Source organism: Oncorhynchus nerka, linkage group LG19 (assembly GCF_034236695.1).
Source record: "Oncorhynchus nerka isolate Pitt River linkage group LG19, Oner_Uvic_2.0, whole genome shotgun sequence".
Taxonomy (NCBI): Eukaryota; Metazoa; Chordata; class Actinopteri; order Salmoniformes; family Salmonidae; genus Oncorhynchus; species Oncorhynchus nerka.
The window spans coordinates 27,782,107-27,854,195 of record NC_088414.1 but is presented as its reverse complement, the minus strand read 5'-3'; the positions used below and the strand labels follow the sequence as shown (position 1 = coordinate 27,854,195).

Genomic DNA, 72,089 nt, shown 5'->3' with positions numbered 1-72,089 from the left:
AACCACTCACCACTACCTTCTGCTGCAGTCACTACAACCACTCACCACTACCTTCTGCTGCAGTCACTACAACCACTAACCACTACCTTCTGTTGCAGTCACTATGACCATTGACCACTACCTTCTGCTGTGGTCACAACAACAACTAACCACTACATTATGCTGCAGTCACTACGACCACTAACCACTACCTTCTGCTGCAGTCACTACAATCGCTAACCACTACCTTCTGCTGTAGACACTAAACCACTAGCCACTACCTTCTGCTGTAGTCACTATAACCACTCACCACTACCTTCTGCTGCAGTCACTACAACCACTCACCACTACCTTCTGCTGCAGTCACTACAACCACTAACCACTACCTTCTGTTGCAGTCACTATGACCATTGACCACTACCTTCTGCTGTGGTCACAACAACAACTAACCACTACATTATGCTGCAGTCACTACAACCGCTAACCCCTACCTTCTGCTGTAGTCACTACAACCTCTCACATCTACCTTCTGCTGCAGTCACTACAACCGCAAACCACTACCTTCTGCTGTAGTCACTACAACCACTCACATCTACATTCTGCTGCAGTCACTACAACCACTAACCACAACCTTCTGCTCCAGTCACTACAACCACTCACCACTACCTTCTGCTGCAGTCACTACAACCACTAACCACTACCTTCTGCTGCAGTCACTACAACTACAGACCACTAACTTATGCTGTAGTTACTACAACCCCTAACCACTACCTTCTGCTGCAGTCACTACAACCACTCACCACTACCTTCTGCTGCAGTCACTACAACCACTAACCATTACCTTCTGTTGCAGTCACTATGACCATTAACCACTACCTTCTGCTGTAGTCACAACAACAACTAACCTCTACCTTCTGCTGCAGTCACTACAACCACTAACCACTACCTTCTGCTGTAGTCACTATAACCACTCACCATTACCTTCTGCTGCAGTTACTACAACCACTAACCACTACATTATGCTGCAGTCACTACTAACCACTACATTATGCTGCAGTCACTACGACCACTAACCACTACCTTCTGCTGCAGTCACTACAATCGCTAACCACTACCTTCTGCTGCAGTCACTACAACCACTATCCACTATCTTCTGCTGCACTCACTACAACCGCTAACCACTACCTTCTGCTGTAGTTACTACAACCAAAGATCCCTAAATTATGCTGTAGTTACTACAACCCCTAACCACTACCTTCCGCTGCAGTCACTACAACCACTCACCACTACCTTCTGCTGCAGTCACTACAACCACTAACCACTACCTTCTGTTGCAGTCACTATGACCATTAACCACTACCTTCTGCTGTAGTCACAACAACAACTAACCACTACCATTTGCTGTAGTCTCTACAACCACTAACCACTACCTTCTGCTGCAGTCACTACAACCACAAACCACTACCTTCTGCTGTAGTCACAACAACAACTAACCATTACCTTTTGCTGTAGTCACTACAACCACTAACCACTACCTTCTGCTGGAGTCACCAAAACCACTAACCACTACCTTCTGCTGTAGACACTACAACCACTAGCCACTACCTTCTGCTGTAGTCACTATAACCACTCACCACGACCTTCTGCTACAGTCACTACAACCAGTCACCACTACCTTTTGCTGCAGTCACTACAACCACTAACCACTACCTTCTGTTGCAGTCACTATGACCATTGACCACTACCTTCTGCTGTGGTCACAACAACAACTAACCACTACATTATGCTGCAGTCACTACGACCACTAACCACTACATTATGCTGCAGTCACTACGACCACTAACCACTACATTATGCTGCAGTCACTACGACCACTAACCACTACCTTCTGCTGCAGTCACTACAATCGCTAACCACTACCTTCTGCTGTAGACACTACAACCACTAGCCACTACCTTCTGCTGTAGTCACTATAACCACTCACCACGACCTTCTGCTACAGTCACTACAACCAGTCACCACTACCTTTTGCTGCAGTCACTACAACCACTAACCACTACCTTCTGTTGCAGTCACTATGACCATTGACCACTACCTTCTGCTGTGGTCACAACAACAACTAACCACTACATTATGCTGCAGTCACTACGACCACTAACCACTACATTATGCTGCAGTCACTACGACCACAAACCACTACCTTCTGCTGCAGTCACTACAATCGCTAACCACTACCTTCTGCTGCAGTCACTACAACCACTATCCACTATCTTCTGCTGCACTCACTACAACCGCTAACCACTACCTTCTGCTGTAGTCACTACAACCAAAGATCACTAACTTATGCTGTAGTTACTACAACCCCTAACCACTACCTTCCGCTGCAGTCACTACAACCACTCACCACTACCTTCTGCTGCAGTCACTACAACCACTAACCACTACCTTCTGTTGCAGTCACTATGACCATTAACCACTACCTTCTGCTGTAGTCACAACAACAACTAACCACTACCATTTGCTGTAGTCTCTACAACCACTAACCACTACCTTCTGCTGCAGTCACTACAACCACAAACCACTACCTTCTGCTGTAGTCACAACAACAACTAACCATTACCTTTTGCTGTAGTCACTACAACCACTAACCACTACCTTCTGCTGGAGTCACCAAAACCACTATGCACTACCTTCTGCTGTAGTCACTACAACCACTAGCCACTACCTTCTGCTGTAGTCACTATAACCACTCACCACGACCTTCTGCTGCAGTCACTACAACCACTAACCACTACATTATGCTGCAGTCACTACGACCACTAACCACTACCTTCTGCTGCAGTCACTACAACCACTACCTTCTGCTGCAGTCACTACAACCATTGACCGCTACCTTCTGTTGCAGTCACTACAACCACTAACCCCTACCTTCTGCTGTAGTCACTACAACCGCTAAACACTACCTTCTGCTGTAGTCACTACAACCACATACCACTAACGTACACTGTAGTTACTACAACCCCTAACCTCTACCTTCTGCTGCAGTCACTACTACCACCAACCACTACCTTCTGTTGCAGTCACTACAACCACTAACCCCTACCTTCTGCTGTAGTCACAACAACAACTAACCACTACCTTTTGCTGTAGTCACTACAACCACTCACCACTACATTCTTCCGCAGTCACTACAACCACTAACCACTACCTTCTGCTGCAGTTAGTACAATCACTAACCACTACCTTCTGCCTCAGTCACTACAACCACTAAATACTACCCTGCAGTCACTACAACCGCTAACCCCTACATTCTGCTGTAGTCACTACAACCTACATCTACCTTCTGCCTAGTCACTTAACCACAACCTTCTGTTGCAGTCACTATGACCATTAACCACTACCTTCTGCTGTAGTCACAACAACAACTAACCTCTACCTTCTGCTGCAGTCACTACAACCACTAACCACTACCTTCTGCTGTAGTCACTATAACCACTCACCACTACCTTCTGCTGCAGTCACTACAACCACTAACCACTACCTTCTGTTGCAGTCACTATGACCATTAACCACTACCTTCTGCTGTAGTCACAACAACAACTAACCTCTACCTTCTGCTGCAGTCACTACAACCACTAACCACTACCTTCTGCTGTAGTCACTATAACCACTCACCACTACCTTCTGCTGCAGTTACTACAACCACTAACCACTACATTATGCTGCAGTCACTACGACCACTAACCACTACATTATGCTGCAGTCACTACGACCACTAACCACTACCTTCTGCTGCAGTCACTACAATCGCTAACCACTACCTTCTGCTGCAGTCACTACAACCACTATCCACTATCTTCTGCTGCACTCACTACAACCGCTAACCACTACCTTCTGCTGTAGTTACTACAACCAAAGATCCCTAAATTATGCTGTAGTTACTACAACCCCTAACCACTACCTTCCGCTGCAGTCACTACAACCACTCACCACTACCTTCTGCTGCAGTCACTACAACCACTAACCACTACCTTCTGTTGCAGTCACTATGACCATTAACCACTACCTTCTGCTGTAGTCACAACAACAACTAACCACTACCATTTGCTGTAGTCTCTACAACCACTAACCACTACCTTCTGCTGCAGTCACTACAACCACAAACCACTACCTTCTGCTGTAGTCACAACAACAACTAACCATTACCTTTTGCTGTAGTCACTACAACCACTAACCACTACCTTCTGCTGTAGTCACTAAAACCACTAACCACTACCTTCTGCTGTAGACACTACAACCACTAGCCACTACCTTCTGCTGTAGTCACTATAACCAACCACGACCTTCTGCTACAGTCACTACAACCAGTCACCACTACCTTTGCTGCAGTCACTACAACCACTAACCACTACCTTCTGTTGCAGTCACTACCAACCACTACCTTCTGCTGTGGTCACAACAACTAACCACTACATTATGCTGCAGTCACTACGACCACTAACCACTACATTATGCTGCAGTCACTACGACCACTAACCACTACCTTCTGCTGCAGTCACTACAATCGCTAACCACTACCTTCTGCTGTAGACACTACAACCACTAGCCACTACCTTCTGCTGTAGTCACTATAACCACTCACCACAACCTTCTGCTACAGTCACTACAACCAGTCACCACTACCTTTTGCTGCAGTCACTACAACCACTAACCACTACCTTCTGTTGCAGTCACTATGACCATTGACCACTACCTTCTGCTGTGGTCACAACAACAACTAACCACTACATTATGCTGCAGTCACTACGACCACTAACCACTACATTATGCTGCAGTCACTACGACCACAAACCACTACCTTCTGCTGCAGTCACTACACCACTACCTTCTGCTGCAGTCACTACAACCACTATCCACTATGTTCTGCCTTCTGCCGCTAACCACTACCTTCTGCTGTAGTCACTACAACCAAAGATCACTAACTTATGCTGTAGTTACTACAACCCCTAACCACTACCTTCCGCTGCAGTCACTACAACCATTCACCACTACCTTCTGCTGCAGTCACTACAACCACTAACCACTACCTTCTGTTGCAGTCACTATGACCATTAACCACTACCTTCTGCTGTAGTCACAACAACAACTAACCACTACCATTTGCTGTAGTCTCTACAACCACTAACCACTACCTTCTGCTGCAGTCACTACAACCACAAACCACTACCTTCTGCTGTAGTCACAACAACAACTAACCATTACCTTTTGCTGTAGTCACTACAACCACTAACCACTACCTTCTGCTGGAGTCACCAAAACCACTATGCACTACCTTCTGCTGTAGTCACTACAACCACTAGCCACTACCTTCTGCTGTAGTCACTATAACCACTCACCACAACCTTCTGCTGCAGTCACTACAACCACTAACCACTACATTATGCTGCAGTCACTACGACCACTAACCACTACCTTCTGCTGCAGTCACTACAACCATTGACCGCTACCTTCTGTTGCAGTCACTACAACCACTAACCCCTACCTTCTGCTGTAGTCACTACAACCGCTAAACACTACCTTCTGCTGTAGTCACTACCACACATTACATTTACATTACATTTAAGTCATTTAGCAGACGCTCTTATCCAGAGCGACTTACAAATTGGTGCTTTCACCTTATGACATCCAGTGGAACAGCCACTTTACAATAGTGCATCTAGGTCTTTTAAGGGGGGGGGGGAGGAGGATTACTTTATCCTATCCTAGGTATTCCTTAAAGAGGTGGGGTTTCAGGTGTCTCCGGAAGGTGGTGATTGACTCCGCTGTCCTGGCGTCGTGAGGGAGTTTGTTCCACCATTGGGGGGCCAGAGCAGCGAACAGTTTTGACTGGGCTGAGCGGGAACTGTACTTCCTCAGTGGTAGGGAGGAGAGCAGGCCAGAGGTGGATGAACGCAGTGCCCTTGTTTGGGTGTAGGGCCTGATCAGAGCCTGGAGGTAGTGAGGTGCCGTTCCCCTCACAGCTCCGTAGGCAAGCACCATGGTCTTGTAGCGGATGCGAGCTTCAACTGGAAGCCAGTGGAGAGAGCGGAGGAGCGGGGTGACGTGAGAGAACTTGGGAAGGTTGAACACCAGACGGGCTGCGGCGTTCTGGATGAGTTGTAGGGGTTTAATGGCACAGGCAGGGAGCCCAGCCAACAGCGAGTTGCAGTAATCCAGACGGGAGATGACAAGTGCCTGGATTAGGACCTGCGCCGCTTCCTGTGTGAGGCAGGGTCGTACTCTGCGGATGTTGTAGAGCATGAACCTACAGGAACGGGCCACCGCCTTGATGTTATTTGAGAACGACAGGGTGTTGTCCAGGATCACGCCAAGGTTCTTAGCGCTCTGGGACGAGGACACAATGGAGTTGTCAACCGTGATGGCGAGATCATGGAACGGGCAGTCCTTCCCGGGAGGAAGAGCAGCTCCGTCTTGCCGAGGTTCAGCTTGAGGTGATGATCCGTCATCCACACTGATATGTCTGCCAGACACGCAGAGATGCGATTCGCCACCTGGTCGTCAGAAGGGGGAAAGGAGAAGATTAATTGTGTGTCGTCTGCATAGCAATGATAGGAGAGACCATGTGAGGTTATGACAGAGCCAAGTGACTTGGTGTATAGCGAGAATAGGAGAGGGCCTAGAACAGAGCCCTGGGGGACACCAGTGGTGAGAGCACGTGGTGAGGAGACGGATTCTCGCCACGCCACCTGGTAGGAGCGACCTGTCAGGTAGGACGCAATCCAAGCGTGGGCCGCGCCGGAGATGCCCAACTCGGAGAGGGTGGAGAGGAGGATCTGATGGTTCACAGTATCGAAGGCAGCCGATAGGTCTAGAAGGATGAGAGCAGAGGAGAGAGAGTTAGCTTTAGCAGTGCGGAGCGCCTCCGTGATACAGAGAAGAGCAGTCTCAGTTGAATGACTAGTCTTGAAACCTGACTGATTTGGATCAAGAAGGTCATTCTGAGAGAGATAGCGGGAGAGCTGGCCAAGGACGGCACGTTCAAGAGTTTTGGAGAGGAAAGAAAGAAGGGATACTGGTCTGTAGTTGTTGACATCGGAGGGATCGAGTGTAGGTTTTTTCAGAAGGGGTGCAACTCTCGCTCTCTTGAAGACGGGAGGGACGTAGCCAGCGGTCAGGGATGAGTTGATGAGCGAGGTGAGGTAAGGGAGAAGGTCACCGGAGATGGTCTGGAGAAGAGAGGAGGGGATAGGGTCAAGCGGGCAGGTTGTTGGGCGGCCGGCCGTCACAAGACGCGAGATGTCATCTGGAGAGAGAGGGAGAAAGAGGTCAGAGCACAGGGTAGGGCAGTGTGAGCAGAACCAGCGGTGTCGTTTGACTTAGCAAACATCTGCAAAGTCATCTGCAGAGAGGGAGGAGGGGGGGGAGGGGGAGGAGGATTCAAGAGGGAGGAGAAGGTGGCAAAGAGCTTCCTAGGGTTAGAGGCAGATGCTTGGAATTTAGAGTGGTAGAAAGTGGCTTTAGCAGCAGAGACAGAGGAGGAAAATGTAGAGAGGAGGGAGTGAAAGGATGCCAGGTCCGCAGGGAGGCGAGTTTTCCTCCATTTCCGCTCGGCTGCCCGGAGCCCTGTTCTGTGAGCTCGCAATGAGTCGTCGAGCCACGGAGCGGGAGGGGAGGACCGAGCCGGCCTGGAGGATAGGGGACATAGAGAGTCAAAGGATGCAGAAAGGGAGGAGAGGAGGGTTGAGGAGGCAGAATCAGGAGATAGGTTGGAGAAGGTTTGAGCAGAGGGAAGAGATGATAGGATGGAAGAGGAGAGAGTAGCGGGGAGAGAGAGCGAAGGTTGGGACGGCGCGATACCATCCGAGTAGGGGCAGTGTGGGAAGTGTTGGATGAGAGCGAGAGGGAAAAGGATACAAGGTAGTGGTCGGAGACTTGGAGGGGAGTTGCAATGAGGTTAGTGGAGGAACAGCATCTAGTAAAGATGAGGTCGAGCGTATTGCCTGCCTTGTGAGTAGGGGGAAGGTGAGAGGGTGAGGTCAAAAGAGGAGAGGAGTGGAAAGAAGGAGGCAGAGAGGAATGAGTCAAAGGTAGACGTGGGGAGGTTAAAGTCGCCCAGAACTGTGAGAGGTGAGCCGTCCTCAGGAAAGGAGCTTATCAAGGCATCAAGCTCATTGATGAACTCTCCGAGGAACCTGGAGGGCGATAAATGATAAGGATGTTAAGCTTGAAAGGGCTGGTAACTGTGACAGCATGGAATTCAAAGGAGGCGATAGACAGATGGGTAAGGGGAGAAAGAGAGAATGACCACTTGGGAGAGATGAGGATCCCGGTGCCACCACCCCGCTGACCAGAAGCTCTCGGGGTGTGCGAGAGCACGTGGGCGGACGAAGAGAGAGCAGTAGGAGTAGCGGTGTTGTCTGTGGTGATCCATGTTTCCGTCAGAGCCAAGAAGTCGAGGGACTGGAGGGCGGCATAGGCTGAGATGAACTCTGCCTTGTTGGCCGCAGATCGGCAGTTCCAGAGGCTACCGGAGACCTGGAACTCCACGTGGGTCGTGCGCTGGGACCACCAGATTAGGGTGGCTGCGGCCATGCGGTGTGGAGCGTTTGTATGGTCTGTGCAGAGAGGAGAGAACAGGGATAGACAGACACATAGTTGACAGGCTAGAGAAGAGGCTACGCTAATGCAGAGGAGATTGGAATGACAAGTGGACTACACGTCTCGAATGTTCAGAAAGTTAAGCTTACGTAGCAAGAATCTAATTGACTAAAATGATTAAAATGATAGAGTGCTGCTGGGGTAGGCTAGCTGCGTTGTTGACACTACCCTAATCAAGTCGTACCGTTGAGTGTGAAGTTTCTACAATGCTGCTTATCGGGAGCTAGCTGGCTAGCTAGCAGTGTTGGTTACGTTACGTTGCGTTAGGAGAACGACAATAGCTGGCTAGCTAACCTAGAAAATCGCTCTAGACTACACAATTATCTTTGAAACAAAGACGGCTATGTAGCTAGCTATGTAGCTAGCTACGATCAAACAAATCACACCGTTGGGACTGTAATGAAATGAAATGAAAAAGTGATACTACCTGTGGAGCGACGCGAATGCGACCGAATGCGAAAGTTCTATTCAGTAGACGTTGGCTGGCTATTGGCTAGCTAGGAGTGTCTCCTACGTTAAGGACGACAAAATAGCTGGCTAGCTAACCTCGGTGAATTAAGATAATCACTCTAAGACTACACACTCTAAACTACACAATTATCTTGGATACGAAGACAGCAAAGACAACTATGTAGCTATCTAATACTACACTAATCAAGTCGTTCGGTTGAGTGTGATAGTTACTACAGTGCTACGGTAGCCGGTGAACGTATGCTAGCTGGCTAGCTGCTAGGCAGATAGGAGGGCGACGAAATACGATAATAACGCAATTATCACTCTAAGCTACACAATTATCTTGGATACGAAGACAGCAAAGACAACTATGTAGCTAGCTATGTAGCTAGCTAACACTACACTAATCACATACCACTAACGTACGCTGTAGTTACTACAACCCCTAACCTCTACCTTCTGCTGCAGTCACTACTACCACCAACCACTACCTTCTGTTGCAGTCACTACAACCACTAACCCCTACCTTCTGCTGTAGTCACAACAACAACTAACCACTACCTTTTGCTGTAGTCACTACAACCACTCACCACTACATTCTTCCGCAGTCACTACAACCACTAACCACTACCTTCTGCTGCAGTTAGTACAATCACTAACCACTACCTTCTGCCTCAGTCACTACAACCACTAAATACTACCCTGCAGTCACTACAACCGCTAACCCCTACCTTCTGCTGTAGTCACTACAACCTCTCACATCTACCTTCTGCCTCAGTCACTACAACCACTAACCACAACCTTCTGTTGCAGTCACTACAACCACTCACAACTACCATCTGCTGCAGTCACTACACCCACTAACCACTACCTTCTGCTGCAGTCACTACAACCGCTAACCACTACCTTCTGCTGTAGTCACTACAACCACAGATCACTAACTTATGCTGTAGTTACTACAACCCCTAACCACTACCTTCTGCTGCAGTCACTACAACCACTCACCACTACCTTTTGCTGCAGTCACTACAACCACTAACCATGACCTTCTGCTGCAGTTACTACAACCACTAACCACTACATTATGCTGCAGTCACTACGACCACTAACCACTACATTATGCTGCAGTCACTACGACCACTAACCAATACCTTCTGCTGCAGTCACTACAACCACTAACCACTACCTTCTGCTGCAGTCACTACAATCGCTAACCACTACCTTCTGCTGCAGTCACTACAACCATTGCTGCAGTCACTACAACCATTGACCGCTACCTTCTGTTGCAGTCACTACAACCACTAACCACTACCTTCTGCTGTAGTCACTACAACCACTACCTTCTGCTGCAGTCACTACAATCGCTAACCACTACCTTCTGCTGCAGTCACTACAACCACTACCTTCTGCTACAGTCACTACAACCATTGACCGCTACCTTCTGTTGCAGTCACTACAACCACTAACCACTACTTTCTGCTGCAGTCACTACAACCGCAAACCACTACCTTCTGCTGTAGTCACTACAACCACTCACATCTACCTTCTGCTGCAGTCGCTACAACCACTAACCACAACCTTCTGCTCCAGTCACTACAACCACTAACCACTACCTTCTGCTGCAGTCATTACAACCACTAACCACTACCTTCTGCTGCAGTCACTACAACTACAGACCACTAACTTACGCTGTAGTTACTACAACCCCCAACCACTACCTTCTGCTGCAGTCACTACAACCACTAACCAATACCTTCTGCTGAAGTCAATACAACCACTAACCACTACCTTCTGTTGCAGTCACTACAACAACTAACCACTACCTTTCGCTGTAGTCTCTACAACCACTACCCTCTGCTGCAGTCACTACAACCACTCACATCTATCTTCTGCTATAATCACTACAACCACTAACCACTACCTTCTGCTGGAGTCACTACAACCACTACCTTCTGCTGTAGTCACTACAACCACTGACCACTACATTCTGCTGCAGTCACTACAACCACTAACCACTACCTTCTGCTGTAGTCACTACAACCACTACCTTCTGCTGCAGTCACTACAATCGCTAACCACTACCTTCTGCTGCAGTCACTACAACCACTACCTTCTGCTGCAGTCACTACAACCACTATCCACTATCTTCTGCTGCACTCACTACAACCGCTAACCACTACCTTCTGCTGTAATCACTACAACCACAGATCACTAACTTATGCTGTAGTTATTACAACCCCTAACCACTACCTTCCGCTGCAGTCACTACAACCACTAACCACTACCTTCTGCTGTAGTCACTACAACCGCTAAACACTACCTTCTGCTGTAGTCACTACAACCACATACCACTAACGTATGCTGTAGTTACTACAACCCCTAACCTCTAGCTTCTGCTGCAGTCACTACTACCACCAACCACTACCTTCTGTTGCAGTCACTACAACCACTAACCCCTACCTTCTGCTGTAGTCACAACAACAATTAACCACTACCTTTTGCTGTAGTCACTACAACCACTAACCACTACCTTCTGCTGCAGTCACAACAACCGCAAACCACTACCTTCTGCTGTAGTCACTACAACCACTCACATCTACCTTCTGCTGCAGTCGCTACAACCACTAACCACAACCTTCTGCTCCAGTCACTACAACCACTCACCACTACCTTCTGCTGCAGTCATTACAACCACTAACCACTACCTTCTGCTGCAGTCACTACAACTACAGACCACTAACTTATGCTGTAGTTACTACAACCCCCAACCACTACCTTCTGCTGCAGTCACTACAACCACTAACCAATACCTTCTGCTGAAGTCAATACAACCACTAACCACTACCTTCTGTTGCAGTCACTACAACAACTAACCACTACCTTTCGCTGTAGTCTCTACAACCACTACCCTCTGCTGCAGTCACTACAACCACTCACATCTATCTTCTGCTATAGTCACTACAACCACTAACCACTACCTTCTGCTGGAGTCACTACAACCACTACCTTCTGCTGTAGTCACTACAACCACTGACCACTACATTCTGCTGCAGTCACTACAACCACTAACCACTACCTTCTGCTGTAGTCACTACAACCACTACCTTCTGCTGCAGTCACTACAATCGCTAACCACTACCTTCTGCTGCAGTCACTACAACCACTACCTTCTGCTGCAGTCACTACAATCGCTAACCACTACCTTCTGCTGCAGTCACTACAACCACTACCTTCTGCTGCAGTCACTACAACCACTATCCACTATCTTCTGCTGCACTCACTACAACCGCTAACCACTACCTTCTGCTGTAATCACTACAACCACAGATCACTAACTTATGCTGTAGTTACTACAACCCCTAACCACTACCTTCCGCTGCAGTCACTACAACCACTAACCACTACCTTCTGCTGTAGTCACTACAACCGCTAAACACTACCTTCTGCTGTAGTCACTACAACCACATACCACTAACGTATGCTGTAGTTACTACAACCCCTAACCTCTACCTTCTGCTGCAGTCACTACTACCACCAACCACTACCTTCTGTTGCAGTCACTACAACCACTAACCCCTACCTTCTGCTGTAGTCACAACAACAACTAACCACTACCTTTTGCTGTAGTCACTACAACCACTAACCACTACCTTCTGCTGCAGTCACAACAACCACTAACCACTACCTTCTGCTGTAGTCACTACAACCACTCACATCTACCTTCTGCTGCAGTCACTACAACCACTAACCACAACCTTCTGCTCCAGTCACTACAACCACTCACCACTACCTTCTGCTGCAGTCACTACAACCACAAACCACTACCTTATGCTGTGGTCACTAAAACCACGCACATCTACATTCTGCTGCAGTCACTACAACCATAACCTTCTGCTCCAGTCACTACAACCACTCACCACTACCTTCTGCTGCAGTCACTACAACCACTAACCACTACCATCTGCTGCAGTCACTACAACTACAGACCACTAACTTATGCTGTAGTTACTACAACCCCTAACCACTACCTTCTGCTGCAGTTAGTACAATCACTAACCACTACCTTCTGCCTCAGTCACTACAACCACTAAATACTACCCTGCAGTCACTACAACCGCTAACCCCTACCTTCTGCTGCAGTCACTACAACCATTAACCACAACCTTCTGTTGCAGTCACTACAACCACTCACAACTACCTTCTGCTGCAGTCACTACACCCACTAACCACTACCTTCTGTTGCAGTCACTACAACCGCTAACCACTACCTTCTGCTGTAGTCACTACAACCACAGATCACTAACTACTGTAACCAACCCCTAACCACTACCTTCTGCTGCAGTCACTACAACCACTCACCACTACCTTCTGCTGCAGTCACTACAACCACTAACCACAACCTTCTGCTCCAGTCACTACAACCACTCACCACTACCTTCTGTTGCAGTCACTACAACAACTAACCACTACCTTTCGCTGTAGTCTCTACAACCACTACCCTCTGCTGCAGTCACTACAACCACTCACATCTATCTTCTGCTATAGTCACTACAACCACTAACCACTACCTTCTGCTGGAGTCACTACAACCACTACCTTCTGCTGTAGTCACTACAACCACTGACCACTACATTCTGCTGCAGTCACTACAACCACTAACCACTACCTTCTGCTGTAGTCACTACAACCACTACCTTCTGCTGCAGTCACTACAATCGCTAACCACTACCTTCTGCTGCAGTCACTACAACCACTACCTTCTGCTGCAGTCACTACAACCACTATCCACTATCTTCTGCTGCACTCACTACAACCGCTAACCACTACCTTCTGCTGTAATCACTACAACCACAGATCACTAACTTATGCTGTAGTTACTACAACCCCTAACCACTACCTTCCGCTGCAGTCACTACAACCACTAACCACTACCTTCTGCTGTAGTCACTACAACCGCTAAACACTACCTTCTGCTGTAGTCACTACAACCACATACCACTAACGTATGCTGTAGTTACTACAACCCCTAACCTCTACCTTCTGCTGCAGTCACTACTACCACCAACCACTACCTTCTGTTGCAGTCACTACAACCACTAACCCCTACCTTCTGCTGTAGTCACAACAACAACTAACCACTACCTTTGCTGTAGTCACTACAACCACTAACCACTACCTTCTGCTGCAGTCACAACAACCACTAACCACTACCTTCTGCTGTAGTCACTACAACCACTCACATCTACCTTCTGCTGCAGTCACTACAACCACTAACCACAACCTTCTGCTCCAGTCACTACAACCACTCACCACTACCTTCTGCTGCAGTCACTACAACCACAAACCACTACCTTATGCTGTGGTCACTAAAACCACGCACATCTACATTCTGCTGCAGTCACTACAACCACAACCTTCTGCTCCAGTCACTACAACCACTCACCACTACCTTCTGCTGCAGTCACTACAACCACTAACCACTACCATCTGCTGCAGTCACTACAACTACAGACCACTAACTTATGCTGTAGTTACTACAACCCCTAACCACTACCTTCTGCTGCAGTCACTACTACCACAAACCACCACCTTCTGCTGCAGTTAGTACAATCACTAACCACTACCTTCTGCCTCAGTCACTACAACCACTAAATACTACCCTGCAGTCACTACAACCGCTAACCCCTACCTTCTGCTGTAGTCACTACAACCTCTCACATCTACCTTCTGCTGCAGTCACTACAACCACTAACCACAACCTTCTGTTGCAGTCACTACAACCACTCACAACTACCTTCTGCTGCAGTCACTACACCCACTAACCACTACCTGCTGTTGCAGTCACTACAACCGCTAACCACTACCTTCTGCTGTAGTCACTACAACCACAGATCACTAACTTATGCTGTAGTTACTACAACCCCTAACCACTACCTTCTGCTGCAGTCACTACAACCACTCACCACTACCTTCTGCTGCAGTCACTACAACCACTAACCACAACCTTCTGCTCCAGTCACTACAACCACTCACCACTACCTTCTGCTGCAGTCACTACAACCACAAACCACTACCTTATGCTGTAGTCATTACAACCACTAACCACTACCTTCTGCTGCAGTCACTACAACTACAGACCACTAACTTATGCTGCAGTCACTACAACCACTCACCACTACCTTCTGCTGCAGTCACTACAACCACTAACCACAACCTTCTGCTCCAGTCACTACAACCACTCACCACTACCTTCTGCTGCAGTCATTACAACCACTAACCACTACCTTCTGCTGCAGTCACTACAACTACAGACCACTAACTTATGTTGTAGTTACTACAACCCCCAACCACTACCTTCTGCTGCAGTCACTACAACCACTAACCAATACCTTCTGCTGAAGTCAATACAACCACTAACCACTACCTTCTGTTGCAGTCACTACAACAACTAACCACTACCTTTCGCTGTAGTCTCTACAACCACTACCCTCTGCTGCAGTCACTACAACCACTGACCACTACATTCTGCTGCAGTCACTACAACCACTAACCACTACCTTCTGCTGCAGTCACTACAACCACTACCTTCTGCTGCAGTCACTACAACCTAACCACTACCTTCTGCTGCAGTCACTACAACCACTATCCACTATCTTCTGCTGCACTCACTACAACCGCTAACCACTACCTTCTGCTGTAATCACTACAACCACAGATCACTAACTTATGCTGTAGTTACTACAACCCCTAACCACTACCTTCTGCTGTAGTCACTACAACCGCTAAACACTACCTTCTGCTGTAGTCACTACAACCACATACCACTAACGTATGCTGTAGTTACTACAACCCCTAACCTCTACCTTCTGCTGCAGTCACTACTACCACCAACCACTACCTTCTGCTGCAGTCACTACAACCACTAACCACTACCTTCTGCTGTAGTCACTACAACCACTACCTTCTGCTGCAGTCACTACAATCGCTAACCACTACCTTCTGCTGCAGTCACTACAACCACTACCTTCTGCTGCAGTCACTACAACCACTATCCACTATCTTCTGCTGCACTCACTACAACCGCTAACCAATACCTTCTGCTGTAATCACTACAACCACAGATCACTAACTTATGCTGTAGTTACTACAACCCCTAACCACTACCTTCCGCTGCAGTCACTACAACCACTAACCACTACCTTCTGCTGTAGTCACTACAACCGCTAAACACTACCTTCTGCTGTAGTCACTACAACCACATACCACTAACGTATGCTGTAGTTACTACAACCCCTAACCTCTACCTTCTGCTGCAGTCACTACTACCACCAACCACTACCTTCTGTTGCAGTCACTACAACCACTAACCCCTACCTTCTGCTGTAGTCACAACAACAACTAACCACTACCTTTTGCTGTAGTCACTACAACCACTAACCACTACCTTCTGCTGCAGTCACAACAACCACTAACCACTACCTTCTGCTGTAGTCACTACAACCACTCACATCTACCTTCTGCTGCAGTCACTACAACCACTAACCACAACCTTCTGCTCCAGTCACTACAACCACTCACCACTACCTTCTGCTGCAGTCACTACAACCACAAACCACTACCTTATGCTGTGGTCACTAAAACCACGCACATCTACATTCTGCTGCAGTCACTACAACCACAACCTTCTGCTCCAGTCACTACAACCACTCACCACTACCTTCTGCTGCAGTCACTACAACCACTAACCACTACCATCTGCTGCAGTCACTACAACTACAGACCACTAACTTATGCTGTAGTTACTACAACCCCTAACCACTACCTTCTGCTGCAGTCACTACTACCACAAACCACCACCTTCTGCTGCAGTTAGTACAATCACTAACCACTACCTTCTGCCTCAGTCACTACAACCACTAAATACTACCCTGCAGTCACTACAACCGCTAACCCCTACCTTCTGCTGTAGTCACTACAACCTCTCACATCTACCTTCTGCTGCAGTCACTACAACCACTAACCACAACCTTCTGTTGCAGTCACTACAACCACTCACAACTACCTTCTGCTGCAGTCACTACACCCACTAACCACTACCTGCTGTTGCAGTCACTACAACCGCTAACCACTACCTTCTGCTGTAGTCACTACAACCACAGATCACTAACTTATGCTGTAGTTACTACAACCCCTAACCACTACCTTCTGCTGCAGTCACTACAACCACTCACCACTACCTTCTGCTGCAGTCACTACAACCACTAACCACAACCTTCTGCTCCAGTCACTACAACCACTCACCACTACCTTCTGCTGCAGTCACTACAACCACAAACCACTACCTTATGCTGTAGTCATTACAACCACTAACCACTACCTTCTGCTGCAGTCACTACAACTACAGACCACTAACTTATGCTGCAGTCACTACAACCACTCACCACTACCTTCTGCTGCAGTCACTACAACCACTAACCACAACCTTCTGCTCCAGTCACTACAACCACTCACCACTACCTTCTGCTGCAGTCATTACAACCACTAACCACTACCTTCTGCTGCAGTCACTACAACTACAGACCACTAACTTATGTTGTAGTTACTACAACCCCCAACCACTACCTTCTGCTGCAGTCACTACAACCACTAACCAATACCTTCTGCTGAAGTCAATACAACCACTAACCACTACCTTCTGTTGCAGTCACTACAACAACTAACCACTACCTTTCGCTGTAGTCTCTACAACCACTACCTTCTGCTGTAGTCACTACAACCACTGACCACTACATTCTGCTGCAGTCACTACAACCACTAACCACTACCTTCTGCTGTAGTCACTACAACCACTACCTTCTGCTGCAGTCACTACAATCGCTAACCACTACCTTCTGCTGCAGTCACTACAACCACTATCCACTATCTTCTGCTGCACTCACTACAACCGCTAACCACTACCTTCTGCTGTAATCACTACAACCACAGATCACTAACTTATGCTGTAGTTACTACAACCCCTAACCACTACCTTCTGCTGTAGTCACTACAACCGCTAAACACTACCTTCTGCTGTAGTCACTACAACCACATACCACTAACGTATGCTGTAGTTACTACAACCCCTAACCTCTACCTTCTGCTGCAGTCACTACTACCACCAACCACTACCTTCTGTTGCAGTCACTACAACCACTAACCCCTACCTTCTGCTGTAGTCACAACAACAACTAACCACTACCTTTTGCTGTAGTCACTACAACCACTAACCACTACCTTCTGCTGCAGTCACAACAACCACTAACCACTACCTTCTGCTCTAGTCACTACAACCACTCACATCTACCTTCTGCTGCAGTCACTACAACCACTAACCACAACCTTCTGCTCCAGTCACTACAACCACTCACCACTACCTTCTGCTGCAGTCACTACAACCACAAACCACTACCTTATGCTGTGGTCACTAAAACCACGCACATCTACATTCTGCTGCAGTCACTACAACCACAACCTTCTGCTCCAGTCACTACAACCACTCACCACTACCTTCTGCTGCAGTCACTACAACCACTAACCACTACCATCTGCTGCAGTCGCTACAACTACAGACCACTAACTTATGCTGTAGTTACTACAACCCCTAACCACTACCTTCTGCTGCAGTCCCTACAACCACTAACCAATACCTTCTGCTGAAGTCAATACAACCACTAACCACTACCTTCTGTTGCAGTCACTACAACAACTAACCACTACCTTTTGCTGTAGTCTCTACAACCATTACCTTCTACTGCAGTCACTACAACCACTCACATCTACCTTCTGCTATAGTCACTACAACCACTAACCACTACCTTCTGCTGGAGTCACTACAACCACTACCTTCTGCTGTAGTCACTACAACAACTGGCTACTACATTCTGCTGCAGTCACTACAACCACTAACCACTACCTTCTGCTGCAGTCACTACAACCACTACCTTCTGCTGCAGTCACTACAAGCGCTAACCACTACCTTCTGCTGTAGTCACTACAACCACTCACATCTACCTTCTGCTGCAGTCACGACAACCACTAACCACAACCTTCTGCTGCAGTCACTACAACCACTCACCACTACCTTCTGCTGCAGTCACTACAAGCACTAACCACTACCTTCTGCTGCAGTCACTACAACCACTACCTTCTGCTGTTGTCACTACAACCACAGACCACTAACTTATGATGTAGTTACTACAACCCCTAACCACTACCTTCTGCTGCAGTCACTACAACCACTCAACACTACCGTTTGCTGTAGTCTCTACAACCACTAACCACTACCTTCTGCTGCAGTCACTACAACCACAAACCACTACCTTCTGCTGTAGTCACAACAACCAGTCACCACTACCTTTTGCTGCAGTTAGTACAATCACTAACCACTACCTTCTGCTGCAGTTACTGCAACCACTACCTTCTGCTACAGTTAGTACAATCACTAACCACTACCTTCTGCCGCAGTCACTACAACCACTAACCCCAACCTTCTGCTGCAGTCACTACAACCACTACCTTCTGCTGCAGTCACTACAACCGCTAACCACTACCTTCTGCTGTAGTCACTACAACCACTCACATCTACCTTCTGCTGCAGTCACTACAACCACTAACCACAACCTTCTGCTCCAGTCACTACAACCACTCACCACTACCTTCTGCTGCAGTCACTACAACCACTAACCACTTCCTTCTGCTGCAGTCACTACAACCATTGACCGCTACCTTCTGTTGCAGTCACTACAACCACTAACCCCTACCTTCTGCTGTATTCACTACAACCGCTAAACACTACCTTCTGCTGCAGTTCCTACAACCACTAACCACTACCTTCTGCTGCAGTTACTACAATCGCTAACCACTACATTCTGCTGCAGTCACTACAACCACTCACCACTACCTTCTGCTGTAGTTACTACAAACTCTAACCACTACCTTCTGCTGCAGTCACTACAACCACTAACCACTACCTTCTGTTGTAGTCACAACAACAACTAACCACTACCTTTTGCTTTTGTCTCTACAACCACTACCTTCTGCTGCAGTCACTACAACCACTCACATCTACCTTCTGCTATAGTCACTACAACCACTAACCACTACCTTCTGCTGGAGTCACTACAACGACTACCTTCTGCTGCAGTCACTACAACCACTAACCAATACATTCTGCAGCAGTCACTGTTATGGGTGTAAGATGGCACAGTGATGCCATCTGTTGGTAAATGTTCATTACTGCAACTCTTGTGTTCTACCGGGGTGCTTGAGATACCCGGATGTGTTGTCATGTACTGAACAAGACTGGTTACTCGCATCAATGCCTCTGTCTCGTCATTTGACATTCAAACATGGTGTCAGAGTCGGATAACTAACCATGCTTTCCGCAAATTAGAGTCACCTGCTCTGGTTTACAAACAAATGCTTATTTGTGTAAAATTTCACCCGGAATTGGCCTTAAGCTAGAGTTAGTTTGCTAGTTAGCTTCAGTGTTGTTAGCACCGGTTAGACATGGCAGCGAACCGGACCGCCACCGGACTAATGATCGTGGTTACTTTGAACGGGCCGATAAATTTGGGGGCAAGCTTGTTCGAAACGGATCGGAGTGGAATGTTCTTAGTAGAAAGCCACACTCTTTGGCCGGTGGCGATCGGCCTTAGCCTTGGTGCGCGCCCCCACCCGGAGAAGAGTCTCACGGGCTCTGCTCCATGCGTGACGGCACCTCTGGATGAAAGCGTGAGCGGAGGGAACAGTGACCTCGGACTCCGTACTGGGAAAGATAGGTGGCTGGTAACCTAAACTACACTCAAACGGAGAGAGACCCGTGGCTGCCACTGGCAACGAATTGTGAGCGTACTCAACCATAGAGAGTTGTTGACTCCAGGAAGAGGGATTCTTAGAAACCAAACATCGCAACACTCTCTCCAAATCTTGGTTGGCCCTCTCCGTTTGACCGTTGCTCTGGGGATGAAACCCTGAAGACAGGCTGACACTCGCTCCCAGTAACCTACAAAACTCTTGCCAAAACTTGGACACAAATTGGGGCCCCCTGTCAGAAACTACGTCCATCGGCAGGCCATGTAAGCGAAAGACGTGATCCACGACAGTTACCGCTGTCTCCTTGGCAGATGGTAATTTAGGCAAGGGAATAAAATGAGCCGCCTTCGAGACCCGGTCCACCACGGTCAAAACAACCGTCTTGCCCTGGGAGGGCGGAAGGGCGGTAACAAAATCTAGCGCGATGTGGGACCAGGGTCTCGAAGGGACCGACAGCGGTTGGAGTAACCCATCTGGGGGTCGATTAGAAGTCTTCCCAGTGGCACAAACCGAGCAAGCCAAGACAAAACTGTGAATGTCACGAGCCATCAGTGGCCACCAAAAGCGTTGCTTAACCAAAAGCTAGTGCGGCTGACTCCTGGATGACACGCTACGTTGGAGCAATGCCCCCACCGAATAACATCGGACCGACACCCCTCCGGCACAAACAACCGATTAGGCGGGCAACCGGGCGGAGGCGTTACCCTTCTAAGGCCGTTTTGACCCTCGATTCAACCTCCCATGTGAGTGTGGAGACCACTAGGGTCCCGGGTAGGATGCACTCGGGAGTGGATGGGCGTTCGGAATGGTCAAAAATGCGAGAAAGGGAATCGGGTTTGACATTCTTGGAACCCGGGCGATACGAGAGAGAGAAGTCAAAACGTCCGAAAAAGTGCCCACCGCGCCTGCCTGGAGTTGAGTCGCTTGGCGGTTCTGATATATTCCAAATTTTTGTGATCGGTCCAAACTATAAAAGGTACCCCGAACCCTCTAACCAATGGCGCCACTCCTCCAGTGCTAACTTCACTGCCAACAACTCTCTGTTGCCAATGTCGAGTTGCGTTCCGCAGGTGATAACCGATGGGAAAGGAACGCGCAAGGGTGCATCTTGTCGTCAGAAGAGGAACGTTGGGAAAGTACCGCACCTACCCCCACCTCTGAAGCGTCCACCTCCACCACGAACTGACGCGAGGGATCGGGAGCTATGAGGATGGGAGCCGAAACAAAGCGGCTCTTGAGTTTGGCGAATGCAGCCTCGGCTGTATCGGACCACCTGAACGTCACTCTGGGGGAGGTTAAGGCGGTAAGAGGAGCGACTATCTGACTAAAGTTGCGAACGAAACGCCGGTAGAAATTGGCGAATCCCAGAAACCTCTGTAGGGCTTTACGGGAATCTGGGCTTGGCCAATCCACCACAGCCTTAACCTTGTCAGGATCCATGCGAATACCTTCAGTCGAGACGGTGTAACCTAGGAATGGAACGGATTTTGCATGAAAAATGCATTTCTCCGCCTTGACAAAAAGTCCATTCTCCAACAACCTCTGAAGCACTCGTCTGACGTGCTGAACGTGTTCCTGGAGAGAAGAAGAAAAAATCAGTATGTCATCCAGGTGAACATATATGAACTGATCAATCATATCTCTCAGCACGTCATTGACGAGTGCCTGGAAAACCGCTGGGGAGTTGGATAGCCCAAAAGGCATGACCAAATATTCGAAGTGCCCTCTGGGGGTGTTAAACGCGGTCTTCCATTCGTCCCCCCCCCTTATGCGAACCAAATGATATGCATTACGTAAATCCAACTTAGTGAACACGGATGCTCCCTGTAATCTTTCAAAGGCTGAGGACATCAACGGTAAGGGATAGGTATTCTTCACTGTGATGTTATTCAACCCACGGTAATCAATGCAAGGACGCAGAGATCCGTCCTTCTTCCCCACAAAGAAGAACCCTGCCCCCGCTGGAGAAGAGGAAGGACGAATGAATCCAGATGCCAGAGAATCAGAGATGTATCTCTCCATAGCCTCCCTCTCAGGAACAGAGAGTGAATATAACTTGCCTTTAGGCGGAGACTCACCTGGCAATAATTCTATTGCACAGTCATAGGGACGATGCGGAGGAAGAGAAGCAGCACGGGACTTACTGAACACCTCCTTCAGGTCGAGGTATTCAACGGGCACGTTAGACAAATCCACTGCCTCCTCTAGAAACACAGAATCAGACACAGACGAACAAGCAGACACTAAACAGGACTCAAGACACTTGTTACTCCACATGGATATAGAGTTATGAACCCAGTCAACTCTGGGGTGGCCGAGAACTAATGGTGACAGGGGTGAGTCCATGAGTAGAAATGATAGTGTCTCAGTGTGATTGCCAGAAGTGATGAGTGTGATAGGTTCAGTGGTGTGAGAAATGTTGGGGAGTTCTTGACCATTGAGAGCGTTGACGGATATCTTGTGCGTGAGTGAGGTGATAGGAATCTGGAGTTTGTGTTTAGCTTGAAGTCCATGAAATTACCCTCTGCTCCTGAGTCCAGTAAGGCTTGGGTGTCGTGCGTGTGGGTGGCCCATCTTAGTCTTACCGGGAGGAGAGTAGATGATGAGGTCTTCTCTGTGGTGACACCACCCGATAGTAGCCTCATGCTTACTACCGGGCCTGATCTTTTACCGGGCAGGAGTGGATAAAGTGGCCCACTCTACCACAGTAGAGACAGAGTCCTTGGGATCTCCGCCTCTCCCTCTCTTCCCGGGAGAGGCGAGCTCTCCCCAGCTGCATGGGTTCGTGGGCGGAGGCTGAACTGGCCGTGTTCCCGCCGCTGGCATGCCAGCCCTCCGTGTCGTTATACTGTCTGTTAGGGCATGCTCGGCGGCCAATACGACTCAGACGAGCGTCGACCCTCAAGGCTAGTTCCACTAGTCCATTTAAACTCCTGGGAAGGTCCAGAACATAAATCTCCTTCTGGATCCGGTCCTCCAGCCCATGCAGGAACATGTCCCACTGCGCCTCCTCATTCCACTGACACTCTGCGGCCAGAGTGCGGAATTGGATGGAGTATTCCGATACTGAACGGTCTCCTTGGCGAAGGTCAGCGAGTAGTCTGGCCGCCTCTCTACCCGCCACGGCCCGATCGAAGACCCTTCTCATCTCCTCGGAGAGTGTCTGGAAAGAGGTGCAGCATGGGTCCTGGTTCGCCCATACCGCCGTTCCCCAAAGAGCCGCTTTGCCTGATAGCAGTGTGAGTACGAAGGCTACCTTAGACTGTTCACGGTTGAAGATCCGTGGCTGCAACGAGAAATGCATGGAACATCTCGTAAGAAAAGCTCTGCAATAGTCAGGATCACCTAAATAACCCTCTGGTGTCGGTAGCCGTGGCTCTAGCTGGGAATCCGGCTCTGGCGGGGCGGGTTGAACTGCCGGTGTAGGTGGCGCAGCGGAACCCCTCAGATGTTGTAATTGTTGGGTCAGCTGGGATACCTGCGTCGCAAGGGCTTGTACTGCCCGACCTGTGCTGGAGATGTTCTCCTCTTGTTGATCCATTCTCGTGATACTGCGGGAAATGACTTCGGTCAGACTCGTTGAACTCGCTGCATCCATGGTCTGGTCAGATCGTTCTGTGACAATACAGAGGCGGATGCAAGATGCAAGCAACGATGGTTTAATGAATACAGTTTACAGCAGCAATAGGACAGACAGACTGTACTCAGACGGAATCCGACCCAGGGACTAGGGCGCATCTTCCGATGATAGCGTGCTGAGAAATCCAGGGGAGTGTGTCCTCATGGGTAGGAAGGAGCACAGCAGATAATTCACACAAGGGCGGCGAGAGATGAGTACGGACACACGACACAACCTCAGGGAAGTAACAACGATCTGACAACAAGAAACACTGGTTACAGAACATATAAAGGGAAGATAAGTGGTTCCAGCTGGCGCAGACAATCAGGCCGAGATTGGGAACCACGCCCACACAAACACGGGAGAGAGAGAGAGAGAGAGAGAGAGAGAGAGAGAGAGAGAGAGAGAGAAAGAGAAAGGGAGGCAGTGGATTCATGAACCGTGACAAATACTACAGCCAACTCTGCAGTAGACAACCCCAATACATGCCGATATTGTGGCATTTCTCACGGACGAGGAAAAGAACACTGCCCAGCCTATGGAAAAATATGCAAATCCTGTGGTACAGCTAATCACTTCACAAGGGTCTGCATGAAAAGCAAGAGAAAGGAGGGTAAAGTGCACTCCATGGAAACAAACACAGATGAAGGGAACGACAGCACAGAGGATGTATATGCTAGCGAGTGCATAGGGGCAGTGAGGGCAAAAGGACAAAAGTGGTTTGTCACTCTGCTACTTAATAATAAACCACAGCAATGCCAGCTAGATTCAGGGGCCACATGCAACGTTATGAGCCTTAAAGACAAAAGGAGGCTTGCGCCCAGAGACAAACTCACACAGAGTAGCACCAAGCTGAAACTGTATTCAGGCCAGTTCATGACCTCTTTAGGCCTGTTTGTGACAGAGTGTGTTTTACGTGGCCAGAAATACACCCTTGAGTTTGAAATAGTTGAGGCTAGTCAACAGCCATTACTGTCAGGTTCTACATGCGAGCGCCTTGGACTTATTAACTTCACCATCCCAGCTGATCTTAACATTATAGACAAAGTCCAGGCTGGGCCCCTGAGCAAGGAGACACTCCTAAGCAAATACCATGATGTCTTCAACGCACCGGTCGAGTCAGTCCACTTTGAGTTGGACGCAGCAATCCAGCCTGTCCAGTGTGCACCCCGCAATGTACCAGTGGCCATGAAAGCAGCTACGAAGGCTCAGCTTGACAAATACGAAGTAGATGGCCACATCATATCCGTCACCGAGCCTACGGACTGGATAAGTAATATGGTTATCGTCAAGAAACCAGACAAGCTACGGATATGCATTGATCCTAAACACCTCAACCGGGCTCTGCGACATTCACATTACATTATGCCCACGTTGGAGGATGTTCTTACAAGCTCCCAAAGGCCAGAGTCTTCACGCTTGTGGATGCCAGAGATGCCTTTCTGCAGTGCAAGCTCGACGAGCCCAGCAGCTACATGACCACCTTTTGGACACCCTGGGGCAGGAAGAGGTGGTTGAAGCTTCTGTTTGGTGTCTCCGTGGCTCCAGAGGTGTATCAGCGGAAACAGCATGAGCTGTTGATGGGACTCAGTGGCGTGGAACCCATAGCAGATGACATTCTCGTAGTGGGCTGTGGGGACAGTGATGAGGAGGCAGAATGTGACCATGACGCCAAGCTGCTGGCCCTGATGGTCAGATGCAGACAGGTCAAGCTAAGGCTAAGCATAAAAAAGCTTCAGTTTAAAGTGCCAGATGTCCGCTTTCATGGGCACATCTTGTCCTCCACCGGATTGAAGGCGGATCCTGAAAAAGTGAAGGCTGTCTTGGAAATGCCCCACCCATCTGACGTGAAGGGAGTGCAGCGCTTCGTCGGATTCGTCACCTACCTGGCCAAATTCCTACCGCGGCTCTCTGAAGTGTGTGAGCCACTGAGGAGGCTCATGGACAAGGACACCATCTGGCATTGGCTCCCAAAACATGACGCAGTGGTGAGGGAAATAAAACAACTGGTCACCCAGACACCTGTACTGCCATACTACAATGTGTCAAAACCTGTCACGATTCAGAGTGACTCAAGCCAGTATGGACTTGGCTGTTGCCTCATGCAGGAGGGCCAGCCTGTGGCATTCGCCTCTAGGGCACTCACCCCAACAGAGCAGAACTATGCCCAGATAGAGAAGGAGTGCCTCAGCATTGTGTTTGCATGCCAACGCTTCCACCACTACCTGTACGGGCGCGACAATATTACCGCAGAGACAGATCACAAGCCCCTTATTGCTATATTCAGCAAGCCTCTCCTGAATGCCCCAAAACGACTGCAGAGCATGCTACTGGCCCTACAAAACTACAACCTCAAGGTGGTGTATAAGCCAGGGCCAGAGATGTATGTGAGTGATACGCTCAGCAGGGCTACTGCATCAGGCACTCACACACGCTCCATGCATGAACAACACGCAGTGTGCAGCTTACAAACAGAGCAAGTGGATGTTGAACACATCAACCAGGCTGACTACCTTAATGTTACGGACCAGCGCCTTATACAAATCAGACAGCACACAGACAGGGACGGGCAACTCCAGGCATTGAGGTCTGTGATTCTGATGGGCTGGCCCGACTGCAGGGAAGAAACTGCTTTAGCCGTCAGAGAATATTGGCCAATCAAAGAGGAGCTCAGTGTTCAAAACTGAGTAATATTCAAGAGTCAGAGAGTCGTTATTCCCCGGTCTCTGCGCCCTGAGATGTTGGCACGTGTGCACTCAAGTCACATAGGAGGTGAGGCCTGTTATAGACAAGCAAGTGACACACTGTATTGGCAAGGAATGCAGAGTGAAATTAAAGACTATGTCAGTAAATGCACAATCTGCAAAGAATATGCCATTGAGCAACAGAGAGAGACGATGATGTCCCACGAGCTACCGATGCGCCCCTGGCAGATAGTAAGTCTAGATCTCTTCCAGCACAGTGGCAAAGACTTTCTGCTGGTAGTCGATCATTACTCAGACTTTTGGGAGATCGACCTCCTCCCCGACCTCTCAGCAGAGACAACGATCAAACGCTGCAAGGCTCAGTTTGCCCGCTATGGCCAGCCAGATAGGGTAATTTCAGACAATGGACCCCAATTCTCCGGAGTTGAGTTCCGAAAATTTGCTGCAGGATGGGAATTCGAGCACGTCACTTCATCACCACGACACCCAAAAGCTAATGGGAAGGCAGAGTCCGCAGTAAAAATCGCAAAGAACCTCTGCAAAAAGGCTCTGCGAGAGGGCAAAGATGCCTGGAAAGCAATCCTGCAGTGGCGCAATACCCCGACAGAAGGCATGGACAGCAGCCCGACACAGCGCCTCATGGCACGGCGCTTAAAAGCAGCTCTGCCAGTAGCCAGCACTCTCCTGGAGCCATGTGTGGTGACAGACGTGCTGGTGAAGCTACGTCACAGAAGACAGGTCTCCAAGTACATCTACGACAAATCAGCAAAAGACTTACCTGAGCTCAGGGTGGGTGAAACGGTGCGAATGAAGCCACTACCAGGGGACCGGACAGGCCTCTGGAGACTCGGATCCTGTGTACAGAAAGTGGCACCACGCTCCTACTTGGTCGAAGTGAATGGATCACTGTACCGTCGTAACAGGGTTGACCTTCGGATTGCTGAGCCAGCACCTACTCAGAACCCTGATGGTCAAAGGGGCCGCATGACAAAAGACAGAACCCCAGCAAGTCACATGGGGCCTGAGGCACTGGGCGAAGAGCCAGGGGATCACAGGTCGGCCGCTCCCTCGCCCATCAATTCTCCCCTTAGACATTCAGGTGACACGCCTGTGCAGGAACCCGCAGTCCTCGCAGACAAGCCCCCTGTCTTTTCACGATGCGGGCGTCTGTCCCAGCCACCAAAAATACTTAATCTGTATGTTTCCCATCAGGGATTGTTGACAGAGATAAAAGTGAAGAGAATATCAAAATGTGTTGTTGTTCTGGGAAAAAAAAAGAAGAAAAAAAAATTACTAAACTGTTCATGTTGGAAATTGTTACTAGGTTTGTTTTGTTAGTGAATTGACACCTCCTGTCCTATTTTATTAAATGGAAGATGTTATGGGTGTAAGATGGCACAGTGATGCCATCTGTTGATAAATGTTCATTACTGTAACTCTTGTGTTTTACCGGGGTGCTTGAGATACCCGGATGTGTTGTCATGTACTGAACAAGACTGGTTACTCGCATCAATACCTCTGTCTCGTCATTTAACATTCAAACAGTCACTACAACCACTAACCACTACCTTCTGCTGTAGTTACTACAACTGCTAACCACTACATTATGCTGCAGTCACTACAACCACTAACCACTACCTTCTGCCTCAGTTACTACAACCACTAACCACTACCTTCTGCTGCAGTTCCTACAACCACTAACCACTACCTTCTGCTGCAGTTACTACAATCACTAACCACTACATTCTGCTGCAGTCACTACAACCACCCACCACTACCTTCTGCTGCAGTTACTACAACCACTAACCACTACCTTCTGCTGCAGTTACTACAATCGCTAACCACTACCTTCTGCTGCAGTCACTACAACCACTAACCAATACCTTCTGCTGCAGTCACTACAACCACTAACCAATACCTTCTGCTGCAGTCACTATAACCACTCACCACTACCTTCTGCTGTAGTCATTACAATCACTAGCTACTACCTTCTGCTGCCATTACTACATCCTCTAGCTACTACCTCATGCATAAAAAAGAAGAATTGGATTATTAAATATGTCTTAAACACAAGAGAACAAACAGAGTGGAACATTCTGAACCTAAATGTTGGTAAATGTAAGCATTTCAAAGAATGTATTTGTAATATTGTGAGATGGTAATAAGATGGAAAGAGAAAGGGGGATACCTAGTCAATTGTACAACTGAATGCATTCAACTGAAATATGTCTTCCACATTTAACCCAACCCCTCTGAATCAGAGAGGTGCGGGGGGCTGCCATTATCAACATCCATATCTAATAAACTGTCAGAAGGTTTTGTACTGTCTCTCCATTGCAAGATAAACCAATACAGAATGTGTATTTTATACTTGCTATACATTTTTTATTTAACCTTTATTTAACTAGGCAAGTCAGTTAAGAACAAATTCTTATTTTCAATGACGGCCTAGGAACAGTGGGTTAACTGCCTGTTCAGGGGCAGAACGACAGATGTGTACCTTGTCAGCAAGGTGGTTTGAACTTGCAACCTTCCGGTTACTAGTCCAACGCTCTTACCACTAGGCTACCCTGGTGCCCACATGTTCAGAACATGCATACATTTTTTTCTGGGCTAGCTTCTTACATAAGACAGATCTGTACATTCCTATCTGATAATGAGTGAGATCTAGATGATGGGGAGTGAACACACTGACTGCACAAAGATAAGACACACACATTCCCATAGCGCTACAGCATACAGACCTCCAAGGCACAACAGAACTGAACAAATGAACAGAGAGCTGTGTAGAAAGTAGGGGAAGTGCCTGAGTCATATACGACATGGTTGTTTTAAAGGTCCAGAAGGAAAGGGGACTGGCCCTCCTGATGAAAAATAGTGGAAATGTGGATGGGGAGGAACAAAGTGATGTTGCGGGAGAAGGAGAGGTTCTCCAGACTGATAAGAGACCAGTGGGGGTTTAGTTCAAAGGGGGAAAATGGGTATTTTTTGTTTCTTTTTTCCCCCTGTTCTTTTACCAGAGTCAGAGCAAGTGTGTTTATTTACTTATTTCTTAAAAGGGCAGATAGGCGTTCTCTCTGGAGATAGAGGGGGTGATTGGATGAAGGAGGGACTAGAGAAGAAGTAGAAAGAGGGGTGATTAAAAAAAGCCTTTAGGAGTGTGGAAGACCAGCCAGACCAGGAATGTAGGGGGAAATCCTGAGAGGATTCAGAGAATAATGGAGATGTATGTTGTCCCTCTGTTCGATGTGTAGCTGCTATTACCTCAGTGCTGCAGCCATCCTAGAGGAGTGTGTGTGTGTGTGTGTGTGTGTGTGTGTGTGTGTGTGTGTGTGTGTGTGTGTGTGTGTGTGTGTGTGTGTGTGTGTGTGTGTGTGTGTGTGTGTGTGTGTGTGTGTGTGTGTGTGTGTGTGTGTGACTGTGTCTGTGTCAGAGAGAGAGAGAGAGAGACTTACAGTGGGACCGAAATTATTGACACCCTTAATAAAGATGAGCAATAATGACTGTATAAAATAAATAATTTAAATACTGAGCTATATTGTATGCTATAAATAATAACAGACAAGGGCCCCAGGACCAGTGAAAGTAAATAGCCCCATAACATCAAAGATCCACCACCATATTTTACAGTAGGTCTGTGGTCATTGTCTGCTCCTGTATTCTGATTTCGTGGCCAAAGAGCATAATAATCATGTCATCCAACAAATCTAGATGCCTGGAGTTTGCTAAAATGCATTGGCACAGATTGGAAACGGTGTGTTGGTCAGAGAACGTGAAAATACAGCTCTTCAGCGACACACACCAGTGGTGGGTTTGGTGAAGAAGCCAATATACCTACTGTAAATAGTGGTGGATCTTTAATGTTATGGGGCGATTTTGGTTCCACTGGTCCTTGCTAAGGTAAATGTAATATTTGTGTTGTGGAGAAATGACCAGGCAGGAGACGGGAGTACAGTTAGTTTTCGTTTAGTCAAAAACCCCTCGTGCTCTACAGTTCCCGGCACCCCAGTGCGCATGTGCGTTTCCTATTAGGTGTAGTAACGTAACACTGCCGTCATGCATTACTGCTTAGTAACAGCACAGTAACTAATACAAACAGATGTAGATCCCAGATACTACAGTAAACAGCATCATGAACTCTACCACGCTTCTCACAGGAGGCTGAAATTTGGCCTCAATTGGATCTTCCAGCAAGACAATAACCACAATGCACACATCAAAATACACAAAGAAATGTTTCAACGGTCACAAAATCTAAATGTTACAATGGGAATCTCAGTCTCTGGACTTGAAACCCATTAAAAACACGTGGTTTGATTTGAAGAGGATGGTCCATAAGCACAGACAAAGGATATCAAGGACCTGGAAAGATTCTGTATGGAGGAATAGTCTAAGATCCATCCCAATGTGTTCTCCAAAAGGCTCAGTACTGTTATCCTCGGAAGGTGAGGTATTGAAAGGTATTGAAAGCAGGGGTGTCAATCATTTTTACCCTTATATTATTTTCGAAAAAATTTGATCACATGTTAAACAAAATCTCTTTCTCTGAGTATAAGATAATCACATTTCCAAATATGTGTGAGCATACAATATAGCTTAGTATTTAAGTTATTTATTTTATACTGTCATTTTTGCTCATCTTCATCAAGGGAGTTAATAATTTTGGACCCTACTGTATGTGTATGATGAAGAACTAGAGCAGGGGTGTCAAACTCATTCCATGATGGGCCTAGTGTCTGCAGGTTTTTGGCTTTTCCTTTCAATTAAGACGACCAGGTGTTGGGGAGTTGTGACCTTAATTCATCCGTCAAGTGCAACAGAGGAATGAAAACCTGCTGACACCCGGCCCTCCGTGGAATGCGTTTGACACCTGTGGTTTAGAGGGTTGTTAGAGGAGGAAGGCCAGTCTTCCTGTCCTTGGAACCAGGATATCCACTGCTCTATCCGTTTCTCTAGGATGAGGTGTCCCTGCATCCTCTTTAAACTAGAGCGGTTTTATTCCCATGCCCGTAACAAAGAAAAAAATGGACATTGGCAAAACACAGCAGGATTTAGTGGGGGAGAGATACATCTTTACCAGCATGTTAGTAACATTCTCTTCCTTAGTAACTGGGAATAAACCCTTTCAAGTTGCTCTAAATTCACCAGTAATCCAAACACTAACATTCTGTGTGTAATGGAGGACATTATGGTTGATGTACTGTAATAAAACAGGCAAAGCGCAGGAAGAGAAGAATGATATGACAGAAGAAATGATGGGTGGCTAGGCATTAACATCAGCAGGGAATGAAGAGTGGGGTAGATTCTAGGGATGAAATAAATCTCCCTCCATTGAAATGTTTCTCTAAGATAAGTTATCAGCTCAGACACAATACTCAAAACCTATCCAGGCCTCTCATCAAGGCAGCGACACAAATTCGATGACAATAAACATTTCTCAAAACATTTTATTGTATCAATAATACTCACAATAATGTCACAGAAAAATCACAGAGTGTTTAAGAAAGGTCTGGTCTATGTAAGATCTTTTTTTTTATTATGTTTTAAAACAGCACAGCTTCAAATAAAAACAGTCAGTGGATGAGGAGCAAGATTACAACCTTGAAATTATACTCATGAGGACAGAACACTGAAGGAACCCAAACCTCACTACACATCAGTCTCATTTAAATGTGGCTAAAACTACTGCCAATCACAAATGCTTCACAATTTTATGAATTTCGTACAATGCAAAAAAGTTGAAAAGGTATTGTGTTTATCAGTTAGATACAGTACAAAGACATCATTCTATTAGTTTAGCGGTAATTGTAATGACGCGGTTCTAAGCACCAACCTGCCGGTTGAAGTTATATTCATTGACTTCTATTCATAGATCATTTATACACAGTTAATGAGGAGGTGACGAGGCAAGAGGGGGTTGAGCACCATGAAAATCCAACCTCCCCCTGTTTGCTCTTCCCCGTCCACCCACAATAGGAAACCTTAAAAATATCTGGTGTCCCCAGAGAAGCACCATCAATATGCAATAAATACATTTAAGAAAACAAACATATACAATATAAATAAAGTCACCATTTACAATTCTTCATTTTCTCTGTAACCCAGAAAAAGAGATAGCAACCAAAAAAAAGAGGTAAAAAACTGGGAGAATGATCCCATTAGAAAAGAAAAAGGTAAAGGGGATCTTCTGTAGGGCGAATTGTAGCAATCACATCTCTCTCTACCAAACATTATTTAGGATTATTATGCAAAAACTAAAATCACATTAAAACACACCAGATTTCCAACAAAGAGTGAAACCAGATTAGTCCTCTAGTTCTAGTTAACCCGTATTTCAGAGAAATTTTGACAATTTCTTAAATGAATATTCCTAATGCTTTAGAAAGTTGTGCCTGCATGTTTGATTTTCTAATTTCCTTTCATCTAAATACAGTTCACAAGGCCAATGTGGTGTACCTTTAGGCTGGTAAAACTTTTGAAATATCTAGGTCAGAATAAATACAATGGAAATAGCACCCCAAAGAGTATACAGACAGGAATGATAATTGTCAGAGTTCACCTGAATAGAAAACCAAACCAAAACATGGGATTTCAATGAGACTATCAGCTACTTTGCTTGTGAAGCAATTCCCCTGCTGTTACCATAGCAATACGGTAAATTCATGGACATAGAATAACTAGATTGGTGTAAAAAAGTTCCATTGGATTTGCATAAAAGTACCTGAATTAATGCACCATATACCGGCTACTTGACGCTTTTGAATCACAGCAGTGTCCATTTTAATTAAGACCTGATTTCCAGTGCTAACAATGTTCACATTTTCTGTAGTTGTCTGACATGTTTAATTAACAAATAGTAGTACCAGTCTAGTCATTCTATCTCAAGACTCAAGTCCAATCAGCAGCTGGTAGGAGGGGAAGACAACAGTGAGCTGGAATTCAATTGGCTGATGGCTGATGGCCGATATCTTATTGTGATGTAAACAATACTGAGTAAACATGGTTGGCTGTTCACCAAGTGTTAGCAGTAGTAGTATTCCTTGAAGACAACGTCTGTGCTGCCACTAAGTAGGAGCTTTGGTTATGGCTGCCAGACAACAGGGAGGATGCTTCACTTGGAACAGGGTGATGGAGTCTGGAGAGAGAAAGAGGAAGAAAAAGACAGAAAGGGGGGTAAATATGATGGACATAACTTCATAGCACATAGAAAACTTGTGTGTGTGTATGTCTCACCACACAGATGCTGTCATAGGTTCTCATCAGCTCCTCCATGCAGTACTGCTCCAGCACCACTACTCCTGCCAGCGAGGGGCTCTTGGACACGGTCCGGGCACAGTCCTCACAGTGCACCATGTAGGTCTTCCTGCTGCCAGACTCACTAGTTACAAACAGCAGGTCAAACACCTCCACCTGCACACAGGCACAACACAATCACTCACTGCAGAAATAACCAAAGGCATACACCAACACTCTGTTGGTAAGATGCTCGGGTCATGGTAGTTCATAGCAGGTCTGATACAGGCATACACCAACACTCTGTTGGTAAGATGCTCGGGTCATGGTAGTTCATAGCAGGTCTGATACAGGCATACACCAACACTCTGTTGGTAAGATGCTCGGGTCATGGTAGTTCATAGCAGGTCTGATACAGGCCTACACTAACACTCTGTTGGTAAGATGCTCGGGTCATGGTAGTTCATAGCAGGTCTGATACAGGCATACACTAACACTCTGTTGGTAAGATGCTCGGGTCATGGTAGTTCATAGCAGGTCTGATACAGGCATACACTAACACTCTGTTGGTAAGATGCTTGGGTCATGGTAGTTCATAGCAGGTCTGATACAGGCCTACACTAACACTCTGTTGGTAAGATGCTCGGGTCATGGTAGTTCACTAGCAGGTCTGAGGTCTGATACAGGCATACACTAACACTCTGTTGGTAAGATACTCGGGTCATGGTAGTTCATAGCAGGTCTGATACAGGCATACACTAACACTCTGTTGGTAAGATGCTCGGGTCATGGTAGTTCATAGCAGGTCTGATACAGGCCTACACTAACACTCTGTTGGTAAGATGCTCGGGTCATGGTAGTTCATAGCAGGTCTGATACAGGCATACACTAACACTCTGTTGGTAAGATGCTCGGGTCATGGTAGTTCATAGCAGGTCTGATACAGGCATACACCAACACTCTGTTGGTAAGATGCTCGGGTCATGGTAGTTCATAGCAGGTCTGATACAGGCATACACCAACACTCTGTTGGTAAGATGCTCGGGTCATGGTAGTTCATAGCAGGTCTGATACAGGCCTACACTAACACTCTGTTGGTAAGATGCTCGGGTCATGGTAGTTCATAGCAGGTCTGATACAGGCATACACTAACACTCTGTTGGTAAGATGCTCATGGGTCATGGTAGTTCACTCTGTTGGTAAGATGCTAGTTCATAGCAGGTCTGATACAGGCATACACCAACACTCTGTTGGTAAGATGCTCGAGTCATGGTAGTTCATAGCAGGTCTGATACAGGCATACACCAACACTCTGTTGGTAAGATGCTCGCTCGGGTCATGGTAGTTCATAGCAGGTCTGATACAGGCATACACCAACACTCTGTTGGTAAGATGCTCGGGTCATGGTAGTTCATAGCAGGTCTGATACAGGCATACACCAACACTCTGTTGGTAAGATGCTCGGGTCATGGTAGTTCATAGCAGGTCTGATACAGGCCTACACTAACACTCTGTTGGTAAGATGCTCGGGTCATGGTAGTTCAGGTCTGAGCAGGTCTGATACAGGCCTGACACTAACACTCTGTTGGTAAGATGCTCGGGTCATGGTAGTTCATAGCAGGTCTGATACAGGCATACACCAACACTCTGTTGGTAAGATGCTCGGGTCATGGTAGTTCATAGCAGGTCTGATACAGCCATACACTAACACTCTGTTGTTAAGATGCTCGAGTCATGGTAGTTCATAGCAGGTCTGATACAGGCATACACCAACACTCTGTTGGTAAGATGCTCGGGTCATGGTAGTTCATAGCAGGTCTGATACAGGCTTACACCAACACTCTGTTGGTAAGATGCTCGAGTCATGGTAGTTCATAGCAGGTCTGATACAGGCCTACACTAACACTCTGTTGGTAAGATGCTCGGGTCATGGTAGTTCATAGCAGGTCTGATACAGGCATACACTAACACTCTGTTGTTAAGATGCTCGGGTCATGGTAGTTCATAGTAGGTCTGATACAGGCATACACTAACACTCTGTTGTTAAGATGCTCGGGTCATGGTAGTTCATAGCAGGTGGGCGGATACAAGCATACACCAACACTCTGTTGGTAAGATGCTCGGGTCATGGTAGTTCATAGCAGGTCTGATACAAGCATACATCCACAGGCTGTTGGTAAGATGCTCGGGTCATGGTAGTTCATAGCAGGTGGGCGGATACAAGCATACATCCACAGGCTGTTGAGAGGGACATACGTCACACTCGTTGCAGTAGTAGGCTGGTTCGTCCTTCACACGGCTCTGATAAGAGATCTTCTTCCCTGCAGCAACCAGCTGGTCTCTCAGAATCTGAATGTGCTTAATGGACTGTAGGAGACAATGTCTGAGAGAGATAGAGAGAGAGAGAGAAAGAGAGAGGTAAGGTGTAGCAAGAAACAGACATTCATACTAGATAGATGACGAGGGACATTTACACACACACACACACACACACACACACACACACACACACACACACACACACACACACACACACACACACACACACACACACACACACACACACACAAACACACACACACACACACACACACTTGACCATCTTGTAGGTTTCTTGGTCGGTGATCTTGATAGTTCGGGCTACATTCCAGGTGACATGGATCATCGGAACGATGGACTTGACCTTCTTGACCTCATTCCACTCAAAACGCTCCAGAGCCAGTTGATACTGGTATGCTGCAAGGGCAAAGACGACACACACATACTTTACAGTAGAAAAGCACACAAAAGGATTTTGATATGAATTTGACTGAGGTAAAGGATAGTGTAGATACAGTAGCTGCACTGTGTATGACCCAGCTCCCATTTCCTATCTATGTCCTGCTGGACACTGCTAGTAACTCACAGTTGAGAGGTCCCACGTTCCAGGCGATGTTGTTGCACCAGCCCACAGCCTGCACCCAGTGGACGGACCCTGCGTTGATCCACACCAGGTCCCCTGGTCTCTGGATGAAGCGGTACACTGGGATGTTGGAGCAGTACAGGTCCTCCAGAACAGGCCACCAGGACCCAGTCAGGTAGTCTACTCCATACCTGAAGGAGGGAGTAGAGATGGTAACAAAGTGGTGGTTGCTGGTTCAAATCCCCTTTGAGTCACTGTTGTTATGCCTTTCAATGACCAGAACAGCTCAAAATGCTTAACTAATTTGAAAACAGACCCTCACACGAAAACAGAACCATGACTCACTTCTCACAGAAATTGTTGATGTGCTCCCAGTAGTGTTCATGGACTGCAAACCACTCACAATCTCCCGGCCCAATGTTGATGTTCACAGAGCAGAAGTTATTATTCTCCTGGTGGCCTGAAAACAGACATACAGAGATATTTAAGCCAATGGACAGAGGCATGTAATATGCATATAAACACACACAGATATAACTCAGACACTGACCAGGTGTACGGCTGCCGGGGACCTTCATGTAGAGCTGGACGGTGTTCATGCCCAGGATGGTGTGTCCCACGTGGCTCAGCATGTTTCCATTGTACTCCACACGCATGAAGGCTGGTAGCTTCAGCAGCTCCTGCAGCTGGGGCTTCCACCTGGTAACACATGCCAAACACTTAACACTTCCTCTCTAATGGTGTCCTTAGCCCTGTCTAAAACAATCAACCACATGTAAAGCTAATCTCACCTCTTAGGATCAGAGATGTCGATGTTGGTGCCGAATTTGATAATCTTCCCAGTTGATTTCGCCTCCGGCCTATAGGAAAGTGGAAGTGTCTTTAATAACGGCAGAACATTGTTTTGATTAAAAGTATTGTATTTGATTTCATAAGGAGTTGACTGCACAGTATGCTGTGGATACTATGAGGTGACCTGAGTGTGTTAGCAATAGGGGTAGGGCCAACTTTGGTAGGAGTTGCTTTGCTAGTAACCACAGTAGGGCTGGTTTTGCTGGTGCCAGATGCAGGGTTGGTTGATGGGTCAGAAGACAGAGTCTTCTTCTCTTCATCCTCATCCTCATCCTCACTGTCCTTCTCTTCCTGTAGACACATTTAGGCACATGAACTTAGCTGGGCAAAGAGAGGTAGTGGGGAGGGGGGGGGGGTATATGTAAGCATTATGTGTTTCTGTGTGTGATACTTGTGTGTGTGTGTGTGTGTGTGTGTGTGTTCATCCACAACCTGGAGGCTTTCCTGGAAGCTGGAGGCCTGGTACGCAGCGTACTTGGCGATGGTGGTGTGTGAGCGGCTGCTCTCGCAGGGCCAGGTCTGAGCTGAACCAGTAGCGTCCCAGTTCTCATCAGCAGGCTGCTGTACCTGGGTCCTCACCTCCACAGCATGCTCTGCATTGGCCTCCACCAGAGACTTAGTGGAGAACAGACCCAGGTCTGACAGAGAGGGAGGGAGAGGAAAGAGAGACAAAAGTATAGTGAGTAGATGATAAATTATGTTGATGTTTTAACGTTTAGCCCTGAGAAAAATTGAAATGTGCAAACTCACTGAGTCGTAGTGATCCAGCCAGGCCTCTGATGACAGTGACAGGGTTCTTGGGGTCGGTACAGAATTGGAGGAGGACTGGGGAGAAGGCATCTCTCTTACTCTCCAACTGGACACAGACACACAGGACAACACAGGAATACATCAACTGGGCATACAGAACTGATACATGAGTAATGGATATGAGAATGAAGAAGAAAAGAGGGGGGAAAAAGAAGAAGAAGATTACTTTATGGTCTATTGTCATAAGACATAGAGCTGCATGTTTTTTTGTTGTTGCTTTAACCCCCCCCCCCCCCCCCCAAGACACCCACACAGACAGGTTGGTGCATAGGGTCAGCCGCAGTGCAGCGCCCCCAGAGTGTGGACTCACATAGATGCTTGGTGTGGGGGGGTTGAGCTTCTCTCGTGGGATGGGTGTGTTGGTGCTAAGGACAGGCTTGACAGAGAAAGCAGGGAGCAGATAGGACTCCCGAAACTTCCCGTTCACCTTCGCCCCCCTAAACAGACAGAGAAAGAGACAGATGAAGTGGGAGAATTCAATAAGATTTCATTAAATACACTTTTCATTGTTTTGTGCCACCACCTCTCTTCCTCCAATGAAATGTCTTGGTAGTAAATATACAGTACCAGTCAAAAGTTTGGACACACCTAATCATTCAATGTTTTTTCTTTATTTTTACTATTTTCTACATTTTAGAATAACACTGAAGACATCAAAACTATGAAATAACAAATATGGAATCATGTAGTAACCAAAAAAGTGTTAAACAAATATGTGTCAAAATATATTTTAGATTTTAGATACTTCAAAGTAGCCACCCTTTGCCTTGATGACAGCTTTGCACACTTGGCATTCTCACAACCAGCTTCATGAGGTAGTCACCTGGAATGCATGTCAATTAACAGGCGTGCCTTGTTAAAAGTTAATTTGTGTAATTTCTTTCCTTCTTAATGCGTTTGAGCCAATCTGTTGCGTTGTGACAAGGTAGGGGTAGTATTCAGAAGACAGCCCTACTTGGTAAAAGACAAAGTTCTATTATGGCAAGGACAGCTCAAATAAGCAAAGAGAAATGACAGTCCATCATTACTTTAAGACATGAAGGTCAGTCAATACGGAAAATGTCAAGAGCTTGGGAAGTTACTTCAAGTGCAGTCGCAAAAACCATCAAGCGCTATGATGAAACTGGCTCTCACGAGGACCGCCACAGGAAAGGAAGACCCAGAGTTACCTCTGCGGCAGAGGGTAAGTTCATTACAGTACGTAACTGCACCTCAGATTGCAGCCCAAATAAATGCTTCACAGAGTTTAAGTAACAGACACATCTCAACATCAACTATTCAGAGGAGACTGTGTGAATCAGGCCTTCATTGTCAAATTGCTGCAAAGAAACCACTACTAAAGGAAACCAATAATAAGAAGAGACTTGCTTGGGCCAAGAAACACTAGCAATGGACATTAGACTGGTGTAAATCTGTCCTTTGGTCTGATGAGTCATATTAGAGAGATTTTTGGTTCCAACCTCAGGGTTTTGTGAGACGCAGAGTAGGGGAATGGATGATCTCCGCATGTGTGGTTCCCACCGTGAAGCATGGAGGTGGTGGTGTGATGGTGCTTTGTTGGAGACACTCTCAGTGATTTATTTAGAATTCAAGGCGTACTTAACCAGCATGGCTACCACAGCATTCTGCAGCGATACGCCACCCCATCTGGTTTGCACTTAGTGGGACTATAATTTGTTTTCCAAAACACACTTCCAGGCTGTGTAAGGGCTATTTGACCAAGAAGGAGAGTGATGGTGCTGCATCAGATGACCTGGTCTCCACAATCACCCGGCCTCAACCCTATTGAGATGGTTTGTGATGAGTTGGACCGAAGAGTGAAGGAAAAGCAGCCAACAAGTGCTCAGCATCTGTGGGAACTCCTTCAAGACTGTTGGAAAATCATTCCTCGTGAAGCTCGTTGGGAGAATTCCAAGAGTGTGCAAAGCTGTCATCAAGGCAAAGGGTGGCTACTTTGAAGAATCTAAAATCTAAAATCTATTTTGATTTGTTTAACACTTTTTTGGTTACTACATGATTCCATATGTGTTATTTCATAGTTTTGATGTCTTCACTATTATTCTACAATGTAGAAAATAGTACAAATTAAGAAAAACCCTTGAATGAGTAGGTATGTCCAAACTTTTGACTGGTACGGTACATCACATGTACCGTGTACTCACTTGCAGGACCTGACGACCTCGCTGGCTGTGTGTCTGATGCTGACCTCTCTTAGTGGGATCCTGCGCTCCTCGACCTCGGAGGCGATGAACGTCTCTCGGTTTCCACTCTCCACCTTGATCAGACAGATCTTCAGCTCCTTGGGAGAGCCCATGGACAGAGCCTTCAGCTTGAGGAAATCAGCAGCAGCCAGGGGACAGGGGGTCCTCCTCACTGGGGCAACAGAGGCAGCCGGGGTGGGGGAAGGGGAGGAGGTGTTGATAAAGCTGGTGGTGGATGCTGTTGCCAATATGTCTGGGTTGCTGCCTGGTGTGGACGTCTTGGTTTGAGGCTCACTGCGCCTCTCATTCTTCATCTCTGTTGATTGTGCCCCGTTCTCAGTGTTTCCTGTTTGCGTCTTGTCTTTCTGTCCCTGGATGTCTTTGCTCTGGAGGCCAAGGTTTCCCTGAATGGGACGGCTCTTCTTAGTGTCTTTGTGCTGCTTGGCTAGGCGACTGGGGTGAGGTGTAGATGAGGACAGCGTTATAGAGGCTGACTTTCTGTCACACTTTTCTTCCACGTTCTTCTTTTCATTTCCTCCACTCCTCTGATGACTGCTGACGCTGTTATCTTGTTTTCTTCTCTTCCTCTTCCCTTCCCCATCTCTGTTTCCATCCGCACCGCTTGGCTCCCTCTTTCTGTCTGTCTGCCTGCGTGCCTCCCTCTGTCCCCGCTCCTCCTTGGTGGTGGCAGGCAGCCGGTGTGTGGTGGTCAGTCTAAACTCAGCGCTCAGAGACCCGGCCGTCTCCCCACTGTCTACACCCTTAGTCTTCTCTTTCTTTCTCTCATTCAGTATCTCCTCCAATCTCGCGTGCTTCTGTTTTGTGCGCTCCCCCACGGAGAGCTGTGGTTGGTCGAGGTTTAAAGGAGGCCGGGGTTTGGAAAGCGGATCTGAGGTAGTGTGAGTGGATGATTCGCTAGTGAGTCTTGGGGGCGTGGTGGAGTTGGATGTGGGGGAGGGGTTCTGCTGGTCCTGACAATTGGTTTCGGGATCCATGGCGAGGGATGAAGAGTACTTCACTCCTCCCATGGAGCTAGGAGGAGGACGCCCAAACGGACCGCCGCGATATGTGTACCTCTGGCCCCCCAGGAATGAGGCCAAAGACTTGAAGACATCAGCCACTCCTGTCTGGTGAAGGTGTGGCCGACGGGGAGGCAGAGAGCTGGGCGATGTGTCCCCACCACTGTCCTCCTCTTCCTCTTCCTCCTCCTCCTCCTCCTCTTCCTCCACTCCATTGGGAGTATCAGGCAAGCCATAGAGCTTGGCCAGGTCGCTATGGCGAAGGTCATCAGCACCCCTCCCCTCACCGACACCCTCGGCCTTCTCATTGAGCCCCTCTGAGTTCCCATGGGGGGGTGAGAGGGGCGGGCCGTGGGTTGGGCTGGGCTGCAGGACAGGTCTCCTCATCACTCCTCCCTCCTCTTCCTCTTCCTCACTCAGGGCTGATGCTGGGGAGCCTTGCCAACTGAGAACAGGGGGGCTGGCAGGGGGGTTGTCTCCCATCTCCTCCACACTGCCCACCCCCGCCGCAGGTTGGAGATCTGGGGCCCGCAGGACCCTGCCTTCTGGACTAACACCCCATGTCTCTGTCTGGATCTGGATGGATCCCCCTGACCCAGCCATAGGGGGAGCTGCTGGGGTTTTGGATGAGAGTGTGGAGGGTGTCAAATCAGCCTTCCTCCCTGGGCTGCATTTAGAATATGTTGAAGGGCTGGTGGGCTGAGGACTGGTATTACGGGTCTTATGGGTCGTGTTGGTGCTGATGTTGTTGTTGTTGGTGGTAGTGTGAGTGGTAGTGAGTGGAGGACAGGCTGGTAGTGGTGAGTCCTTGACTGGGAATTTAGGTTGTGTTGGGTTTGACTTGTTCAGAGTCCCTCCCCTCTCTGACTTTTTGTGTTTGGATGGATGTGGAGAGGGTGTGGGTTGACTGGGACAGGCTGCAGGCGGGCCAACAAGTGGGATTGTCTCTGAGCTATTTGGAGAGCTGTGCTCATGGGACTTTCCACCTCTCTCTTGGGCCTTCTCCCTGTGTATGTGTTTGCCAGGGGTGGATGGTGTCTGGGAGGGTTGGCCTGGCTTACCTGGCGTCCCTGGAACCTTAGATCCAGACTTAGGGGAGGAAGGACATACTGACGGAGGGAGGGATGATTTACATAGGGACTTTGAGGATCCCCTCTCTGCTTTTTCCATCTTTTTATCCCTAAGGCTCTTCTCCCTTTTCTCTGTCTTCCTCTCTTCCTCTTTCTTTTTCCTTTCCACTTTGTCCCTCCCTTCTTCACCTTCATGGGTTTTATTCTTCACCCCATCCCCACTTTTCTTTTCTTTTCTCCTTGTCCTCTCCTCCATCTTCCTCTCCATCTTCCTCTTCTGTTCCCTCTTTCCCTCCTCACCTCTTTCTGCTCTCCTTTCCTTATGTTTCCTCTCTGTCTGTTTGTGTCTGTGAGGCTGCAGCTCTGGCCTGTTGCCAGTAGGTCTGTTGTTGTTGACAGTAGGAGAGCTGGGTGGGGTCTGAGGCTCTGAGGCCCTGCTAGGCTTCATCTCTAACCTCTGAACGCCTGAGCCTAGCCATGTGGGGGAGGCAGAGAGAGGGGGAGGTTTGGGACTGGGCGAGGGTGTCCTTGGTCCCCGTTTGTGGGGTGTGTCAGTGCCAATGTCAGGGCTCCTATGATTGGGAGGAGGATCTTTCTTCCCACTGGTCTTACTAGGAGTGGTGGAGCTGGAGAGGCCAGAGGGGCTGGAGGAGCTCAGGGTGGTGCAGCATCCATCTCTGTGGTTGCTGTTGCGGTGGGGAGGCTCTGTAGCAGAGGGCTGGGAGGGGGTCTGATCCCTTTGCTGTCTGTGGGAGCGTGGAGCTGGGGGGATGTGCTGAGGTACTGAGGGGGGTGATGTGGGATGCTGGTGGTGGAGGTGCTGGCTGTAAGGCACGCCGGTGCGGTCTGCTGGTGAGGAGGGGTGCTGGGACTGGCCATCCACCTCCACTCTGGATCCATGGTGGGGGGGTCTTCTGTTGCCACTGGGCTGGGCTGGAGAAGGGTGGCGGGCATAGGAGGAAGGAGGGGTTCTTGACCATTGAAGAGGGCCTGGGGAACTGGAGAATGGGTAGAATGATGTGTTCTGTATTTGAGACTCCCTAATCCTGACTTGGTGGATTCCTGAAATAACGAGAGAGAGAGGATGGTTCATAGTCTTTAATAAAGCATGGCTTTCTTGAAGTTCATTGGCTATTAACTGACTTACTTGTAACTCTATAGACAAGCTCCTCCTGTCAGCATGGGTGCGAGGACCAGGTCTGTCATATGATTGTTTCCAGAAGCCTTGTTCGGAAGGGGGGTAGTGGGGTGGTGATTGGTGCTGGTCTGGGCCGGGTAGATGCATTGATCCACGGTGAGAGGGCTGGTGAGAGAGAACAGTAATAACAGTCGGTATCCTGGTGATGTATATTTGATCCCTGCCAGAAGGTGGTGCTATTGTATAAATATCACTCAGAGTTGCTTCAAACCACATCATTCAGGGCAGGTGGGGCAGATTTCTACTCCAAAATACAGGTGTTTCAGCCTAGCTCAGTGCTTTTTGTGGTGGTGGGGTAGGCCAGCAGAAAATAGGAGTATTGCACCGTGATTGGCTCAGTGTTCTGTCACTCATGGGGACACTATGTCACCAGCCTTTAGTAAGGGTAGACATCGAAAATGTGAGCCCTTTGGGTCCTGCATAGACTTAGATTAGAAGTCCCCTTCAAGAAGGATTGGCCACAGATGTTATTTATTTATTTATCCGTTATTTTACCAGGTAAGTTGACTGAGAACACGTTCTCTTTTGCAGCAACAACCTGGGGAATAGTTACAGGGGAGAGGAGAGCGATGAATGAGCCAATTGTAAACTGGGGATTATTAGGTGACCATGATGGTTTGAGGGCCAGATTGGGAATTTAGCCAGGACACCGGGGTTAACACCCCTACTCTTACGATAAGTGCCATGGGATCTTTAATGACCTCAGAGTCAGGACATCCATTTAACGTCCCATCCGAAAGACGGCACACAGGGCAGTGTCCCCAATCACTGCCCTGGGGCATTGGGATATTTTTAGACCAGAGGAAAGAGTGCCTCCTACTGGCCCTCCAACACCACTTCCAGCAGCATCTGTTCTCCCATCGAGGGACTGACCAGGACCAACCCTGCTTAATGTCAGAAGCAAGCCAGCAGTGGTATGCAGGGTGGTATGCTGCTGGCATGATAAAATGATGGCAGATAAAATAATGTCAAATCACATGATATCTACAGTAGCTTTGATTGGACTGATCATGTCAACATCTTACTTTCAAAATCTTAGCTAGCGGTCATCATCATAAATCAAGTAGACAATCTACTAAATCCTTTTTAATCCTTGTCATATGAAGAGAAATAATGAAGAGAAATTATAGATAAAACGTGTCGGTGCTCATCGGCCATAAACATTACACAACAAGTTGGAAATCGTAAATTCAACAATGAGTTGTTTGGAAGGAATTGGTGACAGTGGCTAACCGCAAGCATTGCAGCTGGGAAGTCAGACTGGAAAAATACATTTTTAACGGTCATCCAACTTGGAATTGTAAATCTTTCTCTTATGACAAAATTTGCCAATGAAGTACGCACAACAAAGTGAGTCCAGAAATGTCTTATGTTCTGCTGCATAAATTATGTCCCACCAAGATTTACATGCTAAAATTGCCACTGGATAGATATTACCCTAGTGGTTAAGGTTAGCAGTAGAGCCATCTGATCCTAGATCAGGTTAGAGAAAACATATTTCTCAAGCACTAATAGCAGAACTAGCTGTGGTGGGGGACCTTCCACTCCTGGAAAACACAGGCACAGGGAGAATGGCCAAGGAAGAGGTGTAATGTCATGATCACTAGTTCAGGTGGAGACTAATCTCCCCTGGGCAGATTCTGTGTGTTGACTGAAGAATCTGCCGAGACTCAATGGGATGCGTGAGATAACAAGCTGCAGTCATTTCGGTCTTTGGGTTTTTACTACTGGTTATATGGACGTATCAGGTTATGCCAAGGCAGTGCTTATTAAACTGCTGCTTCGAGTGCTTTGCACGAGTACCCACATGGATCCTTTTGCGAGGGGGGAGACTTCGATTTAGTTTATTTTTGTATTCTACCCCCTTTTCTTCGCCAATGCCGATCTTGTCTCATCGGGCTCAGGAGGCGAAAGTTGAGTCATGCGTCCTGGAAACATGACCCGCCAAACCGCGCTTCTTAACACCCGCCCGCTTAACCCAGATTCCAGCCACACCAATGTGTCGGAGGAAACACCGTTCAACTGACGACCGAGTTCAGCCTGCATGTGCCCAGCCCGCCACAAGGAGTCGCTAGAGCACGATGAGCCAAGTAAAGCCCCCCTAACAAACCCTCCCTAACCCGGATGACTCTGGGCCAAATGTGAGCCACCCTATGGAACTCCCGATCACTGCCGGTTGTGATACAGCCCGGGTTCGGCCATAGACCACTGCGCTACTCGGGAGGCCCAGAACTCTTGATTTCTAATACGTATAGACCAAGAAGTTAATCACACAGCTGACCAAATTAACATATTATGGAAGATTTTACTTCTGGGTTAACAGAGAATAGGTGGTGACTAACCTGCTCAGGACAAGAGCTCCTGCTCCTTTTGGCAGGGCAGTCTTCCCTGGGAGGGGGGGGATGCTGTGAGGGTGGGGAGCGGTGTGGAAGTTGGTCACGGTGGTAGTTGTGATGGTGGGAGGCCGGGCGCTTCCATGGTCCTAGTTCCTGGTCCATCATCCTGCCCGGGAAGGCCCTGGAGCGATCTGAAGGTGCCCACCTCTCTGCTGGGGAGCCCAGGTCTCTGGGGGGGTCTCTGGGCAGATGGTGCTGGTGGGGACCCCCATACTGGGAGAGACAATTATCATTATAAAAGTAACGCTATCAATCATAAAAAGGATGTAATATATTTAAGCAATAAGGCACGAGGGGGTGTGGTATATGGCCAATGTGCCATGGATAAGGGCTGTTCTTATGCATGACGCAACGAAGAGTGCCTGGATACAGCCCTTAGCCGTGGTTTATTGGCCATATAAACACAAACCCCTGAGGTGCCTTATTGCTATTATAAACTGGTTACCAACGTACACTACCGTTCAAAAGTTTGGGGTCACTTAAAATAAAATCAAAATGATCAGAAATACAGTGTAGACATGGTTAATGTTGTAAATTACTATTGTAGCTGGAAACGGCTGATTTTTTTATGGAATATCTACATAGACGTACAGAGGCCCATTATCAGCAACCATCACTCCTGTGTTCCAATGGCACGTTGTGTTAGCTAATTCAAACGTATCATTTTAAAAGGCTAATTGATCATTAGAAAACCCTTTTGCAAATATGTTAGTACAGCTGAAAATTGTGTTCTGATTAAAGAAGCAATAAAACTAGCATTCTTTAGACTAGTTGAGTATCTGGAACATTATAATTTGTGGGTTCGATTCCATGCTCAAAATGGTCAGAAACAAAGAACTTTCTTCTGAAACTCGTCAGTCTATTCAAGTTCTGAGAAATGAAGGCTACTCCATGTGAGAAATTGCCAAGAAACTGAAGAGCTCGTACAACGATGTGTACTACTCCCTTCACAGAACAGCTCAAACTGGCTCTAACCAGAATAGAAAGTGGACTGGGAGGCCCCGGTGCACAACTGAGCAAGAGGACAAGTACATTAGAGTGTCTAGTTTGAGAAACAGATGCCTCACAAGTCCTCAACTGGCAGCTTCATTAAATAGTACCCGCAAAACACCAGTCTCAACATCAACAGTGAAGAGGTGACTCCGGGATGCTGGCCTTCTAGGCAGGGTTGCTAGCCCTATCTCAGATTGGCCAATAAAAATAAAAGATTAAGATGTACAGACACTGGACAGAGGAAGACTGGAAAAAAGTGTTATGGACAGACTAATCTAAGTTTGAGGTGTTCAGATCACAAAGAAGAACATTCGTGAGATGCAGAAAAAATGAAAAGACGCCATCTGTCAAGTATGGTGGAGGCAATGTGATGGTCTGGGGGTGCTTTGGTGGTGGTAAAGTGGGAGATTTGTACAGGGTAAAAGGGATTTTGAAGAAAGAAGGCTATCACTCCATTTTGCAACGCCTTGCCATACCCTGAGGACAGCGCTTACTTGGAGCCAATTTCCTACTACAACAGGACAATGACCAAAGCACAGCGCCAAACTATGCAAGAACTATTTAGGGAATAAGCAGTCAGCTGCTATTCTGTCTATAATGGTGTGGCCAGCACAGTCACCGGATCTCAACCCTATTGAGCTGTTGGGGGGGCATCTTGACCGTATGGTAATGTCGTGTCTTTGGCTATGCCGGATTAAGTGATATGACATGCTATTCTATGAAATATATACATATATTTTTATATTCCTGGTTGGATATTTTCTCAGGTTTTTGCCTGCCATATGAGTTCTGTTATACTCACAGACATCATTCAAACAGTTTAGAAACTTCGGAGTGTTTTCTATCAAAATCTACTAATAATATGCATATATTAGCAACTGGGCCTGAGTAGCAGACAGTTTACTCTGGGCACCTTATTCATCTAAGCTACTGTCGTGTCTTTGGCTATGCCGGATTAAGTGATATGACATGCTATTCTATAAAATCATTTCTCCGTAATTAAGATGACCTGATTGAGCTAATCATGTAAATGTAATTAACGAGAGTCGACACCACAAAGTAATATTTATAGAGCTGTTATCTTCCGAATAAACTCTTAAAGACCTAGTAATATTTTACATCAATAGCAGTCAATATTAATCGTCATCTTAATTCAGTCTCATCTGAAAGTTGTAAATTCTTGGTTATCTGCACAAACCCTGGCTAACAAGTTGAGTCAGCAATACAAAAATGGGGTTAAATTATTTATTTACTAAATACCTAACTAATCACACAGAATTACACATACACATAATTAAATCATAACTTGATTACAAATGACGTCATAAAGGAAAACATCCCTAGCAGGCGGAACAGATATAACAGCTTGTTACACAAAGGAAAAGGGCTGGGTTTGAGTGAAAGAGCGAGAAGACTGAGGGACACAGGGAGAAGCTGTGCTATCGTAAATACAGTATCTTATGCATTCTAAATTACCGCCCATTTGGAAAAGGAAAATGCAATAAATATTTACTCTGAGCTGCGCTTCGGTAGGTTGGTGGTAGATGGAAGGCCGTGTTGCCAAACCGAGTCTTTGACCGAGTCTCTGGTGGTCAATTGGATACGTTGCAGTAACGTCGTTGGGTGATAGAAGGGATACTCTGTCTGTTCTTTCCTAACCCTTGTTGCATCTGCTGTTGCTAACTCAACGGCTAGGAGGTGTCACTTCTGTAGTGAATAAGAGTTCAAAGTTCATACCATTCGCAACCAAAGCTCACGCTGATGTTGGCTTCGTTCTGTAGTTATTATCTGAACCATACTGGAAGCAACAGGAAGTTATATTTTCGTCAAGGGCTTATATAGGGCTTATATAGGAAGGGAGAGGAGGGCATGTTTGAAATTTTTTATTGCCCATGTCCCTTCACAGGGGCGGGCCACTGATTGAGCAGCCCTATCTTATGAAAACCCAAATCTCTTAGAAGCTAAAATCACATTTCATCTAATCACGAATAATTTAATATTCAAACATTTAAATTGAACAACAATTCCATGTGAATCCGATAACTCTGATGTGTAGACTTTCCACTGTAGAGTTTGTCATCTTATCATAGATGAGAACGTCTCAGATGACAACCGAACTGACATCATATTCATTAAGTACCACCGCATACGTTCAATTGGTCGGATTGCCAGAATATAGTTAATTTCCCCCCACCTTCTGATGTTCCCAGAATCTCTATGTTAACCAAGGGTTTCGCAAATGTAACCTCAGTAGGGTAGAGAGAGGAAAAAGGGGGGAAGAGGTATTTATGACTGTCATAAACATACCGCCCAGGCCAACGTCATGACAGTAAGTAAGAAGTGCCCAGCAAGCCAATCCAATTTGTGGGAGGTGCTTCAGGATGCTTGGGGTGAAATCTCTTCAGATTACCTCAACAAATTGACAACAAGAATGCTGAAGGTCTGCAAGGCTGTAACTGCTGCAAATGAAGGATTCTTTGACGAAAGCAAAGTTTGAAGAACACAATTATTATTTCAATTAAAAATCATTATTTATAACCTTGTCAACGTCTTGACTATATTTCCTATTCATTTTGCAACTAATTTCATGTATGTTTTCATAGAAAACAAGGACATTTCGAAGTGACCCCAAACTTTTGAACGGTAGTCTAATTAGAGCAGTAAAAATAAATGTTTTGTCATACCGGTGGTTTATGGTCTGATATATACAACGGCTGTCAGCCAATCAGCATTCAGGGCTCGAATCGCCCAGTTTATAAAAAGAGTTATGTACAGTATTTATAGAGTGCTGCCCTCTTCCCATCTCACCCTGGTAGGCTGGTTTTTGTAGGAGTCCCAGCTGGTGAAGGGTTCTTCAGGTCCTGCTTGGTTGCCCCCTTGGTTGCGACCATTGTTGTGAAATGACCGTGGGGAGGGCTGGTGCCAGCCATGGGTCTCATAAGCCTGGTCCTTCTGGTCCCAGGGTCGTGGTGCTAATCTCTGGTCCTGCTGAGGGCCCCTGCCCTGGGCATGGAAGGGTGGCCTGCCCCCCCTATGTTCCAGAGAGAAAGAAGGAATCACTACATTAAGGTGACTGTGGACTTTCTACACACAATGTAAGATCTGAACAATTGAGATGTTTCACTCACCTGTCTGAATAAATCTTGTTTAGGTGGTGAGATTGGTTGATTCCTCCATTGAACCTACAGTAGAGAAAGGAGGGTTACCATTGGCTCAGCACAGACTACAGAACAAGAAGAAGAGTTGTGATTGGGTCAGTAGGCAGTGGTGCACGAAGAGAGCTCACCTATTTGGAGGGCCCCAGGGGCGACTGTTGACGAGGGCCCATGTTCCTCTGGAAGGTCCTCCAGCAGGGTAGGAGTCCCTGGTGTTACGGCCAGAATACTGCTCTGCTGGGTGATACATCCAACCTGGGAAAGGACAAGCACACACTTAACACACACCATGCATACATAATATACACTCGCACAACTGCTTTAGGAACTTCAGGGAACAGATTTTCAGAAGTGAATAATTGGAAATAATGTATCTATAAACACAGCAACGAATCTACATAATAATGAGTTAAGATAGAACATGAGCAAACATACATGAACACACACTTTAGTATACAAGCAAGACGAATGACTGACATGGACACAAACACACAAACAGTAAAAAAACAACTGTAAAATAAACAAAAACTTACAATTGTTTTTTCCTGCTAGCACTAACTTTATTGAGAAATAATGTACTTACTAGCTGTGATATGTGGTATGTGGTTGTCTCACTTAGCTATCTTAAGATGAATATACTAACTGTAGACGCTCTGGATAAGAGTGTCTGCTAAATGAATAAAATGTACTGTACACAGAGGTAGAAATACTCCCCACACTTGGTCTGTGTCTGGAAAGCCCTCCACTATAAAACTGAGGGTTACACAACCCGTCTGTCTTTCTTATACTAACTCTAATTCACAACCTAGAGAGAGAGAGAAAGGGTGATAGACTGTTCAGTGTTCAGTTGCTAAACTATAAAATAATGTTCCGTTTCTAAACCACAAAAACAACATGTAGAAATCAATCACGAGCCACATCATGCTTGACAATCAGTCTCTGTACAGAGTCTCTACACCAGGGGTACTCAACTCTTACCCTACGAGGTCCAGAGCCTACTGGTTGTCTGTTCTACCTAATATTTAATTGCATACACCTGGTGTCCCAGGTCTAAAGCAGTCCCTGATTAGAGGGGAACAATGAAAAAATGCAGTGGAACTGGCTTCGAGGTCCAGAGTTGAGTTGGAGGGCTCTACACTGTCAGTGGTGGGAAAAGCACCCAATTGTCATACTTGAGTAAAAGTAAAGATACTTTAATAAAAAAAGTGAAAGCAACCCTATAAAATACTAAATGAGTAAAAGTCTAAATGTATTTGGTTTTAAATATACGTATCAAAAGTAAAAGTATAAATAATTTCAAATTCCTTATTAACTTGTTATGGCTGGGGGCAGTATTGAGTAGTGTCATGACGTTGGCCTGGGGGTAGGTTTATGACAGTCATAAATACCTCTTCCCCCTTTTTCCTCTCTCTACCCTACTGAGGTTACATTTGCAAACCCCTTGGTTAACATAGAGATTCTGGGAACATCAGAAGGTGGGGGGAAATTAACTATATTCTGGTAAACCGACCAATTGAACATATGCGGTGGTACTTAATGAATATGATGTCAGTTCGGTTGTCATCTGAGACATTCTCATCAATGATAAGATGGCAAACTCTACAGTGGAAAGTCTACACATCAGAGTTATCGGATTCACATGGAATTGTTGTTCAATTTAAATGTTTGAATATAGAATTATTGGTGAAGAGAGGAAATTTAATTTTAGCTTCCAAATGAGAGATTTGGGTTTTCATAAGGTTAGGGCTCTGCTCAATCAGTGGCCCGTCCCTGTGAAGGGAAATGGGTTATAAAACTTTTCAAACACACCCTCCTCTCCCTTCCTATAGAAAGCCTTGACGACAATATAACCTCCTGTTCCGAGGATGTGAGGACGACGGTCCGATGTCAGAATGGTTAAGATAATAATTACAGAACGAAGCCAACATCAGCGTGAGCTTTGGTTGTGAATGGTATGAACTTTGAACTCTTATTCACTACAGAAGAGATACCTCCTAGCCATTCAGTTAGCAACAGCAGCTGCAAACGAGGGTTAGGAAGGAACAGACAGAGAATCCCGTCTATCACACAACGACGTTACTACAACGTATCCAATTGACCACCAGAGACATTCTTCAAAGGACAAAGGACTCGGTTTGGCAACACGGCCTTCAATCTACCACCAACCTACCGAAGCGCAGCTCAGAGTAAATATTTATTGCATTTTCCTTTTCCAAATGGGCGGTAATTTAGAATGCATAAGATACTGTATTTACGATAGCACAACTTCTTCCTTCAAACCTTAGACCCTTTTCTTTTGTGTAACAAGCTGTCATATCTGTTCTGCCCGCCAGGGACATTTTCCTTTATGACATAATTTGTAATCAAGTTATGATTAATTATGTGTATGTGTAATTCTGTGTGATTAGTTAGGTATTTAGTAAATAAATAATTAAACACAATTTTGTATTGCTGATTCAACTTGTTAGCCAGGGTTCGTGAAGATAACCAAGAATTTACAACTTTCAGATGAGACTGAATTAAGGTGACGATTAATATTGACTGCTATTTATGTAAAATATTACTAGGTCTTTAAGAGTTTATTCGGAAGATAACAGCTCTATAAATATTATTTTGTGGTGCCCCGACTCTAGTTAATTACATTTACATGATTAGCTCAATCAGGTCATCTTAATTACGGAGAAATGATTTTATAGAATAGCATGTCATATCACTTAATCCGGCATAGCCAAAGACACGACAGTAGCTTAGATGAATAAGGTGCCCAGAGTAAACTGTCTGCTACTCAGGCCCAGTTGCTAATATATGCATATTATTAGTAGATTTTGATAGAAAACACTCCGAAGTTTCTAAACTGTTTGAATGATGTCTGTGAGTATAACAGAACTCATATGGCAGGCAAAAACCTGAGAAAATATCCAACCAGGAAGTGGGAAATCTGAGGTTTGTAGTTTTTCAACTCATTCCCTATCGAATGCACAGTGGCTATGGGGTCAAATTGCACTTCCGAATGCTTCCACTAGATGTCAACAGTCTTTAGAACCTTGTTTTATTGCTTCTACTGTGACGTGGGGGCGAATGAGAGGGGAATGAGTCAGAGGTCTGCCAGAGAGCCACGTGCTGGCCACGCGCGTTCACGTGAGAGTTAGCTTGAGTTCCATTGCATTTCTGAAGACAAAGGAATTCTCCGATTGGAACATTATTGAAGATTTATGTTAAAAACATCCTAAAGATTGATTCTATACTTCGTTTGGCATGTTTCTATGGACTGTAACTGAACTTTTTTACTTTTCGTCTGGACCTAGTGATCGTGCACCATGAATTTGGATTACCGGGCTAAACATGCAAACAAAAAGGAGGTATTTGGACATAAATTATGGACATTATCGAACAAAACAAACATTTATTGTGGCACTGGGATTCCTGGGAGTGCATTCTGATGAAGATCATCAAAGGTAAGTGAATATTTATAATGCTATTTCTGACTTCTGTTGACTACACAACATGGTGGATATCTGTTTGGGTTGTTTTGGTCTCTGAGCTCTGTACTCAGATTATAGGATGGTGTGCTTTTTCAGTAAAGCTTTTTTGAAATCTGACACAGCGGTTGCAAAGGTTAGTGATTACTTTTTTCTATTTCTGCTTTTTGTGACTCCTCTCTTTGGCTGGAAAAATGGCTGTGTTTTTCTGTGACTTGGCTCTGACCTAACATAATTGTTTGGTTTGCTTTCGTCGTAAAGCCTTTTTGAAATTGGACACTGTGGTGGGATTAACAAGAAGTGTATCTTTACAATGGTGTAAAATACTTGTATCTTTGAGGAATTTTAATTATGGGATTTCTGTTGTTTTGAATTTGGCGCCCTGCACTTTCAATGGCTGTTGTCATATCGATCCCATTAGCGGGATCTCAGCCCAAAGCAAATCAGACGGTACGATTTTCTTGTGTTTTTAATTTACGGATAGCCAGCGGAAAACTCCAATATGTATAATTTACAAACAAATAATTTGTGTTTATTGAGTCTGCCAGATCAGAGGCAGTAGGAATGACCAGGGGTGTTGTCTTGATAGGTGCATGAAAAGCATAAAAAATGTAACGAGCATTCAAAATGTAACGAGTACTTTTGCATGTCAGGGAAAATGCATGGAGTAAAAAGTACATACTTTTCTTTAGGAAGGGAAGGGAAGTAAAAGTAAAAGTAGTAAAAGTAGTGATTGTGGAAGGACCAAGCTAATCCGTCTTCAGCCGTCAACATGGGAGTTGTTAAAAGGGGACAAAGAGGACCGAAAGGACTCTGACAAGCCCATTCCCTGACCAATCCCGGCACGTCCGCCACCAAAATGACAGAACCCACTCCGGAAGAGGGAGAAATCACACAATAGGGTCGGTGCTATAAATGCCAGTCTCCGGACCATTACGCCCCACAATGTCCCAGAAAGGACAAGTCCATGGCCACCGAGTCAGCGCTGGCCGTCCCCGCGCATCCTGGTCCGAGACGGCAGGATTACCCCTGTTGGTTAGCAGAAATAGCCCCAGCCCCAGAGATTCCGGCTCGAACAGAAGGACGAGAAGTGGTAGCCATTCTCGACTCGGGAAGTATGGTTACTTTAGTGGAGGAGCAGGTGACCATAGCAACACTGCTGCCAGACAAAGTAGCCATCTGCGGTATCCATGGAGACACCCACTATTACCCCACCCTGAGTCTGTCCATTCTCACCCCGAAAGGAAGGTGTACAGTCAGGGCGAAAGTACCCCAGTTGAAGGTTCCATTATTGATCAGGAGAGACTGTCCCCTATATAAGGAGCTTCGGCAGGTGACGGTACGCACCGGACAAAGGGGATCAGGTCTTCCTATCACACTCCAAGAGCCGGGCCACCGCAGGGGGGCAGGAATGCAGAGAAAGAACAAAACCAATCCAAGCCTGAGATGATAGTCCTACAAGGAAACCTAGCCTCGGCCTCGTCCTCTGGAGCAGAGGAAGAAATACAGACACAACGCCACCTCTACGTTCGGCACGTATCCCATGCCCCACATGCATAAACTCCTGGAGCGCTTAGGAAAGCCAAGTTCATCACCATCCTGGATTTGATGAAGGGCTATTGGCAAGTGCTGGTGGCTCCCAAGGACAGTCCAAAGACTGCCTTCGCCACACCGGAGGAGCTTTTTCAGTATGAAGATGCCCTTTGGACCGCATGGGGCTGCAGCAACTTTCCAACGCCTCATGGATGCCATTCTACAACCCCATCAATAGTACGTGGCGGCGTACATAGACGATGTAGTCATCCACAGCAAGGACTGGGATAGCCACCTCCTGCGACTACGGGCAGTGCTCGTGAGCTTGGAGGGTACAGGGCTGACTGCCAATCCCCAAAAAACACTGCCTGGGTCTGTCTGAAGCGGAATACCTGGGATACACTGTGGGGAACTGAAAAATACACCCACAGGCCATTCGGGACTGATCTCGGCCCCAGACAAAGCGGGACGTCTGGGCATTCTTGGGGATAACGGGATATTATCGCCGTTTCATCCCAAGATATGCAACCATTGCCAACCCCCTCACAAACCTCACCAAGAAAAACCTGCCAAACCGGTTAGTGTGGAAGGACGAGACGGAAGATGTCTTCCAGTTGCTAAAAGATAGCCTGTGCTCTGATCCCGTCCCGCATGCTCCTGACTTCTCCCAAGAGTTCATTGTGCAAGTAGACGCCTCAGATACGGGGCTCGGCGCCGTCTTAGCTCAGGGTGAAGGCGAAGCAGAGAGGCCTATCTCTTTATAAGTTGGAAGCTCAGTGATCAGGAACAGAGATATGTTACCGTAGAGAAAGAGGCCTAGCCATTAAGTGAGCCCTCGATTATCTCCGGTACTACCTACTCGGGCGTAGGTTTGCCCTCGTCACTGACCATGCTCCCCTCGCGTGGATGGCCAGCAAGAGAAACAATAACAACAGAATAGCCAGATGGGAATGCAGACGCGCGACCAAGATGGTGCGTCTGGTGCCCGACCCTCCAGTCCGGTCCTGAGGGGGGAGGTATGTGGAAGGACCACCAGAGGGCAGGCTACTCCCACTGACAGTAGCCCAGCCCGGCATGTGAGTCAAGGTGATCAGAGGCAATTAAGCACAGCTGATGGTACTAATGAGCTATTCTCTTTCCCCTACAAGAGAGAGGAGGGAACTGGCAGAGGGGGGAGAAAGAAAAGTGTGTTTGCTTCTCCAAGGGAGAGGACGTACCTTTCAGAAGGGAGATGAAGGGGACAAACTACCTCGATCCGGACCACCACCCGAAGGGACCTCTCCACGGACGGATCGTTAAGGCAGTGACACACCCATGATTTGTGTTATAGTTTAAAGATACTGTCCTTATGTTCCTTATTCTTGTAAAGAAGATGTATGTTTTCCTTGGGAGATAATCCTTGATTGTGTTGTAGTGTTTAAGAAGAAAGAAATACCTCAATAGAGAACTTTGTTCAATTAAGAATTCATTAATGAACAATTACCTGTACCTGACTTGTTTATTCCACCTTTCCGCTTTAGAGCAACCTCAAGGTACTTGGTCCGCTTACATAATGTAAAGTACAGATAGCCCAAAAATATACTTAAGTAAAAGTTATTTACTTCCACCACTGTACATGTTAATGCACCTCCAACACTGCACTACAACTCCCTACAATGGTACACATTATAACTGCTATCGTCCACACGCCTACTTACCTTTAGGCACTGGTCCAAGATCAGCTTTACTTTAATAACAACAAAGAAATTAGTTGCAGCTACACACACAACACTATCCTCTCCTCTCTCCTTTTCTGTTTCACTTTCTCTCCGTGTCTGCCTCCTAATCTGCTGGAACAGTAGTTTGTTTGGGGTGAGCAGGCAGGCAGTTTATCACCAGTCAACCAGACCTGCACCCTGCATCCAGCCCTTCTCTGATCACCAACTCCCAGCAGCAACTGCAGCCTGTGGCCAGCCACTGATAAAGGCCTGTCTGCCTGGTTCTCTGAAGAGAACGGATCATAGCAACCGCTTTAGTCTCCAACCATTCTAGTCTGGACATAAAGAGGGCCACAGAGATAGCAGGGAGGGAGAGAGAAAAGGGGGAAGAGCTGATTTGCAATTTATAGATGGAATATGCATGTGTGAGACAGCAACAGAAATGGAGAACGTGTGTGTATGAATGTACTTTATCTGACAGTGAAAATGACTTTCCCATTTTTTTAATCTTATTTTTATTTCACCTTTATTTAACCAGGTAGGCCAGTTGAGAACAAGTTCTCATTTACAACTGTGACCTGGCCAAGATAGAGCAAAGCAGTGCGACACAAACAACACAGAGTTACACATGGGATAAACAAACGTACAGTCAATAACACAATAGAAAAGTCTATATACAGTGTGTGCAAATCTAGTAAGATTATGGAGGTAAGGCAATAAATAGGCCATAGTGGTGAAATAATTACAATTTTGCAATTAAACACTGGAGTGATAGATGTGCAGAAGATGAATGTGCAAAGAGAGATACTGGGGTACAAAGGAGCAAAATGAATGAATAACAATATGGGGATGAGGTATTTGGGTGGGCTATTTACAGATGGGCTATGTACAGGTGCAATGATCGGTAAGCTGCTCTGACAGCTGATGCTTAAAGTTAGAGAGGGAGATATAGGTATTCAGCTTCAGTGATTTTTGCAATTTGTTCCAGTCATTGGCAGCAGAGAACTGGAAGGAAATGCGACCAAAGGAGAAGTTGGCTTTGGGGGTGACCAGTGAAATATACCTGCTGGAGCACGTGCTACGGGTGGATGCTGCTATGGTGACCAGTGAACTGAGATAAGGCGGGGATTTACTTAGCAAAGACTTATAGATGACCTGGAGTCAGTGGGTCTGGCGACGAATATGTAGCGAGGGCCAGCCAACGAGAGCATACAGATCGCAGTGGTGGGTGGTATATGGGGCTTTGATGACAAAACGGATGGCACTGTGATAGACTACATCCGATTTGCTGAGTAGAGTGTTGGAGGCTTCTTTGTAAATGACATCGCCGAAGTCAAGGATCAGTAGGATAGTCAGTTTTATGAGGGTATGTTTGGCAGCATGAGTGAAGGATGCTTTGTTGCGAAATAGGAAGCCGATTCTAGATTTAATTTTGGATTGGAGATGCTTGATGTGAGTCTGGAAGGAGAGTTTACAGTCTAACCAGACACCTAGGTATTTGTAGTTGTCCACATATTCTAAGTCAGAACCGTCCAGAGTAGTGATGCTAGACCGGCGGGCGGGTGCGGGCAGCGATCGGTTGAAGAGCATGCATTTAATTTGACTTGCATTTAAGAGCAGTTGGAGGCCACAGAAGGAGTGTTGTGTGGCATTGAAGCTCTATGATGTTATGATGTTTATATAATAATACTACTCTGTACTAAAGCACAATGCAAACACACATGCACATAAGACATTTGTCTCTTATATGTTCCATATGGACAGCTGTACATTGCAAGTTATTACATGTCCTAAATTATCTCTCTGACTAAATTGTGGTTTGCAAATCAGCTCCATTCCATTCAGATGTTTGTACCAAAGTAGTTGCAGTCAGCTGTGTGTGGCCATGCCTATGTCTGACCTACCTTTGAATGAGTCTCTCCTTTCTCTCTCTTAATCCTCATCCTTTTCTCTTATCCCTAGATACTATGAGGCTAAACTGAAACGCCAGTTTTGCCTGTTATGGTTTCACTACTTTTCTTATACACTGAATAAATAACTTCAAGCGCTGCCCATCCATAGGATCTGCTCAATTCATACAATTGTGTGTGTGAGTGTGTGTGTATGCTTGCATGCGTGTGTGTGTTTGCGAATGCGTGTTTGGAGTCAAGTCAAATTGAGGTAAACATGCTGCCTTATTATCAGTAAAACCCTAATATTCTGACCCAGGGAACTGGCCTGTGACTCAGTGAATCAGAGTAAACACACATTGTACTCATTGTGTAAAGCAGCCAGAAACACTAATTCCTTCCTTCCTTCCTTCCTTCCTCCCTTCCTTCCTTCCTTCCTTCCTTCCTTCCTTCCTTCCTTCCTTCCTTCCTTCCTTCCTTCCTTCCTTCCTTCCTTCCTTCCTTCCTTCCTTCCTTCCTTCCTTCCTTCCTTCCTTATTTCCTTCCTTCCTTCCTTCCTTCCTTCCTTCCTTCCTTCCTTCCTTCTCCACTGCTTCTTCACTTGTCTGGCCACACAATCAGACACACCCCTCCCCCAACTTCTGTGCACTTCATTCTGATGAATGGACAATCGCTCTTTCAAGCAGGGGGGAGGGCTGCTCAAAGTAGTCCTTGTTCATATAGTTGTATGGTTTGTTAAACTCTGAAATCAATGGTTTTTGTTTGACATACATTTTAAAGTGAAAGATCTGAGTCAAAGTGTAATTCAGTTACCGTCGAATTGCCCAAAGCGATATAGACTTTAGGTAGAACAACTCAGAACATTTTTTATGAGACAAAGTTATCAAATATATGGTCAGAGTTTTTGTGAGGGCTGCAACTATGCATTATAATATCTTGATTCTATAGTGTTCTTCCAAGTTACATATCCAATAATCTAGCACTTCTAGAGATCTATGCTCTATTCTTCACCATAATGTATGTCAGATCTAGTGAGTCTACAGGCACATGTCTGCCTCCAGGCTTGCGCCATTAATGAATTAGGACAACAAAAGGAGGACAGGTGAGAGGGGCATCAAGAGTGGTAACATGATATCAGCCCTGTGTGTGTTTTTTTAATGTCTTTTTTATTTATTTAATCTTTATTTAACTAGGCAAGTCAGTTGAGAACAAATTCTTATTTACAATGACGGCCTACCGGGGAACAGCGGGTTAACTGCCTTTGTTCAGGGGCAGAACGATATATTTTTACCTTGTCAGCTCTGGGATTCGATCCAGCAACCTTTTGGTTACTGGCCCAACGCTCTAACCACTAGGCTACCTGCTGCCTCAATGTTTGTCTATGGAGTGTGTGTGCGTGCACGTGTATGTATGTGTGTATGTGTGTGTGTGTGTGTGTGTGTGTGAGACCGCAGAGGGATTATAGTATGTCAGCACACAGGAAATCTCTCTAATTCAGGGGGTGAGAGGGTGTAGGGGAAAAATAGCTATTTTTACATCCTCCTTGTGTCCACAGGCAGAGAATAGACTTTGCTTACTCATCTACTGTAGCTGTCAATATACAGCAAACACTGTATACACACATACACTAACCCTCTCTCACACAGATACCAGTATGCAGCACTGTGCATTGTCTCTCACAGAAACATTATGTACACAAACAAATGCACACACACACACACACACACACACACACATTTAGAATAATAAAGAATGTATTGTTCATACAAAATACATGATAGATAGACGGCTCATACACGGTATATACAAAAGTATGTGGACATCCCTTCAAATTAGCGGATTAGACTATTTCAGCCACACCTGTTGCTAACAGGTGAATAAAATCAAGCACACAGCCATACAATCTCCATATACAAACATTGACAGTAGAATGGCCTTACAAAAGAGCTCAGTGACTTTCAACATGACTTTCAGCACTGTCATAGGATGCCACCTTTCCAACAAGTCAGTCCGTCAAATGTCTGCCCTGCTAAAGCTACCCCAGTCAACTGTAAGTGCTGTTATTGTGAATTGTTTAGAAGCAACAACGGCTCAGCCGCGAAATGGTAGGCCACACAAGCTCACAGAATGGGACCGCCCAGCGCTGAAGTGCGTAGCGTGTAAAATTAGTCTGTCCTTGGTTGCAACACTCACTACAGAATACAGCGTTAGCACAACAACTGTTCGTCCGGAGCGTCATGAAATGTGACTCGTTTCAGGAAACTAGGCGTATGTCGCGGGTCACTACTTCACTTTCTTTTGAACCAAAATGCGTTTTTGGGCAGAAATGCCTTATGGAACATGTGACCATTATGTGCCTTAATAACAGACTTGTATGCCATCTGTAAATACGAATTAAATTGTTAAATTACAAGCCTAGTTGGATTAGCCACAGAAAAAGACAGCAATCTTCCTGCTAGACATGATTTCGCTGAGATAATGAATGGGCTGGACATGCCGAGAGATGAGTTCAGATTGGTCTGCAATGTAACACACTTCTGTCTATTTGAGCTGGTCAGTATGTGTAGGTAATCCTGTCTAACACGGCTTTAAAAAAAAAAGTATTGCATAGTAGAACTGCATAAGTGTTGTTCTCCACTTTCTGAAGGACCAACTTTTGAAATCAGTGGAATTAGAGTATGATAACTAAGGAGATGGAGAAAACAACTGTCTCTGGATTACATCTTCAAACTAAGGGCAACCATGGCATTTGTGACAGGGAGAGGCATCCATCCATGATGTATAAGGGTAAGATAGTCTAGTTAGCTACATTTTCAGATATTAGACATGACTAATTATGACAGAAAGTCGTTTTCATTTCAAGTTAGTATACTGTTAGCTAGCTAGCTAACATTAGCTGGCGGGCTTGCAAGCTAACATTACATGTATGATCTTATTATTCGTATCTCAAAGCCATTTGCTTTGTTAGTTATAGACTAATGTTAGCTAGCTAACATTGAACCTGGTTGGTTAGCTACCTGCAGATTAATACAGGGTAGTAACATCATGAGTTGGGATTATGGTTCATTGTTGACCTAGCAAGCTAGCTACATGTCTTAACAAAAGACTCCACTATGCAAGTAACCATTTCAATAGACTGTCACTGCGACAACTGTTGATCGACGTAGCTGGTAAATTTGCTCTGGCTATCTACTCCGATTTCAGAGCACTCTCATCTGAGTGTGCCAGAGCGCAGAATAACTGACAAATTTACGAATGCTCAACACGCAATGAATATGGCCGGTGTCAGTAAACGGTGGCAAAAAAAGTAAATTGCCCATGTTAGCCAGTTAGCTTTGTTGTTAGACTGTTGTTGTTAGGACAGAACGCTCGGATCAACCCTTAAAGAGATGGGTGGGACTAAAGCTTAAGAGGGTGTAAACGATGCTGAAACATTCAAAGGCCCTTTTCTCAAAAGTGAGGTTACAAGTTTATCAATTTTTGAAGCAGAATTACTTTCCCATTGTTCCTCAAATACAGTGTATGATATGCCATTTTGTAGCTCTGTGTCTCTGCTTTTATCCAATGTAAAAAACACAATTTCAAATGTTGCTACATAATGGTGTAAAGCTCACCGCCATTGGACTCTGGAGCAGTGGAAACACGTTCTCTGGAGTGATGAATCACGCTTCACCATCTGGCAGTCCGATGGACAAATCTGTGTTTTGCGGATGCCAGGAGAACGCTACCTGCCCCAATGCATAGCGCCAACTGTAAAGTATGGTGGAGGAGAAATAATGGCCTGGGGCTGTTTTTCATGGTTCGGGCTAGGCCCCTTAGCTCCAGTGAAGGGAAATCTTCACGCTACAGCATACAATGACATTCTAGACGATTCCGTGCTTCCAACTTTGTAGCAACAGTATGGGGAAGGCCCTTTCCTGTTTCAGTATGATAATTCCTTTGTGCACAAAGCAAGATCCATACATAAATGGTTTGTCGAGATTGGTGTGGAAGAACTTGACTGGCCAGCACATAGCCCTGACCTCAACCCCATCGAACACCTTTGGGCTGAATTGGAACACCGACTGCAAGAAAGGCCTAATTGCCCAACATCAGTGCGCGACCTCACTAATGCTCTTGTGGCTGAATGGAAGCAAATCCCCGCAGCAATGTTCCAACATCTAGTGGAAAGCCTTCCAAGAAGAGTGGAGGCTGTTTTCGCAGCACAGGAGGGGACCAACTCCATATTAATGCCCATGATTTTGGAATGAGATGTTCGACAAGCAGGTATCCACATACTTTTGGTCATGTAGTGTATCTCATCTCTGTCTGGTCCACATCACACACACAATACAGTATACAGAGTTGCAATGGTCAGCGTGTCTCTAGTGCTTCCTGCCTGGTGCCTGAGATCACCATAGCAATCAATAATGATTACATTTCCTCCACAAATGCCTCTATCTGTACTCCCCCACTACTATTCTACCCCAAGCCGTGTCTCACACATGACCTCTAACACACACATGCAGGAATTATGTTTCCAATGCACAGAGAGGGAGTAGAAGGAGAGTCAGAGAGAGAGAGAGAGAATGGGCATTTCATAAGACAAATGGAGAAGTGTACTGTATAGCTGAGTGAATGGAGGGTGGAGGAAGGGGGTTGCTCCACATTTTGTCTTTAGTATCTCCAGCAGCACAAAGAGAGGGACAGTCAGTCAGTCAGTCGCTTCAGTCTGCAGCCCTCCATCTGTGTCTGTCACCAAGAAGACTGGTGTCTCCATCCATGACACTGTCACTAGAGAAATCACTGTCCTCAAACCTTACTATACCTCCACGGTAACTGGTGTCTCTGTCACCAGAGAAATACATATCCCTCTCCGGGGCAACCTCGGTCTCTTACTGTGACCCCCTGCCAGTGTGTGTGTGTGTGAGAGAGGAGAAGGAGCATTTTAATCTTACCTTGCTGCTGAGTGCTGTGAGAGAGAGAGAGAGGGGGAGACAGTCTCTCTGGTCCCAGCTGTGTGAAGATGCCACTCACTCAGGGAGAGCGAGACAGCAGCCCACTTCAGCTTCAGTCTGACGTCCTGTTAAACAGAACGGGCATCCACTACCTCTGCTAGCCAGCACACACATACACGCACAGGAGAGAGGGAGGAGAAACCACTGTCAGGTAGGACACAGATGTGAGGACATGAAAGGGGTTATTGTCTGAAAAGAAGGTATGTATTGCCATTCCATTCTTCCATCTTGTCATTCCTCTCTTGTCCTCCCCTCTCCCCCCTCTCTTTCCCGCTCCCTCTCTGTCACAAACACTGTTTTCTCTGGCGTTTCTCCCCTCAGTAGACAGACAAAGAAAGGGAAGGAATGGCTCAGTAGAGAAGGCAGAGAGGAAGAGCGAGAGAAGCGAGAGTGAGGATGGCCCTGCCCCCTTTGACCAACCAGTCGGATTTAATTTATTTTTGCCTTCCTTTCTCTGGCCACTCACATAACGCCTCGTCACATCTCCTATTCCAGCCCCATTCAACAAGACTAATTCCTGTCTACCTCACTCCTTCTCTCACTCTCTCTCTGCACATGTGTCTCTCACTCTCTACACATGTCTGTCTGTCTCTCTCTCTCTACATATGTCTCTCTCTCTCCACATGTCTGTCTCTCATTCTCTTTTCACATGTCTGTTTCTCTCTCTCACCACATGTCTGCCTCTCACCACATGTCTGCCTCCCACTCTCTCACCACATGTCTGCCTCTCACTCTCTTTCTCTCCACATGTCTGCCTCTCTCACACTCTCTCTCATCCTGTATCCTTGGCAACAAATGATATAATTTACCCCAGAGTCAAGATCAAGACTCTGCTTTACAGAGACACCTTTCCTTCACTGTGTGCTTGTGTGTGTGTGTGTGTGTGTGTGTGTGTGTGTGTGTGTGTGTGTGTGTGTGTGTGAGGGCTGCACCTGACTGTCTGCATCCCCCTGCTATTTGTGTGTGTGTGTGTGTTTGTGTGTGTGTGTGTGTGTGTGTGTGTGTGTGTGTACATTTGTGTATGTCTGTGTGTTTGTGCATGCATACACCAGTATCTAGGGAAATGAAAGCATAAGGAACGTTTGTATGCTCTGGCGGCTGACTTGTTTTTCAATTAGCGTGTGGATTTCAGTGCAGAGGGAGTGTGATTGTGTATCTCTTTGACACTCTCTCTGTGTGTGTGTGTGTGTGTGTGTGTGTGTGTGTGTGTGTGTGTGTGTAAATGGCCCTTGAGATATGAATGTCAATGATATTATGACATTCCCATTATTATTACCCATTCATTAGTTCAGATGTCGTTATGTGGGTTGTGTTATGTGGGTTATGAAAAGGGAAAAACGTCTAAAATCTGTTATTAATTGCATCTCCTATTAACATCTGGAAAGATAAACATCTAAGAGGATAAGTCGCCTCTAAACTGTGATGTGGGCCTATAGATGTTCATAAAGAACAAGAAGTTTCCCACTGCTGCAAGAAGCCCTGCTCCAATGACTTATTATTCAATCACACTACTAAACCAGTTACATTCCTTTCCTGAATAACCTTGTTCTTAGTCAACTCCTCCTCATCCACTATCTAGATTTTCCCTCCTCCATCCCTTTTTATTTCTATTTCACCTTTATTTAACCAGGTAGGCTAGTTGAGAACAAGTTCTCATTTGCAACTGCGACCTGGCCAAGATAAAGCATAGCAGTGTGAACAGACAACACAGAGTTACACATGGAGTAAACAATTAACAAGTCAATAACACAGTAGAAAAAAAAGAGAGTCTATATACATTGTGTGCAAAAGGCATGAGGAGGTAGGCGAATAATTACAATTTTGCAGATTAACACTGGAGTGATAAATGATCAGATGGTCATGTACAGGTAGAGATATTGGTGTGCAAAAGAGCAGAAAAGTAAATAAATATAAACAGTATGGGGATGAGGTAGGTAAAATTGGGTGGGCTATTTACTGATAGACTATATACAGCTGCAGCGATCGGTTAGCTGCTCAGATAGCAGATGTTTGAAGTCGGTGAGGGAGATAAAAGCCTCCAACTTCAGCGATTTTTGCAATTCGTTCCAGTCACAGGCAACAGAGAACTGGAACGAAAGGCGGCCAAATGAGGTGTTGGCTTTAGGGATGATCAGTGAGATACACCTGCTGGAGCACGTGCTACGGGTGGGTGTTGCCATCGATATCAGTGAACTGAGATAAGGCGGAGCTTTACCTAGCATGGACTTGTAGATGACCTGGAGCCAGTGGGTCTGGCGATGAATATGTAGCGAGGGCCAGCCGACTAGAGCATACAGGTCGCAGTGGTGGGTGGTATAAGGTGCTTTAGTAACAAAACGGATGGCACTGTGATAAACTGCATCCAGTTTGCTGAGTAGAGTGTTGGAAGCTATTTTGTAGATGACATCGCCGAAGTCGAGGATTGGTAGGATAGTCTGTTTTACTAGGGTAAGTTTGGCGGCGTGAGTGAAGGAGGCTTTGTTGCCCCTTCTCTTCTCTCCTCTCTTCCTATCTCTTCTCTCAAGTCAGGTGCCAGCTCCAGGGGTGAGACTGACCATCCCACTCCTTCAGAATTAGTTTATACTAGAAGAAATGTTGGCCTCAGTGACCAACCAGCCATGGTGCAGAATAACACTGAGCACAATAGACATCTGCCAATGGAAGTAATATGCTTTCAAATCTCCTATTTTAGTTGCCTCAATAGACAATAGTCTCAAAGTTTGCAGAAATGTTGAGGTTAAATAAAAATGTCAAACCCTGGCTTTGAACTTTTCTGAAAATGACTCAAGAACAGTAGTGTCCCTCGACCAAAGAGGCAGAGACAACTGATTCCAATACAGCAATAATCCTCACCTGTTACGCTACACTGACACTGTGTTTGTATCAGCCTGCTGGTGGCATAGCAACCCAGTGCAGATGTTTTTCCCTCTGTGTGGGTGAACATGGCGGAGCCTCTACAGTCAGTGCAGGAACCACAATGATACTATCTTATATGGGGGGGATGAGCTGCACCACCACACCACACCTGGCTCTGATCACACCTACACAAATAGAACAAACTGACAGAGAGAGAGCTGGGAAAGTGAGTGCTTTCACTTCTCAGCACTTAGAGTTGCAACATTCTGGTAACGTTCTCAAATTGCCCAGGTTTTCCAGAAATCCTGGTTGTAGGATTCTTCCAACTGGGATTTCTGAAAAACCTGAGAATTTTGGAAAATGTACTGACATTTTGGCCCCCTACTTCTCAGTCAGACCTATAATACATAACTACACAAATCAGCCTGAAATACAGACGGACACGGTAGCAAACAGACAAACTGACACATACACCCTCGACACCCCAAACACTGATATGTATGTAGCCTACTGTAGGTAATCCATGTTTTTAAGACAATGTAAAGGCTGATGTTGATCTGAGTTGACACAAAGCAGAAAGCAGGAGATTAATATAAATTGCTTTTCTAAAAATAACTTTCTACAGCTCTGCTCTCCGTCCCCTTCTTTCCCACATCTACCTTCTCCTTCTCTCCAAAATGGAGGCTTCTTCCTCTGTATGCTCCAGAAAGCACAGACCTCAGAGGGGTACTGGAATGTACCACTGCAGGCTTGGAACAGGGGGGACGGAGGTGAGCGTCTTTTTTTACCAACAGACCAGGTGGCAAGAACACCAACAGACCAGGTGGCATTTCAAAGACGACAACAGTGAAGGAGTGTGTGTGGTTGTGTGTTAGTGAGCGTGTCTGTGTGTGTGTGTGTTAACGTGTCAGAGAAAGTGTGTCTGGGCGAGTACATCCAAATGGCTGGTTGTCATGGTGATAATCACTAGGAACATGTATTGGCAGGGCAGGCACTGTATGATCTGTGACACTGCAGGGGGTGGAGGGGCTGTGTCCTCAGACACTGACCCATCACCTCTAAATATCAGCCTACTGACCTCTAACCCCAGCCTCTAATAACAAATACAAACATTTACCACTAAATTCCTGCAATGAAACACAAACACCCACACAAATCTGACCACCTGGAACCTATTTGGGAGGAAATTAAAACAGACAGCTGGTTTGTGTGCTGAACATTAACCTCATAATAGAATCACCATGGTCAAGTGGTTGGGTGTACTGGTTGGTAACCAGTGGTGGACACAGAAGAAACGCACCCTGATGCCCAGAGTGTGTGTTAGGGTGTTAGTATCCACGTGGGTGAGTTGTTGTGGTTTAACGAGGGGAAACAAGGCTATTCTTCACTCATTCTATTTGCAGCCACCAGAGGAGAGTGAGTCACTGTACTGTATAAATACTGCACTAAATGTAGGTCAACGATGCCCAACCATTTTTAGCACAAGGAAGACACCAGCGTCTTTAGCCCACTATCAGGCTCCCTGTCTGGGCTGTGCACACTAGGAAACCCCCTGGCAAGCTTGAATCTAAAAGGCCTGCATTGTCATTAAACTTCTGAACAATACACTGGGTATATCCAATTCATTTTAACCCCATAACCTTTTAGCCTTTTAGCAATAAACTGGCAAGCAGCACTCCCTATCGGAAAGCTTTCTATTGACACTATGTTAATCACCTCCAGCATGGGAATATAATGTTACTATCTCTGTTTTACTACCGTGTCACAGCAACCAAACACACTCATCAACACAGACCAAAAACACTGTTACTATAAAGTACAAGTCGATGCCTGAGTCTAAACAGAGGCTTAGAGACAAATCAGCTGACTGTCTTTAAGTACAGTGTGTGTGTGGGCCTGTGTGCATATGCATGTGTGTGGGTGTGCATGTGTGCATGTGTGCATGCTTAACTGTGCTGCACAATCTGCAGACATAGACAGAATACAGTATGTACACATTAAGCTACATTTTGTGCATTGTGCTGTAGTCAGATATGAACACAGACTTACAGACATGTCCCAACACACAAACACCAGTAGACGTACCATAACAATATTTGCAAAAAGCCATACACAATTACACACCTACTGAACACACATACACACATTTCTTGTTTTACCTGTTATTTCCTTTGTTTTCACACCTTGGCTCCTCTCCCTTTTCCTCTGTCCTCCTCCTCGTCTCCCCCAATCCTCTCCTCTTTCTCTCGTCCCTCTCCTCTTCTCCTGGTTTCCTCTCCTCTCTGATGCTCAGGCTCTAACACCAGACTGATCCACGTGCAGAGACCGGAGGGGCGGGGCCACACACCGCCATTTAATTCACACCGGCCAATGAGGAAGGAGGGTCTCCTGTCAATCATCCAACATTAAAAGGGGGAGGGGACAAAGACAGAGTCGGCAAGTTCGTTTTGCATTGCCTGGTGCCCCGGGTGGGAGAAGTTTGTTCATTTTAGACCATTCCATTGGTCCTTAACTGAAATCTCCTCCCACCTGGGGCACCGGGACATGCAAAACGAACTTCACCAATGAAATATAGAGGGTGTGTGTGTGGATTTGGAATAAAGCCAACAGAACTAGAAGCTATTTTTAAACCACCACACTGAGGTAGCAAAGACTCCATTTTCTCTCTGGCAGATATTGCCCAAATCATACAGCATCCTCCATACTCAGTAATGACAACTGTAAAGCTTTCCATCAATACATGTATTTAAAGAAGTGACAGCACTGCTCCTACTGTTCCCTTACTGTATTCAAGTGCTGGAATCAGTTGTATTGTGCTCCAATCAGAGGGACTAACTCTCTCCTTCCATACTGTATGAGACAAGCACTTTACATGTTTAGTCATTTAGCACACTATTATACAGAGTGACTCACAGTAGTGAGGCCATACATTTTAATACTGGTCACTCATTGGCATTGAACCCACAACCCTGTTGTTGCAAGAACCATGCTCTACCAACTCATCCACACATAAGATTCACATGCCCTGAATCTTGTCTCGACTACTGCGTGAGCTCACAAAACCTTCCATGCAAAAGTGCCACACGAGAGCAACAAAGTGCCATGGGAAGCTAATGATTGGGACTTCAATTATGTCAGAGGGTAAGACATTACATATGTCACAATAAATAATTTGCAGACAATATATTGGAGGAATATAGATTCATACTGGCAAAGTAGAAGGCTGCACAGCCTGTCCTCTGATGGCTGTGTAGAAATGTATGTCTGTGTGATTCATCCGGAGAGAGGTGATTATCTGCTTGGCTCTGGCAGACAGACATTGGAATGAGGGATGACAAATAAGTAGTAGAGGGCGGCTGACCAGGCCAGCAGCACTGGACCCACAGGATGTCAGGTGACTTCTACATGGTCCGGGGGAGGCGGGGCAGGGGGCACTGGGTTTATGTAGGGAGGGTCTTGGTTACATGACTCACAGCCCATACCCTCTAGAGCTGCCTCTCACTGGCCCCTTCTCCTCACCTCACCCACAATCAACCAATACACCAGAGACACAGAGAGAGTAAGAGTAGTAGATAGACACATACCGCCTGAAGGACAGAGAGAGAGAGGGAGAGTTTGTGAAAAACACAGAAGGAGAGAGAGAGAGAGAGAGAGAGAGAGAGAGAGAGAGAGAGAGAGATAGAGACAGACAGAGAGAGAGAGAGAGAGCGTAGATTCCAATGAGTCCAGCTGACTCCCCTTAGCAACAGCCCCAATACTGTCTCTACCCTATTGGCCAGCCATCTACTCACAGCACAACCCCAAGTGGGCATATCAGCCAATCAGCAGGCCTTGCCGCAGAGCTGGATTCCATTTTCACCATGGAAACTGAACATTACACTCTCCATGTGTGAGTTGTGTAACATGGACCCTCACCCTGGCACTCACACATACACACAGCTTGAATGGTATGTGTCCCTTTCGACCACTTGGCCATCTTGAAAAGCAAATCCAGTGGCTACTTATTTGTATACACTATACATACTGCATATAGCATAGTGGCTCCCGTGCTGTGGCTGCATAATGTGGATGGTGAAATGCTGTGAATTCAGACACAGTGTTATGAATCTGTGGAGGTGAATATGTTGTAGTAATTGAATAACAGATACTTGTAGCAAGAGATGATCTGTGAATGCAAATGAGAGCTTGCTTCATTTACTCTCATGGATTTGTTTATTTTGCTAAAGGATGCAAATAGTGTCTGTGTGTGTACACAGGAATGTGGCTCACACAAGCATAGACTATTTGAGTAATATTCATAATTTGGTTGAGCTATCTCTTTAAAGGGATACTGCGAGATTTCAAGATGTAGGTAGTTTTCTACTTACCCAGAGTCAGAAGAACTCATGTATACCATTTTTATGTCTCTGCGAGCAGTTTGGAGATTATTGAAGTTAGGATATCGTTAGCTTAGCAATAGCTTGCAGTCTATCGGTACAGTAGCCAGTTCCTCTCAAAAGCAGAGAAATATACCTTTAAACTACTGCAAAGTTGTGTGGTTGG

At 46.3% G+C, this 72,089-nt stretch overlaps 1 protein-coding gene across 1 annotated transcript; it reads right to left on the bottom strand.

Moving 5' to 3' along the window:
* Positions 1–32,696: 32,696 nt before the first annotated feature.
* Positions 32,697–57,903, bottom strand: LOC115101288 (lysine-specific demethylase 6B-like). The gene is given in 20 exon segments (XM_065004826.1): positions 32,697–34,402; positions 34,501–34,677; positions 36,757–36,883; positions 37,095–37,236; positions 37,406–37,593; positions 37,748–37,862; positions 37,953–38,101; positions 38,194–38,262; positions 38,379–38,545; positions 38,687–38,892; positions 39,005–39,110; positions 39,375–39,501; positions 41,227–44,326; positions 44,329–44,416; positions 44,502–44,657; positions 46,895–47,161; positions 50,750–50,972; positions 51,070–51,123; positions 51,228–51,351; positions 57,806–57,903. Coding segments are annotated over 19 exon segments (5,604 nt in total). The 5' UTR covers positions 51,347–51,351; positions 57,806–57,903; the 3' UTR covers positions 32,697–34,378.
* Between the last annotated feature and the right edge of the window lie 14,186 nt (positions 57,904–72,089).